At 36.7% G+C, this 72,089-nt stretch overlaps 1 long non-coding RNA gene across 1 annotated transcript; it reads right to left on the bottom strand.

Annotated features, from left to right (window-relative positions):
• Positions 1-17,873: 17,873 nt before the first annotated feature.
• Positions 17,874-65,403, bottom strand: LOC120524669. The gene is made up of 3 exons (XR_005632814.1): positions 65,283-65,403; positions 18,286-18,327; positions 17,874-17,943 (listed from the first exon to the last, which is right to left on the bottom strand). It is a non-coding gene; the product is annotated as an uncharacterized LOC120524669 (long non-coding RNA).
• Positions 65,404-72,089: the final 6,686 nt, after the last annotated feature.

Here is a 72,089-nt window from a genome sequence, read left to right as displayed (position 1 = left end):
TGTTATTCTCTCCTGTTTAGATCCCTCAACAGATCTACTCCCTCTTCTCCCAAACTCTTACACACTCCTGTTGGTATTTCATCCAGTCCTGTTGCCTTACCATTTTTCATTCTTTTCAGTGCCACATTTATTTCCTCCCTTATTAGTCTTGATATTAGCCCTTCATTTAGTACTCCATCCCCAAATACTATCCATGGATCTACTTCATTCAAAAGCATTTCAAGGTACTTCTTCCATATATTCTTGATCCTATCATTCTCACTCAAAACCACACCTTGCTCATCTTTCATCTGCTTTATCTGACTAAAATCCTTCCCAGCCTTGTTCCTATCCTATACTATTCAAAAAAACATTCACTCTTCCTTTTTGTCTCCAATGTTTCATTCACCTTTTCCAAAGCTTTTACCTTGGCTCTTGCCACTGCCCTGTTTGCCTTCTTTTTTGCCTTTCTATACATTTCTCTGTCTTCCTTCCTGATTGGTACCATGTATTTTTGTCTCCCTCTTAGCCTTTATCATATCCTGCACTTCTGTGTTCTACCACCATTTCTCTTTGTCCCCAGATGGACTCCTTCTTGTTGCCCTATCCAACGCCTCTTCACCTACTCTTAATACAGCTTTGCTATTCTTCACCCACCATTCCTCCACACTCTTAAATGACTGCAGTTCATTTAAAACTTTTTCCTTAAACCAGTTCTTAAGTCCTTCTACTTTTAATTTCCACCATTTAATCCTTGGTGCTGCTTGCTCTGATTTTCTCCTGCTGATCCTGATCTCCCCTTCCATCACCACCACTTTATGCAGCACTGTGGGCAACACTTTGCCCATTTATGATCTCACAATGTTTTATCTCCTTCAAATATTATCAAGTACACATTATAACGTTTGTTTGGTTTTCCTTTCCTCCACTACTGTACATCACAAGCTGACTTACGTTTCAGAAATTTGTGTAAATTATTACAAAATCAGATGCCATGGCAAAATCCATCCTACCACTTCTCTCTACCCTCCATGTACTCTGTTTATCATCTCTCTGCTCTTTCCCACATGCCCATTTAGATCACACCCACAATCACTTTTTTCTCTTTTGTACTGCTTTAAGGTTTTCATTCATTTGTGCCCAGAAAATTTCTGTCTCCTCTGCCTCACAACCAGGGCTGTGGAGTCGAGGAGTCCTACTAAATTTAAATGGGAATTAAAAAAGTAAGTTGAAATGTCCTAATTCACAAACAGTCATAATGAACTACTTCTCTGCTGTAAGAATAAAGCCCAATGCATGCAGTGCATAATGTTACCACAAAACGAACATGTCAAGTAACCATGAAACATGCTTTTCATTGACTGTATGCGTCACTATATGGGATGTAATGCACAGGTAAGGTGCGCACGCTTCCATTGTGTCGTGTTCCACTGTTACAAGGAACTGTGAACCTAGCCTAAAGCCCCCCATACATTTACAGATGCACTGCCGATTCAGCGAGTCATCATGCGTCAAACGCCTGAAAAATCATCTGGTGTGTTCTCAGCTCCGTCGGCTCCCCTTCGCTGCGCCAGTGAAGGGGCCAAGGAGCCGAGAACACAGATCTCCCTACCTGTCTCCAGCAGAGGCTCGTTCTGCTGATCAGCTGGCTGGTGAGTGACACAATGCACTAAACTTCCAGCTGGCTGACAGAGGAGATAGCCACTGCAGCAGACAGAGTCATCACATTACTTTGGATGGGGGCGGTGGTCGAGATTCGCAATCTGCGGCCGCCAATCAATTGTGTTTGTCTTTAATCTGGCATTATAGTAGAGTGTTGGCTTCATAGCCAGTAGTTCTTTGGTGAAATGACATGTATGTTGCCTTCCTTTTCTTCAATGGATGTAGAAAATACATTAGTATAGTATATACATACAGAGGAGTTGGAGTCGGAAGATTTAGAAACTGAGGAGTCAGAGTCGGAGTCGGAGCATTTATCTGCCGACTCCACAGCCCTGCTCACAACCCACTTGAGCATTTGCGCAAATGACATCAATTACAGTCTCACCCCACCTGTTCACATTTGACATTTTTAGTTATTTGGCTACTACTCTACCTACACCATTTGCACCTCAGTACAACAACTTGAAAGCTTCCTCACAGTTCTTTTGCCCACTTTCCTCCTTCCCATCAAATCTGCCAACTATCCCAAACAACATTCAGTGTCCCCACTCTAACCTTTAACTTACCCTTTTCTTTTCCCTCTCATGTTTTGTTCTGAGCTAACTTCTTTAGTTAGACTCCCTCTTGGCCTGGTAGCCATTATTTATTTCCCATAGAGGTCAGACAAGACCCCTGTGCATCGCAAATGGAGTATGTTGTAGCAATTTTTAAAGCTGATTGGATTGGTTCCATCATTAAGTTTTTGGCTAAAGTACAGCTGCAAGACCTTTCTGACACTAACTCTCTATTTATTCGGGCTTGGCCCCTGCATCAAGTTGCTCTGGTTTGCCCCCATGGTGGCAAGATTGTTTCTGTGCATTGCAGGTGATTTAATATTTAGTACAAATTTCTTGTATTTAATTTGCTCAGTGTTGTACATTTTAGTATGGATATATGGATTTAAACCACTCTGGAAAAGATTATTGCAAAATATACTTCATAATTCCTCCTCCTGAATTTAATTTGATTTTAAAAATAAGCCAATTTTCTTCAAACCAGAGCTTGAAGATATCTGAAAGCATCCCAAGAAAACAACCCAAGAGAAATTAGTATAAAGTAGATTTTTCTCTGATGAAGCCTGAAGGAAACCAGTGTATTATGTGATCAATTATGCAATTTTCAAAATTTCATTTACAACACATTTCTTTAAAAAGAAAGCAATCAGACAATATTATAGGAAACAAGGACTATTCCATTATAGGACATCTTATGTTTGAAAGGCAAATATGCTAAAGAAAGTCTAAACAGGGAAGATAAATAATGCATCTTCAATTCCTGATTGAAAAGGCTTGTGTTCAAACTCTAGCAGATATGTCAGAAGAACATTATTGTCTAGTTTGCCATTACTATTAAAAGATAAAACAAGAAGCTCAACATGAAATGTAATTTTAATTAGGAAATCACAATCATTCAGATGTTTTGTCTTATTTTTAAATAATAATCATTCCATTTTATTTTAATTTTAGTAACTGGAAATACTAATGAATGGTTATTTTATAGGTCATAGAGGTAAATTGTGTCATTTAAGATTTAAAAATAAATACTTGTTTACAAGATTGCTGAAAGCATGTAAATGTTTTATTAGGAGGATTTGGAAATGAAATGAAAACAGATATAAACAGGAAAAAGATGTTAAGAGTTAGCAACCAAGCACCCTTTGTTTTATTCAAAAGCAGCACTACAATAAAATCAAAATGTGTAATATGCTAGGATGATTTATGTTTTTTTATGGCTGAATACCTCTTCATTTTGTATTTTTACATACAGTAGACCCATTTGCCTTGAATTCTCAGGTGTATCTGTGTCTTATTTACTATGTGCAGTCATTCAGGGGTGTTATTATATATTAAATATAATAAGAAGATTCATGAAACGCATGCAAGAAATAACAGGTAATGCATAATAATAGTATGATTGTGGTGTCCTCAGATTTTTTATTGTACTTTGCAATAAAAAAGAGTAGAAGTCAAATATTTACATACTCTAGGTTCCACATTAAAAAGTCTTTTTCGGTAGATCACTTTTCAAAAAGCCAAATTAAATCTGCTGTGATTCACTGCTGTATAATGATAAATTGTGAAAACGTCTATGGTAGTGAATACTTTTTATAGGTACTGTACACAACATTGAATTACTCAAGAAACAATTAAAAGAGAAACAAAAAGTGAGCAAGAAGAGTCTATTGTTAAATCATACTATAGTCTGTCAGGTTTTATTTTACAAAGCACCCGTCACAGCTAGGACTTTTGAAAAGATCTTGGGTTTATTGGAACATCGGGTATTGTTGCTGCCTTATAGTCCCAGAATTCTGGGTTTAACTACTATGAGAACTGTTCTATGTATGTCTTATCCACTTTCTTCTCACATCCCAAAACATGTTGGATAATGTGGCTGGCAACACCAAACTGATTTATTGTGAATGACTCTGAGCATATGAGTGGTTGTGCTTTCTGAAAGATTGTTGCCCTCTCCAAGTTTTGTTCCTGTGTCCAAGGATGCTGGGATAGGCCCCAAACCACAGTGATGCTGGATTGGGAAAAAAACGTAATAAATCATAGACTCTATTTTCATTCCAGGATGAATTTTTACCAGGATAAGAAAGAAAGAAAGAAAGAAAGAAAGAAAGAAAGAAAGAAAGAAAGAAAGAAAGAAAGAAAGAAAGAAAGAAAGAAAGAAAGAAAGAAAGGTGTTTGTACATGATTGAAGATCACAAAGCACATTCATACAGACCCAGCTTTTTAATTTCATTTTTCTAGCAGTAACAAAGACATCTGTAAATGTAATTATTCTTTTTGCCTTATTTCAGATTCACAAAGCTTAATTTCTAGTGAGTAAATTCCATTTCATATAACTGCAAACAGAAGTATTAGCTTAATTCAATGATTGCCTACATAAATAGCAAAGTGAATAAGTCGTTATCTTCCTATAAAACAGGCATTTATCTAAATGCACTCGATTGTTTTTTAATGTTTAATTTGGTTGCTTTTTGGTTGGTTGATTTTCCTTTATGTTTTATAGTTGAATTAAATTTTTTGTTATTTTTTATTAGATAAAACAAAAAAAATCATCTTTAATAAGATACAGCTTAAAAATAAATATTGAAAGATGCCCTAACTCATATTGAGGAAGGGCAGTAACCATAAGTGCAGGTAAAAGATAAAATATTTTGGGAAGTCCTTAACGATGTAAGTGGAGATAGTAGGAGTGAATGAATAAATATGTAAAATAAATATATTGTAGAGCCACTGTGTCAGTACCTGATATGTAAAATAAACATATTGTAGCGCCACTGTGTCAGTACCTGATATTAAAATACATATATTGTAGAGCCACTGTGTCAGTACCTGATAGATAGATAGATAGATAGATAGACAGATAGATAGATAGATAGATAGATAGATAGATAGATAGATAGATAGATAGATAGATAGATAGATAGATAGATAGATAGATAGATAATTTATTAATTCCAACGAGGAAAAATTCACATACTCCTGCAGCAGCATACTGATAAAAAACAATATTAAAGAGTGATAAAAATTCAGGTAAAATAGACAGTAACTTTGTATAATGTTAACGTTTACCCCGCCGGGTGGAACTGAAGAGTCACATAGTGTGGGGGAGGAACGATCTCCTCAGTCTGTCAGTGGAGCAGGACGGTGACAGCAGTCTGTCTCTGAAGCTGCTCCTCTGTCTGGAGATGATCCTGTTTAGTGGATGCAATGGATTCTCCATGATTGACAGGAGCCTGCTCAGTGCCCGTCGCTCTGCCACGGATGTCAAACTGTCCAGCTCCATGCCTACAATAGAGCCTGCCTTCCTCACCAGTTTGTCCCGGCGTGAGGCGTCCCTCTTCCTTATACTGCCTCCCCAGCACACCACCGCGTAGAAAAGTGCACTCGCCACAACCGTCTGATAGAACGTCTGCAGCATCTTATTGCAGATGTTGAAGGACGCCAGTCTTCTAAGGAATTATAGTCGGCTCTGTCCTCTCTTGCACAGTGCATCAGAATTGGCAGTCCAGTCCAATTTATCATCCAGCTGCACTCCCAGGTATTTATAGGTCTGTGCCCTCTTCACACAGTCACCTATGATAATCATGGAATCCAGGAGGGGCCTGGGTCTCCTAAAATCCACCACCAGCTCCTTGGTTTTGCTGGTGTTCAGATGTAAGTGATCTGAAACCATTTAACAAAGTTTTTGATTAGGTTCCTATACTCCTCCTCCTGCCCACTTCTGATGCAGCCCACAATAGCACGTGGCAGGACTCCGAGTTGCATTGGCAGTTCGATGTATAAAGACTAAACAGGACTGGAGAAAGTACAGTCCCCTGCAGCGCTCCTGTGTTGCTGACCACAATGTCACAATGTATATGTAAAATAAATATATTGTAGCGCCACTGTGTCAGTACCTGATATTTAAAATAAATACATTGCAGTGCCACTGTCTCCACTGTCTCATACCTGATATGTGAATTCTTGCTGTCTATACTGTATAGAGTTTTCATATTCTCCTCGGCCCTGCATGACATTGTACATATACAGTATTTGCCCCATGAAAGTGTGGGGAAGTTTTGTTATATATTAATGTATTTGCACCGTCCTTTCAACACAGATTCTAATTTCCTGTAACATTACAATGGATTATACTAATCATAAAATTAATGAGTGCCTTTAAACATTTTAAGTTGATACTTATTTTTAATTCTGTTTACTTTTCCTAAGCATCTTACAACAAACTGGGTCTTATTAATACAATGTAACTAGCCTACAAGATGGTTAGTTTAATTTACAACCAATAACAAGCATAAGTAGCCTGCATTTCTCAAATCCTTCACCTTCTTTTTGGATACCTCTGGCATTCTCTCCTTCCTCCCAGGAAATACTTTACTAAAATTATAATACTGGCCCCAAGCTCATCACACTTAGAACCAAAGTGATCTTTTAAGTTTTCCTTTGAACCTACTTTTCAGGTCCCAGACTTGGATTGCCAACTTCAGGGACTGATGACCATCCTTTGGTAGCCCAAGGTGTCCTAGTAAACCTAAACCCCTATCCATGATGTAAAAGTCAGAAAACCCAGCTGACAGCAGATAACTTACGCAGGAATCTGTATACAAGGGACTATGCTTCTCTGCTGCCAATCGTTGTCTTCAACATGCTGTAATTAATTTCATAGATCCTTCCATTTTCTAAAGCATTCAAGATTCTCAAATCACATTAACATAGGTGTGCCATCTGGGTGATTGCCGATCCAACTTTAATAACAGCCCTTCTTATGTATACTGCAAAACATGTAAAATTCTAATAGAAATAAAATTAGGAGAGCTGCCAATCAGTCTCAGAAATAGTCTGACAATGTCAAACTCAGAGCAAGTGTTGTAGCAACATGCTTTTCATTAAATGATTTAGAATCACTCCAGATAAATCATGGAATAGACATGCTCCCTTAAATGTTGCCTTTAACAGTATTTTTCTACTCATATGATCAACAATATCTAATTAAATAAATACATTTAATACATTTTTTTAAATATAACTAAACGTTAGATTTGTGCAGAAGACAACGATCTCATAAATCTTGAATTGAAGTACCATCTGCAATACTGCATTTTTATTTAGTTTAGATGTTAATTTCTTTTAATACATTGAATGTGAGTAAGTCTTTGGCAGGCTTTATTGTTTTGAATATTGATCTGCTATATAATAACGCCTACTTCTGCATATAGGCAATTTTGAATCTTTATACAGCATACTAATTCTGCATTTTTGGCAATCTCTTTTGCAAATGTGATATCCATTTCTCAGTAACACCACATGTTTATATATATTCAACTTGTAAAAATTGTAAAAATAGAAAAAACACTTCAAAAACCAACAAAACAACTCCCCAGGCTATTGTAAGGCAGTATAGTGTTTTCTGTACCAGCTCCGATTTTCACTGTATATTGCAGTGCATTGTATCATGAATATATGTCTATCCAAAATACAGAGGAAGACTAGGCTATTAGAGAAAACAGTCTAACATCTTTGAGTTGTTAGTAGAACTGACTAATCCTTTACAAGGTGCTGATGAAGAAAGAAATAACACTGACCATGGCCAAAAAAAAAACAATTTACAGCAGAAGATATTTTTTTTGTATTCAATTGAAGCTGAAATGAATGGGGACTTGCAACAAAGCATCATAAATTATTAATATAACAGAATGAAAAATGTCTGATGATGGCAATGCGGGGAGAGCTATAATCGGATTGGTGTGCAGTTGGCTTAAAGGTCGATGAGGCAGCAAATACAGCCGAATAAATTGGTGAAAATTCAGGTGGACGAACAACTTTAAAAAGAAAGTGATTTGTGCTGAAAAATGTTTGTTTTGTTCCAGAAGATCAGCTTTTCTTGACTGGAATATAAATATCTTTCCTTTAGTTATAGGCCCAGGACCATTTATTAGGTTTCTTGGCAGCAATAAGAAGATTGCTTCTTGGCTTATCATTAAATTGTCATAATGTTTAATTCATAGGTACTTTTAGACTCTACTTCAACTGAAAATCTATGCCTGATGGAGTACTGATGGAGTATCGCCACGACTGCTTAAGGCCTGTGCGTTGGAGCTGGGGAGTCCTCTACAGCGCATCTTCAACCTGAGCCTGGAACAGGGGAGAGTCCCGAGGCTTTGGAAAACATCTTGCATCACCCCTGTCCCAAAGGTATCACGTCCTAGTGAGCTGAACGACTTCCAGCCTGTGGCTGTGACGTCACATGTGATGAAGACCGTGGAGAGGCTGCCGCTTCACCACCTGAGGCCACATGTCTACCACACCCTCAACCCTCTGCAGTTCGCATACCAGGAGAAGGTGGGAGCGGAGGATGCCATCATCTATATGCTATACCGATCCCTCTCCCACTTGGACAGAGGTGGTGGTGCTGTAAGAATTATGTTTCTGGACTTCTCTAGCGCCTTCAGTACCATCCAACGTCTGCTCCTTAGGGACAAGCTAACAGAGATGGGAGTAGATTCATATCTGGTAGCATGGATCATGGACTTTCTTAAAGACAGACCTCAGTATGTGCATCTCGGGAACTGCAGGTATCACATTGTGGTCAGCAAGACAGGAGCGCCGCAGGGGACTGTACTTTCTCTGGTCCTGTTCAGCCTATATACTGTACATTGGACTTCCAATACAACTCGGAGTCCTGCCACGTGCTATCGTGGGCTGCATCAGGAGTGGGCAGGAGGAGGAGCATAGGAAACTAATCAAAGACTTTGTTAAATGGTGTGACTCAAACCACCTACACCTAAACACCAGAAAAACCAAGTAGCTGGTTAGTGAATTTTAGGAGACCCAGGCCCCTCATGGACCCCGTGATCATCAGAGGTGACTTTGTGCAGAGAGTGCAGACCTATAAATACCTGGGAGTGCAGCTGGATGATAAATTGGACTGGACTGCCAATACTGATACTCTGTGTAAGAAAGGACAGAGCCGACTATAGTTCCCTAGAAGGATGGCGTCTTTCAACATCTACAAGATGCTGCAGATGTTATATCAGACGGTCATGGCGAGTGACCTCTTCTACGCAGTGCTGTACTAGGGAGGCAGCATAAAGAAGAGGAATGCCAAACACCTGGACAAACTGGTGAGGAAGGCAGGCTCTATTGTAGGCATGGTAGAGCAACGGGCACTGAGCAAGCTCCTGTCAATAATGGAAAATCCACTGCATCCACTGAACACGATCATCTCCAAACAGAGGAGCAGCTTCAGCATCAGACTGCTGTCACTGTCCTGCTCCACTGACAGACTGAGAAGATCGTTCCTCCCCACACTATGCGACTCTTCAATTTCACCCGGGGGAGAAAACGTTAATATTATACAAAATTATTGTCTGTCTGTTATACCTTCATTGTTATCACAATTTAATATTGTTCTTTATCAGTATGCTGCTGCTGGAGTATGTAAATTTCCCTTGGGATTAATAAAGTATCTATCTATCTATCTATCGACTTCTTGGATTCTTTATTCTTCTTAAGGTATGGAAATCACTGGATGTAAGTTTGGGCTGTCTTTACCATTGATGTTGTATATGTTGTGGGCAGGAATTATCACTAATTGTAAGTTTAAAAATAATCAACAGAAGTCTGACTGAGGTGACTTCAAGCTTATTCACTTTAGCGTGGTAGTATCTGTATTCACATAAAGTCCTCATATCTGCCTTTTTGCTGCATTATATCATGATCCAATTAATCCTTTATTTATCTTCCTATAAGAAAAAAACAAAAAAACTAGATTTCTTAACCATTGTATGTCTGATAATACCCCAGCACCAAGAGACAACTGTAATATCATTGAGAGGTAGATAATCTATGTTTTAATTTAAGCAATTCTGGAATCAATTTAGGAATTATATATATATATATCAATTGCTAAATTGATTATTGACTATTGATATATTGTAGCAGTAGGGGGCGCTATTACTCCCTTGAACCCTCAGGTACCACGCCAAACACCAGGTAAAAGTACAATACTTATTATTTTTATTATAATAATGTGCATTAAGCACCCTCCACTCCACATTACTCATACAATACACAATAACTAATTTAAGACTATCCTCCTCTCCCAGACACTTAGCCACCCTTCCTCCCAGCTCAGTTCAGCTCAGCGTCTGGAATTTCCCATGGTCCTTTTATATCTCCTGACCCGGGTCAGATACAAAGTCCTTTTCTTCACCCCGAACGCACGTTGTTCCTACTGTTCTTGTGACCAGGACGTACTTCCAGGTTATAGGGCACGTAGCACTCCCCAAGCCTCCCTACAGTGGCTCCTGGTGGTCCCCATGGTATCTAGCAGGGCTGTTTATAAAAACTACAAGGCCCATGAGGCCCCGCTGGAATTCGGGGAACCTCCATGCTGCTGGGAGGGCTCCATCTGGCGGCTTGGAGGTGTGGGCTGGAATATATGCCCAGCCATCTTTCACTATATATATTTATATACACACACACATATACTGAGAGACACACATACATTCATAATATATACATGTATTATATCTGTGGTTTAAAACAATGTGGTAGTATTTACATGTAATAATCCCAAGCAAAAAACTTGCTACTTTATTTTTGCTATTCTTAAACAGATTAATTCTTTCAGTAGTGCCCATGTGGAGTTTTCAAATATTTGTGTGGGATTTCCTCACACAAAAGATTAAGTTTGAAACTAAAAGCAATAGTATTGGCATCAGAGTGAGAGAAAAAGTAAGCCAAAATAATAAACAAACTAAAAGAAATTGAATAAAATTTAAATATACATTAGATTTTATAGAAGTTTTCCTTTATACATATTTTCCAGCATGGGTGATAATGTTAAATGCACATATCCTGTTTTCCAGTTTTTTTTTAACAATTGGTACTATAAAAATCAGTAAGTAAACATCTTTTTCCAATTTTTTCATAGCTCCAACAGACCTAAGCAAAAATAAAAAAGGTAATTTTCAAGTTCTTCATTCTAATTATCCACAAGAGGTAAACCACACAAATGGATCTCAAGTTGCTTAACTGACAGAAGACAAACTACAAATAAGATGAGAAGGCTCCAAAAGAAATAAGGTCATGTGCTTGGATGGCAACTTTTTATATTAATGACACAGTTTCCTGTGTAGTTAGTAAACTTGTGAAATTCACAGATGATACTAAAACTGGAGAGATGGCACATACTGAGAATGAAGTAAAAATAAATTTGAACAAACTGAAAAATCTTCACAACTGAGCAAACACTTAGAAAATTACTATATATGGACAGAAGGAACATCAATTTTAATCTTAAGAAGGGAGAACATGTCCTACTGAAAAGGATTTAGGGGTTTATGTTGATGCAACATTCTCAATTTCTTAGAGATGATGAAAGGTTATAGTGTAAAAATTGTTGAATATAAACGTTATGTTCAGACTATATAATTCACTGAATAGACAGGATCTGGAGTATTACGCCACAAAAAAGACATAGCAGCACTTGTAGATGTCAACTGGAGAAAATCAAAGTGCATTAGGCCTTAAGAACATGTCCTAACTTTACAGGCTCATGGAATTAAACCAGTTTAACCTCAAATCTGCATGGGGACCTAATTCAGGTCTTCAGAATTCTCAAAGGCATTGATGAAGTAGAACCTACAAAATTATTTTGACTAAATAATGAATCATGTACTGAAGTTATTTAGCACTTCTTTACATAAACAATTATTGATATCTGGAACTGTTAAGTGTTCTGGGTCATGTAGTTGAAGCAGAAACTTTTAAAGAAATACCTAGATGAGATATTGGGACATATTAGCTATTAGCTACACAAACATTCTTGATGGACTCAATGGTCTATTCTCATTTCTCAAATGTGTTATATTTTGCATGTTCCTATAGGTGTTCTGGTGTACTTCCCATATAATTGAAGAGGTGTGATTTAAATCAATTGGCACCCAGTTCAGGTTTGTATCCAGCCTTGCACTCAGTAAGTTATACTGGCATAGACTCAGGTCACCTCTGAGCTTTGGATTAGGAGCACTTGAAAATGCTTAGTTATGCTACTTCTTGAAATTCAAAAAAATGTGCATACCACTGAAGTATAAGGGTAAAATTATGTAGACCACACTCTTTTTGCTTTGCATATACTAGATATTTTAACAATATATACCCATGAATATAAGTAAGTGGTTATCCTCTGGTTTGTTGATGGTGTCCATTTCAATTGTAAATTTTTTATTTTCCAATTCTGTATCAGCTTTTCAGCAGCTATAATTATCTTTCGACTTCCACTGTACTGTTAAGTGTCTATTTATAGGCTGATGTGTTGCTTCTTTTTTACTTGGGTAAAGTTTATACATTTTCAAAAATTAACTAAAGACCTCTATCAGTAGAGTTCTGAAATTTCTCACTAATTCACCTGAAGGACTGTTGGGTTTAAAGAAATTCAACACTTTACCAAAAATTGTAACAGCTTAAAAAAATACAAGTCACAGTTATTATATAAGAATAAAACAATTAACAAGAATTCTATACTTGTCACACAGTGACCGAGGAAACAAAAGATACAGTGTGCATTTCTGTCTACGAGGTCTGCAGAGAAAAATAGCATTAAGATGTGACCTGCATCCTTTCACATGAAGAAGTGTTTATAACAATCCATCTACATCTTTGAGATATTGATTAGGTGCCAGTCTACATTTTATACAATAAAGTTATTTATGAAGTATTTAATCATGAGCTAACACTGCCGCTTTGTGGACCTGAAAAGAAAAAATTAAAACATAATCATTTTCAATTGGCTGAAAGATGTTTTTGTACTAAATTCATTGAAGTCTGACACACCATTGAGTAATGTTGTGACAACTATTTTGCTTAACACTTTATAATGAATTATTGTTTCTTATGTGACTTTATTTAAAGTCTGCAGAATTACACAACTTTGTATTAGATAGATTTGCTTAAAAGTCTAATGGTATTTAAGATGATTTATAAATATAACTATATAGTAGTGGTGATTTTTTGCTAGACTTGTATGCTGATGATGGATTATCCTTTAAAAATATAACAACCAGGCAAAGAGTGGTTACAGAGAATTGGGACCAAGGGTCAATGAGAGATCAAATGCACAGGTGTTATTTGAGGTTGTATGACCTAAGTAACACCGTAAAATGGAGCATTGAGCTGGCAACTGATCACCAGTTGGTTATGAGTTGACTCAGAAAAAGATGGATTATAAGATGGACAGAACTGGAAGACCCAGTAGTGATGATTTGCTGGTAACAACTAGGGATACATCTCTTCAGAATGAGCTCAATTCTCACTTCTGAAAAGAACTTCTCCTGCATTTCACGAAACAACAGTAACATGGAATCTAAATTGACCCTATAGAAGGCATCAGCAGTGGAGCCAGCTCCATAGAGCTGTGGCAAGAACTGTATTTGCACCTGTCATGGCAGCAACCCAATGTAGAAGTTGTCACATTAGAGAAAGAGACCTTAGCTAGAGGTTCAGATTTGTCTATGAAGTACCGGAAAGTCTAAAAAGCAGAAAAAAAGCAAAGACCTATTTGAGGATGGAGTTTGGTGAGGCCAAAAATAATGAATGATATATAGCCATTTGGATTGCCCCAAAGAATTTATGGTAAATTATTTAAATGTTCAGGGAGGATAGGTGAGGTTTTACCCAGGTTGGTCTCAAAAAGTTGGGGTAAAATTGACCTCAACTATGTAATGTCATTAGGAGTTGGCAAAATCAATTTGAGAAACCTCTAAAATTGACAGGTATTCACTCCTCAGGCAAGGTAATCCAAGAAATATTCATTGGGGTTGAGGATATTTCTGAGGTCACTGTTGTGATTAAAAAGCCCCTTGGTTGGCAAAAAGGGTGGTTACAATTCGACTAGAAATACTGACAGCACTGGATACTGTAGGCATGTTTTTATTAAAATGCTTTTTTTAATGTTTCATTAAAGGAAGACAAGGCAACTTATGGCTGGCACACTGTGGCGATGGTCCTTATTTTTAAAAGGGTAACAAGATAGTGTGTACCCGGTACAAAAGTATCACACTTCTCAGGCTCTGTGAGAAAGTCAATGGGTTACTGGAAAGAAAGACCATGTGTGTCCATAAACTTAAACCTCAGGAGGAGCAATCTGTCCTAGTTGTGGAAGAGGGAATCTTCCTTGTGCACATAATTAAAGTGGTCACGAGAGTGTGCCAATCCTGTTTATATTTGTTCTTAATGTGCATAGGTTTTGGATCAACTACTGTATGCTGTCCTTCCCCCTGCAGGTTTTTTTTTTTTTCTCCAGCCGTCTGGAGGTTTTTTTTTTTGTTTTGTTTTTTCTGTCCTCCCTGTCCATCGGACCTTACCTTTATTCTATGTTAATTAGTATTGCCTAATTTTATTTTTATGTTTTTTTTTCTTTTCCTTCATCCTGTAAAGCATTATGAGGTATCTTTTGTATGAAACTGTGCTATATAAATAAATGTTGTTGTTGTTTATGGTGTGAGTTCTGTATTTACATAATTGGTATTAACTTGACCCTGTTCAGTGTGGGTGTTTGACAATATTTTTATATTCACACTTCTTGATAATTTTCAAGGATATCAAGTAAAAACCAAACCTTGGAGAAAATCCAATCCAGAAACATTGGGGATGCATTTTTACTGTTGTCATTTTGGTCTGTGATCTCCAATATGCACTAGGGGAATTCATGGCTATATACTGTATTGGATGTGGCTGGCATGAAAATTACTCTCCTGGAAAAGATTGGTGTGTTTTCTGCAGGTAAGTGGAAAGCAACCACCCCAAAGTGAATGAGTATCTCAGATTTGAGTGTGAATGAGGATAGATGTGTAGAAATTGCTCAATACATCAGTGTAACAGTTTTACAGATTTGTACTTGACCGTAGCTGTGAAACTAGAGGTTGATCCTCGGACCAATTTTTTAAAGTTCACTGGGTACAAGGCAGGGTCTAACCTTGGATGGGTAGCTAGTCCATCAAACATACTCTTATTTGGAACTAGTTAGGAACCAGTTAATCTACAACATTTGTCTTTGGGAATGTAAAAGTAACACCAGATTATCTGGAGGAAAACCTAAACGAACATGGGTTAAACATACACACTCCACTTAGGAAACACATGGCCACAAGATTCATCCCCAGAATACTAGATTCAGAAGGCAGCAATACTAAACACTTCACCATCCAATAGAAGTACAGGTAGATGCATGGCACAGATCAAAACAAAAGTTAGTGTCAACCTAAATCTTGTCTTTGACTAGATTTTGTAAACTGAAAAATTGGAGTTTGACACTGTTTCATATTTTTTTTTGAGGAAACTATGAAAATTAAGAACAGAAGAATTAAGCACACCCTGCTATATGTATATAATTTTACTCAAAGTTACACGGCTTTATTGTTACCCTATTGGTTATGCATAATATTTTAATTTGCTAACATACATTTTTAGAATGATTGTCAATCATTCAAATTTAGCACTCAAAATATGATTGTGGAAAACAGAAAAAAATCACAGCGTATCACTGCAGTACATTTATTTACAATCAATTGCCTGAAACTTTAAAGTTTTAATTATAAGATTACTAGGAAACAAACTTTTAATGTGACAGAGTATTTCAGTCATCAGTCAGCTTGTGATGCACATTTTTTGGATACGGGAGAAAAAACAATAGAGAGAAACTGTGCAAAAATGCATCGATGGATGGTGACAGTCACTTTAAGGCAACTTAGAAGTGTGTGATTGCGTTGCTGGTTGCAAGGCTGAACGGGTTACCTTATCACCCGATACCAATTTTTATAATTAGTTAGATTTTTGGAATATCATAGTTGTCTTCTTGATGAAGTCAGAAGCATATACAATATAGGAAAACATTTGCCTTTATATTATATGCAAGGGAAAGTTTATCAATATTGGAAAATAAGGATACTGCATTTGGAACAGTATGTTGTTATTTTACCTTACAAATACTTTTCATATGGTATAATACATTATGGGTGGCGCAGTGGTAGCGCTGCTGTCCTGCGTGGAGAGTGCATGTTCTCCCTGTGTCTGCATCGGTTTCCTCTGGGTGCTCCGGTTTCCTACCACAGTCCAAAGACATGCAGGTTAGGTGCATTGGCGAATCTAAATTGTCTTTAGTGTGTGCTTGGTATGTGTGTGTGCGCCCTGCAGTGGGCTGGTGCCCCGCCTGGGGTTTGTTTCCTGCCTTACGTACTGTGTTGGCTGGGATTGGCTCCAGCAGACCCCCGTGACCCTGTAGTTAGGATATAGTGGGTTGGATAATGGATGGATGGATAATACATTATAAATTGTTAAAATTCTAATAAATTACGTGTATAAAAACTGCTAAAAATGGAGCTCAGTGTTCACAAGGTCAAGTAAAGGCTGTAAGCTCAAGTTATGCTGCACTGCTTTGAACTAGTTTTTCAGCCATCATTATATAATTATATAACCATTAAAGCACCACATCCAAAAGAGAATTTTTTTTTTTTTTTTGATAATAAATAAAGTTCAGCACTTATACTTTTGTGATATTTACTTGGTATTGCATAATTATGGTATTCAATAATATAACATAACTGCTTCCATTCACAATATCTAAATATTGTCTTCATCAAAACAAAGCTAAGATATCATATGAAACCAAGACCTCAGATTTTTCATTGGCAGCCACTAGTAATTCATTTCAGTGTCCTATGCACTATTCCCCATTAAAACATTTTTAAAATATGTTATTGCGGTTGTTGGGTAGCACCTAGTTTAATGGCAACCGGTTCAAAAAGTGAATCAAGTCTAGATAGTATCTGATCAATCATTATTAATTTTTTATATTGCAGTTGTGTTCTGTGAGCAGAACCACAAGTGCCGGGGCTACTATAATGTCACCTCTGCTGGGAACACCGTCAGTCTTTATATTACAATGAGGGAAATGGTCTCAGCAGTGGTTCATTTTGTAGAAAACTGGTGACACCAACATGGAGTAAGGCTGAGACGCCTAAAATAGACTCACAAAGCAAGTCTGAACTTTTATTGGCTTGAATAATATAGATAGATAGATAGATAGATAGATAGATAGATAGATAGACAGACAGACAGACAGACAGATAGATAGATAGATAGATAGATAGATAGATAGATAGATAGATAGATAGATAGATAGATAGATAGATAGATAGATACTTTATTAATCTCCAAGGGGAAATTCACATTATTATTTTATTCATTCTATTCTATTCTACTCATTGGTATTCTAGGAAAACTGACACAAACTCCATAGGGAAGTCTTTAAAAGTTCAAAATACTTTAAATATTCAAAAATATATACAAAAATGCCCTTCAAGGGATTGTTAACTTAATTGAAATGAAGATTGACTTTATAACTGCTTTTGGTACCTATAATCTTAACAGTTTTTTCAGGATCCTGAGGACAGTAATTATGTAAGTGCATTTATTATTTCCCCCAGTTTTTCAAATAAACCATTTTTTTCAACCTTTTTCACCTTTTTTTTAAATAAAGCACTATTTCTTTTGGTTTTTTTACATCTTTTTCTAATATTCCCCCTTCCCTTAGTTAAATTATATTATTAAATAAATACTTGCCTGTAAAACTTACATTAAATCCTGCGAGCTGGAGGTCCACCTTCTTTCATTTTGGTCCCTGGCGAGTTACATTTTCCTTTTCTTTTTATGGTGGTCTTTGTCAGCTTGGGAGTGATTGTCAGGTGGTAGGCTGTGTTTTGTGAGATGGAGAGTACTGCCCATTTTAATCTTTTAATATTTTTTAGGAACTTTTATTAATTACATCAATAGGAGATGACTTCAGAGACAGCACAAAAGGTCTACTTTAAATTATTGCAAGCAATCCTTCACTTAGAGGTCATGAAAATGTCTGATCCACCACAAGTTATGATAAAGTATATGAACAGAACTATTAACTATATTAAACCTTCTTCTCCTAATGACCTAATCTTAGAGGAGATTAAAAGTAAAACTCAAAAGTGGTTAAATGATATTATACATAGTCTTAAAGAACATTAACAATTGATTATTTCAGAAATTATTTCAGACTTACCTTTGTTTGATGAGACTGCAATATGCAAGGCCATAACCTATTCTAAAAAAAGATACAAACAAAAATTAACCGCTTGTTCTTTGGATATTTTCAGACACTATTTGTGACGCCTCGTATATGACCAGGTCCCTGAGTCACCTCCTTTAGTCTAGAAGAAGTTAGTTCAACTGTATAGCCAGAAAGGTATATAAAATCGAAGGATGTTCCTTCTGGCCAAGGACAGATAGATTCTGCAGGTTTTAAACAGATACTCTTGCACAGTCTCAAGCAACATAACTTGGAGACAATAGTTTCATCCTCTCAGGATGTACTTACACATTTTCAACCTTCTTCTTCTGCAGATTTAGCTATTTCAGATACAGACTGCACTCCATCTCAAAAGTTAACCAAGAAATCTAAAGATGACAGTGATAATATGATGTAATGCCATACAAAATGATATAATGACATGTGCCAATTCTGGAGCACCCCAAAATATTAAAACTAAACCTAAAAAAAAAGGGATCTCAATTTCACAAATAATGGATTGCAGTCCAGTGTTTGAACAGCTGAATTAGATCCTGGGGGATATGCATCTTTGTTTGATGGGCCCCTGCACAAGTTAGATGGCAAGTGGAAACAATTTAAGATTTATCAGTTAAAAACTTCATTACTTGGGCTAAAAACTTTCAGGCCCAACCACAAATTAAGAACTTTGTCATTTTAGTGGGGTTGTTAGATGCTCTTGTTGCATATGGGAACAAATTTCAGTTAGTTCCAATGATCAAAGCAGTAAAGAAGTGTTTCCCAAATGTGGTCCTCCATGTGTCCACTGCTTCTCAAATAAAGATTTCAGAACATCCAAAAATACCAATTGTAGGTAATTTGAATATAGCTATAATGGATCAATTATCGAAAGTGGCTACTGTTTTTGTACAGGACATCCAAGACTTCAAAGGGATAAAAACTGACTCAAGAGTCTGCAGATCGGCTGATTAATTTTTGGATTAGGAAAATTCAGATTTGATAATATTAGACTGTCCTGCCCCAACCGTAAACCCTAAATTCAGTGGAGGGGGGCAGGTATATTTTTTATGCCTAATTTTAATTTTTTTTTCTTTCTGGCCTAATCTTAACTAGTCCCTAACCTTAAAAAGCAATTATTTAAACCCTAATCTTAAAGAAATAGAACGCTAATTCATGCTGTGATAACTAGGTTTCTCTAATAACCCTAATTTTTACTTTAAGCTATTTGAGCTTTTAAACACTCTATTTTTAGTTCCTTTTAATTGGTTTTAGAACCTAATGAGCATTTATTCATAACTTGTTTTTAACTGTCGTAGTTTTGCACTTTTTAATTATTTATTAAAGCAAACTTTGCACAGTGTTATTATAAGACAAAAATTAGGAATGAATGTTTAAAGGTTTGTGAACAATGCAAAGCAGTTGCTTTAGAGGTTTTTAGGTCTTTTTATACCTATTGATTGCAGATTAGATTTTTTCTCTACATAGTCTGTGTGCCAGTGCTTTGTTTGCCCTCTAGTGGGCAGCACCTCTTCAAACCCTAATATAACCACCAACAACTGACTTGAAATGACAAGTCCAACCAAGAATCTTTATAAATCCAGTGTTTTATTTAAATAGCAAAAAAGTGCTAAAATGGAAAACAGGAAAAAAGGATAACAAGTCGGTAAAAAGGTTTGCACTAGAGTAAGTAAGTTCCAATACAAAATCCAAGAATTGAAAATCAAATACAGAAGAAAATAAAAACAAAACATAAAAAAATTGCAAACAAAACCTCCATTTTTAAACTTCACTGAGACCATTTCTGTCACCTCAATGTAAAAGGCTGAGGGTGGTCCCATCTGCAGTGATGTCAGGGTAGCATAGATTCTTGGGGATTCCAGGCACAAAACCCCAGGAATATAAATACACTTGATACATAAATACTAAATAATAAATACACATAACATGAATAATACATCAAAAACAACAATAAAAAGCAAAATAAATACAAGACATTTGTGGCTGTAACACAAATGAGTTTCGGAAAACAAACAATAATGCATTTCAAAGCAGCAGGATAAACTATAAGGTCATTCAATACATGATAAATTGCATGCAGATTCCCAGTCCCATAATAGGTAACAATTATGTGGCATATGAACATTCTACCTGTGTCTTACTAGGTGTAGTTCCAGATACTTCAGTTTTTCTGCCATACTTTAGTTGAAAAATGTAAATTAGATATGTGGGGTATGTACGTGAGTATGCCTGGTGAACCCAAACAGTATCCCTCTGCTACACTAAAACACTCCAGCCTAATATGACCCTTTACTAAATTGAGAAGCATCAGTAATTGAAAGTAAGATAAGCCAAAAGTGCATCTGAGTAGTATGAGATGAAAATACAGAATCAATTAAAATCAGTACTGTTGGTGCACAAGACTTAATTAGGAAATAAAATTAAATTGCAAGAAAGAATGTGAATGAAGTTTCACTAACAGACCTAGAGAGAGAATTTCAGAGTGTTTGGAACATAAACCTAAATGAGCATTAGATGCGACTTGCATAATTGGACTTTGGGAAAGTGAGAAAACTTTCTGAGGAGCATAGTTATCTGACAGCCATTAATGATGATGGATAATTTGGGGTGTTTGAAGTAACAGCTTTGTAAATCAGTACTTTCAGGGATAACAGTGCACATAAACACCCATGCTCAGTCACACTGGGTTAATTTAGTGCTGCCAAACAGCCTTACAGCTTGTCTTTGGAATTTACTCGAATAACGTGAACAATCGAAATATAAGACATCTTAGGGTGGAACTGTAAGTTCAGAAAGCTTTGATCGGGCATTGTTATCCACTACACTTTTGTGTGATCTTATAATTTTTAGTTATAATTAGACTTTAAAATACATGTGATTTGTTTAATTTAATTTTTTCTTGTACTTGTATTCTGTAATATATGTCATATATATAATAAAACTTGAAAAACAATTGTTTTTTCCTAATTAAGTAGTACCAAACAGGACTCATTATTCTTCAGTTTTGTGTCACCCTAAGACTTGAAATCAAACTGCATAATAGAATTTGTATAGTGATTTAAAATAAGCTTTGTAATTAATGAGTACATTTCCTGAAAGTGTAACCCTGCTTATGCATGTGTAACTCGATATTGAAATCCCATCCCTCTTCTTGTCAGTGCTTTAAGCAGAGCGAGTAAAATAGATGAATACAGCTGAAATCTAGCCTGTTAATAGTGTTGGGGGCTGGAATTTGGATGAACTAGTTATGGGTGTGCCTGTTACAGTTTATTAATATGGTGACACAACCAGACCCCTTTTCTGAGTGAATGATTATGTAATATGTCACTGTTTAAAGTATATAATATTGTTATTATAATTTATAAAAAAAAATGTAGAGGCAACAATGATACAATTGGAATGAAACAGTAAGCCTAAGCAGTTTTTTCTTATTGTTCACTTATGATATCTGGAAACAAAATGTTAAAGCTTTCAACCTCTCAGCACGCATCTTAGTAAAGGTTAGGTCAGTCTCTGTGATGCAAACACACGAAGAAAAGGGCAGGTTCAGTACAATGAGTTGGATTAATCATGACACCTATGCTTGCTGGGATAGGCTGCAGCCCCCGCGACCCTCCTTAGGATTGAGTGGGCTTTGAAAATGTTACGGTATGGTATTTTCAGTCCTACATCTAAAAAAAAAGTACAACTCTTTTTTTATTGTTTGTTTTGTCTGTCAGTACTGATACAGAATCTTGGTTTGCACAAAAAAGAATACATGGGTTAATCTGTAAGGGGCTAAAGCACTCTACTTGAAGACTCAAAACTGAAAACTGTTACTCTGTAACCCATACAAGTTCATCTGCAAAGGCTTCACTAGGTTTATAAAATGGAAATTATTAGATGGGGGACAGAACCTGCCAATTACTATAGTATCAGGAGCTTTTTTTTTTGGAAATGTGTCTCCACAGAACGGTGAGCACCTTCTTCTACCATGCAGCTGGGAATGAGAGACAGAATAAAAGAAAACTAGAGAGTGAGACAGAAGAGTGTGCACCGTTCCACATAAAACAGTGATCATCTTATGCAAATATCTCCTGAGAGTGGAATCTCTTCATGCAACGGGCGCTATGTACCGAGGACAACACTCATTTAAACGTCTTACCCATCACATTGTGGGTCGTAAGTTTATGTTGAAAATACCTTTATACATAAAAAAGCTACTAATACCTAGGTATTTAGAAGACCTTAAAGATTAGCCACTTTGTTCAAAGTTAAGACAAAGCAATTTAGGAAGGCTTCTAAATTAAATAAACAAAGAAAATAACATTACATACAATTAAGTCAAACTTAACAAATTAGAATTCAACCCCCACCGAGACAAACAGTGGAGAGACAACAGCAAGAGAAAATCTTTAAAAACAACAAAGATGGGAGAATGACCTTTTCCCTGATATAAATGCTTATTGTAAAATGTAATTTATTAGATATTGGCATATTTTAAAAAAGTTTTGAACAGACCCTCTAAGCAAGAATTAGATTTCAAATAGTATAGAACATCAGTTATCCACTGACTTATAACAGGTGGTCTGGGATTTCTTCCAGTTGAGCAAGACAAGTCAACATGCTAGTAGTGTGGTAAAGGCAATTTTGATCAATTTGTCCTTCTCCACTTTAAGCATATCTGGATGTACACCAAACACAATTCTTAAAGGGTTAGGAGTGATTGTTACACTAAAGCTGTCTGACAGGCATTCAAAGACTTTTGTCCAAAATGATGTTAATTTGGTGAATGCCCAAAACATGTGGCCCAACGAGGCTGGAGCTAAATTGTAACTGTCACAGATGAATCTTGGCCTGGATTTACATTGAACAATTTTAAATGAGATAAATGTGCTCGATAAAACATTTTAAGTTGAATGATTGAATTCTTTGTGCATATGTTGCTAGATTGTGGTCTAAGCACCTTCCACTCCTTTTCTGAGATAAGTGAAAAATCCATTCCGCACCATACACTGGGATCTTTGAAAGGAAGATACTTTATGTTTTTATGTATTGTTGAGATGCTGTCTGAGTCTTCCAGACTGATCAGTATTTCGTCTGGAATAGAAGTGGATAAGAGGTGTGGTAAATTGGGCAGTTAACTTTTAGCAAAGTTACTGATTTGAAAGTAGTGGAAAAAATGGGTAATGGGAAGTTAAATTTGAACCGCAATTGTTCATAAGATGCAAACATATCTATATACAGTTCTCTATGTGTTTTAATTCCAAACATTATCCAGCATTAAGTACCGTGTAGGTTTGAGAGGGTAGAAAGGCGTGATTATCAAAGGTGCAACAGATAAGAGTTTCTCCATCTTAAATGCTTCCTGCATTGGTTACATATTCTTACTGCATGATGGACAAGTAGGTTATAAGCATATTGATAAATAATTAGTATTTACTGGGGCACAGAGCAGGGAATATAAAGATGTACTACAAGATTTTTTTTCTTTTGCAGTCCAGGCTTGTGTATATTAATCAATTTGTGTCAAAATCCAGGTCTTAATAGCTTTTATATTTACTGTTCAGTAATAAAATTGAAAGTTAGGTAGTGCCATGCACCCTTCTAATTTAGGTCTTTGCAGAGTCAACCTTTGGATGTGTGGATGTCTTGAATTCCAAATAAATGAGGTTATAATTGAGTCTAATTTCTTAAAGAACAATTTTCTAATGTATACGGGGATGCTCTGATATAGGAAAATAAGCCTGGTACAGAAGTTTGTGGGTCTGAAATATACAGTGCCATATCATCTGCATAGAGTGATATTTTCTGTTCAAGTCCTTCTCTGGTATTCCCTTTTATGTCTGATGCATTTCAAAAGCGAATGGCCGATGTCTCATTGGCAGTTTCAAAAAACAATGGTGATAGGTGGTATTCTTGGCGAGTACCACTGTAAGAGCCATTTTGCTAGTTATATAAGATTCATAGAAATTTTACTAAGATGACAATGCATAAACTATGGGAAGTTCCTAAATCCCCCATAAGTAGAATTGTATTGGTATATTCTTGCCATTTCTTATACCTTTGACTAAACATTATTCTTTAGTTAGTTACCAGCCTTGCCATGTGTAAGTTGTAGAGGGCATATGGTTTTAAACCGTGTCCGGGCCTATGGGCCTTTTGAGTGTGTGAAGTAACTCGTACAACAGCACTTATTTAAGTGCATAGCCGTACGTTTAAAACGTACAGAAGAAGAAGCTAAGAATCTTAAAGTATATAAGAAGTTAAGAATCTTTAAGTATGCAAGAAGTAAAGAACTTTTAAGTACAGAAATAACTAAAGTTTCTCAAGAAAAGCTAAGTTTAGAGAAGATACATTTTTCCTTTTTTTGCCTTTTATTCTACGTGTGTAACTACTGTTTTCTTTATTCTTGTGTGGATTATTGGCTTTTAAATTTCACTAAATATTTTTAAAATGAACTTTTTGGACTGAGAGATTTCTTTCGGCACACGTTTTACCCATGCTTGATCTTGCCTTATACTTCGGTGGCTACAACCACATTCTAGTTTGAAATAATATATGCATATAATTCTCCCACTTTCCATATAGGTGGGAAGCTGAAATGTACTCATTCCTCGCAGTGTACATACAAAAGTTATCTATGTTTCATGTCCTATTGCAACACCCAAGGAGGGAAACAGGTGTACCACCTAAACTGTATATATAAATTGGGGAAACACCTCCTCACTATTTCTGTGATTTCCAATATACATAGGAAGCCCAAATTTCCCATGCTCATCCTTTACACTATACTTACAAACGTTAAGTATGTTTCATTTTGCGCCATGCCCCGTAACAAACTTTCAAAAATAACGTCTTCTTTTTGGCGGTTCTCACCATTATGCCATAAGGAACTTTCAGAACTGACCTCTCCTTTTGGTGGATTAATTCCTTATTTCCATTAACAGACAATTTATTTCACAGCCGAGACGCACACGGGCCTGCCCCTGGTCCTCCTTCCACTGCCTGCGCACCTACCACGTGGTTGGCTCTCTGCCTATATACATTAACGACATCCCGCGCTCATGTGCCTCCTCACTTACTTCCTTACTTTCCTCAGCTGTTCGTCGTGCTCACTGCTCCCTTCGTCTTTACTCCACCACTTCAAGCCTGCTATTGTTTGCCTTCCTACACGTCTTCCTGCTGGTGACTCCTGCCTTTTTGTTACAATCATCAAATTCACTCTCAATACTAAAATAAGCCTGTAACACTTTACATTAAATGTCCATGATTACAAATTACATTGACAATCATTTTATGTTATTTTTAAAATGTTTCCTTTTCTTTTTTATAACTTCTTTAACACACTACTTCTCTGTTGTGAAGCACGGGTATTTTGCTAGTTTTGTTAATACACTCAGAGGCTTCTGGACTGGTATAAAGTAGTTTTATCCAAGCACATATGTATGGGCCAAGCCCAAAACTGTGCAATGTGGTGAATAGCTAGTCCCATTCAACCAAATCAAATGCTTGTTCTGTGTCCAAATATAATAAGATCTCTGGTTTGTTAGATTTTATGGGTAAATATATTATATTAAACAAATGTTGAAGACTAGATGCTAAGTGTCTGTCTTCAATAAATCCAGTTTGGTCAAGTGATATTACAGAGGGAAGCACTTTCTCAATTATTTTTGCCAGAATACTGGAGAGTATCTTAACATTATTCAGAAGTGAAATTGCTCTGTATGATGCACATTTTAATACAGTAAGTTGGAAAGATGGGAATTAATGCTTTGTGAAAAGTTTGAGGTAGAATTTTGTTGTCCTAAGATTTTATAAATGTTGCTAATTATAGTCGAGCCAACTTACATGAAACAATTGAGGTTTATTCGTACAAATTATATGCCGATTTGAAAGTTCTATTTATTAACACAATAGGTGATGAGAACAGTAGAATACTTCATGAGGTGTCTTTTGAGTTCACCTGAATTAGGTGCTGATTTTTATCAGGACTATAAAATTGTTTAAATATATTTGCATAAAAATGTACTGCATTCTGCATAAAGTCTCACTGTCAGGTGTGTACATTCAGTTTTATTTTATTCTGATTTCATGCCAGATCATTTGTAGATTCTACCTTGGGTTTCAGTATTACCTTGGTTCATATTTTTTTCTGTAATATATTGCATCTGTCAATCATGAATAATCCACTGCATCCACTTAACAGTGTCATCTCCAGGCAGAGGAGTAGCTTCAGTGGCAGACTTTTGTCACTGTTCTGCCCCACTGACAGACTGAGGAGATCGTTCCTCCCTCACACTATGCGACTCTTCAATTCCACCCGGGGGAGTAAATGCGAACATTAATTTTATTTTAATTTTTTTCATTTTTTCATTTTTATTACTATTTAATTTAATATTGTTTCTTTGTATCAGTATACTGCTGCTGGATTATGTGAATTTCCCCTTGGGATTAATAAAGTATCTATCTATCTATCTATCTATCTATCATTACATGGTGCCATATAAAATAAAAACTGATTGAACTGATTGAATTATTTTTTCAGTGTATCAACAGGCATGTGCTAAACTATTAAACATTACAGAATAATCCTTTAGATAGCTTTCATATTGTAATCTGTATGTACGATGTGAATGTACAGACCCTGCAATCGCCTGCGACTAACGCTAGGAAGAAGATGTACGTTGCGAATGTCTGTCAATGTCTGTGATTGACCATGATGGGATAATGATGTACAAAAATACTTCAATACAATATTTTCATATAATAGAAAGACTGAAGTTAATCTTGGTGATAAATAGAAGTTTTTTAAGTTGTTAAAATCATCAAGTCAATATTTTAAATCAAAATGGACTCATAATGTATTGGATTTTTGTTTAACTTTAAGTAACACAAATAGTCATGCCATACCTGACTTCCACAGCCTTCGTGACCCTACAACATTGATCTCCTCAAATGTCTGCACTTCTTGTGTTTGTACAATACTCTATAACTCTTTGCCAGCTTGCTTATTTCTTTTTTACCAACACATTTAATCTGTTATTTAAATAAGACTGTTTTCTTGTTTTCTTAACTCTTTTAATATGTTGTCCATGTACTGAAGGAGCCAACTGACTTAAAGTATGTATAACTGCTACATTTCAAAATTTTACGTCTTAAATGATATATCAATCACCTGCATCCTTTCTGTTTATTCCATAATTGACACTTGGCCATTTGAATGTGGACATCAACATAGCACTGAAACAAGTCTTATTCATGTTGTGAATGACTTCCCCAGTGTCAATGCTGGTTTCCACAGTGCTCAATTTCTGCTTAACCTTAAAACTTCTTTCAAACTGTGATCACACAGCAATTTAAATTCTTAAAGAACCAAGTTGGAACAGTTATTATTCCTGGATTTCATTCCACTCTTTCAGAGTCTTGCAGTTATAAATTTTGTTCATCACAAATTCAGTGTCATAGAGTCTTTCCCTTAACATTTACTGCTGACAACCCTTCTTTTTAATATTGTATATAGATGCATCCCACATGACCTCAAATTTCTCTTCACCAGGGACAAAAATGTTTGGATGTTTGCTGTCTTTCTTCTATTTACATTAAAACATACAAAAAAAAATTCTAGGGATGCATTTGAGAATATAAGCACAGTCCAGAAACCTTGATGTTTTAAATCTCAGATTTTTCTTAATCCTCATATGTTAAAATACTGAACTGGATAATAGCTGCTGTCTTTTTCATTGTTTTCAAGCACAAGGTATCTATAGATTAAAAGCCTTCTGATTCTTAATTTACAAGTGGTTAGGATTAGCTGTGGTATAGGTAAACACATTTATCCTGTTTGATTTTTGTCTGTGAATTTTGTCAAATGTTTTCATATTGTAGGTTTTAATAATATAATATTTTTTACATTTATATAGCATTTTTCTCACTACTGGAGGATCTTTACATAGTGAGTTTGGATCACTTCAACCCCCACTAATGTGCAGCATTCACCTTGATAATGCAATGGCAGCCATTTTACACCAGTATGCTCACCACACATTAGTTGTTAGGTGGTGAAGGGATGAGAAATCATTAACCAGTTAGAGATAGGTGCTGATTAGGGGCCAGAATGACTAGGCCATGGTGGGTAATTTAGCTAGGGCATAAGGATACACCCTACATTGTAGAAAGCATGCCTTCTTTTATGACCACAGAGAGTTAGGACCTTGATTATACCTCTCATCCAAAGAACAGCACCATTTTCACAACTCAGTGTCCCCGTTGCTGCACTGAGGCATTGGATTCCATATTTTGACCCTAGGGTAGGAAGTAAAAATGTTAGGGTTAAATACACAATGGGAGGTCTGAAAATCTAGTGTTCATATTATGAGAAGGATTTAGGAGCCATAGTGGACTTGACAATATCAACTTAATAATAATAATAATAATACATTTTATTTATATAGCGCCTTTCCCATGCTCAAGGCACTTACAGAACATAAGAAAGAACGGCAGGGTATACAGTATATAGCATAGTACAAAGCAAATTAATAAATAAGAAGATTAAGACAGTAAACTCAGAGAAAGCCTAACAGACAACAGAATTGATGGTCTGCACACACACACACACACACAGGTTACATGAGCATCTTGACAGAGAGGTAAACTGAGAGAAGGGGAATGAAGTCAAATAGAGCTAAAAGCCTTCCTGAACAGATGAGTTTTAAGTTGTTTTTTAAAAGAATTCATGGAGTCAGCTGACCTGATTAATTTCGGTAGGTCATTCCAGAGTCTGGGCGCTATACAGCTGAAGGCCCTGTCACCCATGGAGTGAAGATTAGTGTGGGGCACAACAAGATTGCCAGAATCAGAGGACCTTAGTGGACGGGCAGGCACATAGTGATGGAGAAGGTCACTGATGTAGTTTGGCGAGGTTATTTAAGGCTTTGTAGGTTATTAGTAGGATTTTATATTCGATTCTGTAAGACACAGGGAGCCAGTGAAGACGGAGCAGGATGGGTGTGATGTGCTCGCTGCTGCTGGTTCGAGTAAGAACTCTTGCAGCTGAGTTTTGAATAAGCTGGAGCTGTGATATAAGATTAGAAGGGCACCTGCCAGCAGCGAGTTACAATAATCTATGCGGGATGTGATAAAAGCATGGACAAGTTTCTCAGCATTAGAAAAGGAAAGGAAGGAGCGAACACGGATATGTTACGGAGGTGAAAGTAGAAAGTTTCTTAATGTGATTTATGTGAGTGGAGTAAGAAAGGGAGGAATCAAAAATGACACCAAGATTCTTTGCAGTAGAGGCAGGTCTGATGAGATCACCACCAAGATGGACTGGGAAGGAGCTCATTTTATTAAGCTGCATTTTAGTCCCAATTTGCAGGAGTTCAGTTTTGTTGCAGTTTAATTTCAAAGAGTTCTGCTCCATCCAGGTTTTAATTTCACTAAGGCAGGTTGTGAGCTGAGAAAGCTCTGATGAAGTTCCACTTTTAACATTGAAGTAGAGTTGAGTATCATCTGCATAAAAATGATAGCCCAGTCCATAGCTACGAATAATATGGCCAAGGGGGAGCATATAAATACAGAAGAGAAGAGGGCCGAGGACAGAGCCCTGAGGAACTCCTTGTGTGACTGGCGCCGAGCTGGATCTGCTGTTACCAAGACTAACAAACTCTTGCCTATCAGTCAGATAGGACTTGAACCACTGGAGGGCAGTGCCAGAGATACCCAGCATGTTCTCCATTCTAGACAGTAGAATGTCATGTCTGACAGTGTCAAATGCTGCACTGAGGTCTAACAGAATTAATATGCTGGTTTGTCCAGAGTCTGCTGCCATAAGCAGATCATTGGTTACCCGTAGCAGAGCAGTTTCACAGCTGTGCTGCACCCTGAAACCAGACTGAAAGGGTTCCATCAAATTATTAGACGATAAGTAATTGGTGAGCTGGGAAGCTACAACACGCTCAAGAGCTTTTGACAGGAAAGGTAAGTGGGAAATAGGCGGAAATTGTTAAGATTGTCAGCATCAAGACCAGACTTTTTTAACATTGGGGTTACAGAAGCGATTTTAAAAGTGAGCAGCACAAAGCCAGTGTCAAGGGATGAGTTTATTATTGTTGTAACAGTCGGGATTATGGCATGAAGGCAGGATTTAAGTAGTGTGCTGGGGATGGGGTCCAGTATACAAGTAGTTGGCCTCATCTTACAAAGCAGGTCATTAACAAACGCAGATGTGACTGGTGAGAACTTAGAGAAGGAGCTGGATGGAGTGGGAAAACAGGGAGAGATATAAACAGATGATGTATTTATGTTAGTTGAATTATTTAGATCTTTAATTTTGTTACGGAAAAGTGGAGGAAATCCTCACAGACTTCAGTAGAAGAGGTAGTTGGGCCAGATGCAGGTTCGAGTAGTTTATTAACTACAGAAAACAAAACCCTTGGGTTATCGTGGCCACTTTCTATTATTCTGCCATAGTGGGTGTTCTTAGCAGCAGTTAGTGCTTCTCTGTAAGCTCTTTGGTGGTCAGAGAAAGCCTGGATGTGCACAGTGAGGCCAGTCTTACGTGACATTCTCTCAAGGCGTCGGCCAGCTGCTTTCATAGATCGCAATTCTGAGTTATACCAAGGAGCTGAACGTTTAAAGAAACCTCTTTATGTTTTAAAGGAGCTGTTTTATCTAATGCTGAATGAAGGGCTGAGTTATAGTGGTCAACGAGATTATCTAGTGTTGACGGAATAGGTGCAGACAGTAAAAGATCAGAAATGGATCCAGAAAGGATAGAGGGACAGATATTTTTAAGGTTTCTGTAAGAAATTTGTCGTTTACAGGTAAGAGGAGGTAAAGGCAGTGAGACAGTAAAAAATACTGCTTTATGGTCAGAGAGTCCCAAATCAGTGCTGTAAATATTGGCAACAGATAGTCCAGAAGTGCAGATCAGATCCAATATATGACCACCAGAGTGGGTGGGAAAATCAACATGTTGTGTCAAGTCAAAACAGTCCAGTAAGGATAGGAATTCATTTCTCAGTTTAGATGTAGTAATGTCAATATGGATGTTGAAATCACCAAGAAGGATAATTCTCTGAGAGTAAGAGCTTAGGTGGGTTAAAAGTTCAATCAGATCAGATAAGAAGGATGCATTGTATTTTGGGGGACGATAAAGAACAATGAGTGAGACAGGACCTGTTTCCGTTATTAGTTTAAGAGCCAGGCACTCAAAAGACAGTGGACAGTCAATTGGGATTCGTTTGATATTTAAGTCTGCTCTGATAATTACCGCTAGCCCGCCTCCTTGTCTAGAGCTGCGAGGTTCTGTATGGAAAGTGAAACCAGGTGGAGTCGCCTCCGTGAGAGACGTCAATTCGTTTGGTTTTTGCCAAGTCTCCGTTAAACACAGTATATCAAGTTTGGTGTCAGTGATGAGTTCTGACAGCACCAATGCTTTGCCATTAAGAGATCTTGAGTTAAACAGAGCAATGTTAGTCAATGAGGCATCTTTTTGCACAGAGCTGTGATCAGGGTTTATTTCCACAGAATGTAAATTTGGCACACTGACACTTGTATTTCCAGAGCCATGAGAAGGAATGCTTATTCCTGAGCAAATGCTGCCGGTTGTCTTTTCATTCGCACCCAGCGGTGGCGGCGACCTGACCCGCGATGTATATATTTCGGCTGTAAAATACCGGCGTCTTTTAGGATGTTCCAATCAGACCATTTGCTCTGGACAAACTGTTTAATAAGAAGGAGTTTGTCATGAGAGTATTTTAGCATGATACTTGGCAATACTTATCTGAAAAGCAGTGGAGAAGCAGCACAGCATAGCGGAACCATTTGGATTAGATGAGATGAACGGCGATAGCAAAGCAGCAGAAAGCATAGCAGGAGGAGGTAGCAGGATTTGCAGGTTCCAATACACAGCCACAAACAATAACGCTTGATAATTTCATGCGTGATCGCCCCGGAGCCATAAGCCAGGTTAATATGAGCATCAGATCAGATCCCAGTCGTACAGTACTGTAAAATGAATCGGGAGCAGATCAGCATAGCGAATATAATCACGGAGAAAGATTATCCCGAGGTCATAGATCGCCAGGTACAAAGAAATGTTCGTAGGTCTCGTCCCGCGATCCACAGACTCAGCTGTTCCCAGTCAAAGTAGAGTCCATAAAATCTGTAAATATTAAGCCAAATCCATGCAATTCAGGTCGGCTGTATCCACGAACTATACGTACAGTAAAAGAAATAAAACAAGCGTGAGAAAGTGTAGAATAAAGGCGAATTTTGCGAAAAGTGTTGTTAACAGGGAGGAGCGGCAGCAACTTGCGTGCGCCAGCGTCCCCTCACCTGTGACAGTGTCCAGAAGTCATTAAGAAGGCAAACAGAATGTTAAGCTATATAGCATGATGTGTGCAGTACAAGTCCAAGGAGGTTATGCTCAAGCTTTATAATGTACTGGTGAGACCTCATCTGGAGTACTGTGTGCAGTTTTGGTTTCCAGGCTACAAAAAGGACAGAGCAGTTCTAGAAAAGGTCCCGAGAAGAGTGGCTAGGCTTATTCCAGGGCTACAGGGGATAATTTACGAAGAAAGATTAGAGCACTTCAGTTTAAGCAAGAGAACATTAAGAGGTGACATGACTGAAGTGTTTAAAATAATATAGGGAATTAGTACAGTGAATCGAGACTGTTATTTTCAAATGAGTTCATCAAGAACATGGGGACACAGCTGGAAACTTGTTAAGGGTAAATTTGACACAAAAATTAGGATTTTTTTTCATTATACAGAGAACCAAAGACACTTGGAATACGCTACTACGTAGAATGGTAGACACTAAGAATTTAGGAACTTTCAAAACTCAACTTGATGTTTTTTAGAAGAATTAAGTGGATAAGACTGGTCAGCTTTGTTGGGCTTAATGGCCTGTTCTCATCTAGATTGTTCTAATGATTGTAATAATGGAAGAACATGCTTAGCTTCTACTGGATTACCTTATTCTGAAGTGTATTAGTATGGCAGTAAGAGTTTCAGAGAAAAAAAACAAATATCTTGCTTTTGTAATTTTGTTTGATGTGCAGGATAATTCAATGCACGGTCTTTATACACTATGTGAAATCAACTATTAAAGGAATACTTAGGTTCAACTGTTGGAATTGTTTAGTTAATATTCAAACATGAGTTAGCCAATTCTGCCATTTTAAAGTTGCTTCCAGGCTAAAGAATCATTAGTTTATCACAGCATCTCATTATTATACTGCTCCTGGCTTGACTGTTTATACTTAAAAAATTCTATCTGTGGTATACACTACAATACAAATTTGCATAATTACTATGGTACAGTCAGTGTCACTTATATAAAATATAAGTTAATCATTCCACCTCTAAGCAAACTACTTCAAAGTGCTTGAAACAAAGCTATGTGTTCTGGTCCAATATATACTGGTTACCCAGGTGTGCCCTCTTCTCCAGCCATCTTTGGTCACATTCTGAATAAATGTATGTGAACAAATGCCCATCAAAGCTGCCTTTCCTGCTGACACATTCAGCATACATCCATCAATGTTTATCAAATATAACACATTTTTCTACATGAACAAGGCATTTTGCTAATTTTATATTGCCATTTTTTGTTCAGTTAACATTGGCAAACTATTACTGATTTAAGATTTAAAGGTCCCCAAGTGCTGCTGTTAATTACATGAGTTGGTATCTTGTTACAGATATCCACCGACCTTTGTGTGAAGAAATGCTTCCCTACATTTGCATGAACTGGACCTTTAATCAGGTCACATCTATGCCGCTGTCTTTCAAATAATACATTTCAAAATAACAACTATCGTTCACAGTACTGTTAAAACTTTTTGCTTATAAGGTGGAATTTCAAAGGTTTCAAACAGCTTACACCTACTGAAGGGGTCTCAAATTCATTCACTACCAGGATGGACACAATGCCTGCAGGTTTTTATTCCAGACACTTTCTTTATTATTTGCCAATTACTTTCTTATAATTAAATAAAATAAAATGTATACTTAAAAACAAGAATTGTTTTCTATGTTTTCAAATTGGTTTCAATGAAAAACTGACACCATTGCAGCTGTCCAGAAACTGTTTTTGAGACCCCTGTCTTAGACTTTGACAGTACATTCACTCTAACAAAACAGATATTTCTAATGTTATTTATTTTATTTTTTTCTAAGAACTTTATCCAAATCTTTAATGACCAGGAAAAGGTCATTACTATTGCTTACTGACGGAAGTTTAAGGCAAAAATAAATTCTTGTTTGTTGTGTGTTTGATCTTAAAAAGTAAGTCAACTACAGCAAAGTGATAACGTCTGTTCCAATAACAATGATAATTTCCTACTAATAAAGACATTGACTGGGATTAAAATATGCAGCCATGACGGCCCTCCAGGATTTGAGTTTGAGACTCCTGTTCTATTTTGGTGCAGCTTTTCTCTGCACTTTTTCTAGTGCTGTTATATCCTTCATGCAATATGGTGAACAAAACCTAATACTCCTGATATGTCATTATAAGTGTGTTGTATAATTTAGCCTTATCCTGTCTTGATTTAAATATTCTATATGACCATCACTTTTCTTTCATGGTTTCTTTGTGATACCAGCCTCAACATAACAAGACGCCCAGTAGAATTGTCAAGTCTTACTCATAAGATTTGAACTCTAGTTTATATTGTATGTATATTTAATATTTTGAGTTTCTGTAGGGACTGTTTTGACTGAACTTTATTTGGTAATCTTGCTAGATTCATATCATCTGCACACCTAACTAAGTTAATACTTAAAATCTAATCTAATCTTAAACCTCTTTGAATATTATCAATCCTTAATTAAAACATCTAAGGTTAAATTTCCTCTTGCAGAAATGTTTACTTCTAAAATCCCATATTATGTTGTATAACCAGAGAAATTAAAAAATTCTATAGTTAAGGCTAATGAAATTTTGGAAAATGATCCACGCTTTAATGCTCTGAATTGTGACGGTCTGGGTGAATTGGAGCTTATGCATTGGGCAAGTGAACAGGCTTTTCATATACTGGATTTTTAGCAGGATGGGTTAAACTTTTTGATGGGTTAAGGAAGATGGTTTCCACCCTAGAGATTAATATATTTAACTTGACTAATACCTTTAGACTAAAGGAATCAGATATTTTTTTTATTACAGAAAGGACTTACATTTATTCTGGCACCACTTCATGTAGATGTAGAGAAGATTAGAAAGGACTTGTACCAATATAACAGAAAATTGAAATTATTAGATTATTTTGATTATGGTACTTTTCATTTTCCCAGACTTTTACCGATCCTTTTGGACCCCAAAAAATTCTAAAATTTATCAAACAATTTTGGATTTAATTAAAACTAGGGGGCTTCTGCTCACTTCGCTTGCCAACCTCTGTGTTTGGTTAATCGGATAAACAATTTAAAATATTTTTTTTTTCTTTTAAACTGTTTCAATTTCATTATTTGCATTTTTTACTTTAAAGCTTCATTAATAACAATATTTTTTGGAGACACATTGTGATAACACAACGTATAACTGCCCATGAGTAACTATTGTTTCTGTTTCTCTAACAAATAATCTGACTTTTTCTGTTTGTCCCTGTGATTTATTGATTGTCATAGCAAAAGCTATTCTCATGGTAAACTGTAAACATTTTAATACGAATGGCATATCACGATCTCCTTTGGTGTGTAATGTTATTCCTGGAATATATACATTACCTTTCTTTTTGCCTGTTAAAATTTGCATTGCTTCTCCGTGATCATCAATATACACCTGACCGAGTTCTTTATTCTTTGAAATTCAACTTGTCGTTGCTTTAACTGTTCCAGGACCACAGATTCTCATAGCGTATAGTCCATTACTGAGTAAATCCACATTTTGTGCATTGAATGATGCAAATGTGAAAAGACTTTGTTATCTACTCTTTGCCTTTTATTTCAGACCTCGATTTGTCCTGCTATTTTTCTAGTTACACCTGGTTCTATTGATTAATCACCATTTGTTTGCGGTAATGCGATCTTTTCTTTGATACTGTTGTGACTGACGTGATAAAGTGTCACAAAAGTTTTACTTGAACAATCACTGACTTCCTAACCCCAAACACAACTTTCTAGCACCCTCTCCAATTCCTCCTCCAAGTCTCGCTTCCCCTTACCGCATCAATCAATACCCTGCTATCAGTCTTCCGTGCTGTACTCCGCCCTCCCTCAATCGGACCGAACAGTCACTTAAAACCAAAAATTTTTCTGCTTTCATATTCTGTACCTTTCCCTGCATGTGTATTGCGCCATCATTTGTTTGAGCATTTTGAATTCCACTGCTTTCATAATCTCTTATCTGCCTTTTTTTCTCTCCAACGCCTTTGGGTCTCTATTCTCCGTATTGTCCTTATACACTTTATATGTGCTTTATTTCACAGGATGTGTGTGTGCTATGTGCTTTTACACGACTGAGTGTTTTTTGAAAGGTGAGCTCTTATATGAAATTTTTTGTAAGTAGGGCGTGTCTTGCAAGAATCTCATGTTCCACGTCCTCGCGAGACGTCCCTGGGACAATCTCTTGGCACCAAGTCTCATGTCTATGGTCCCCGCGAAATGGTCCGTGGCAAGTCTCTTTTTTCTCGTGGGTCTTTTAAATGTCTTCTGAGAACTTCCAAGAAGATCACGTATCATTGCCTTGCTTTTGCTTTCCAGGATTTTTTTTTATAATTAAGAGAAGATTTTGAGAACTTGGGAACAATCACCAGTGGCAGTACAATACAGGGTAATCTAACTGGCAGAACACACATCATTACAACATTTGCGTAAAAATAGAAATATTATTATTAAATCGGCAGACAAGGGTTCCATAACAGTAATTATGGATAGAGCTCAATACAGTCACAAAGCACATAAACAACTTAATAACCCTTTGCATTATCGTCCTCTTAAAAAATCTTTACAGGACAAAACAAAACAAACATATTGCTGGTGTTAACTAAACCGAAGAATGAGGACTATTATTACATCTTAAAAAAAAAGTATTTGCTGGCCCCTCGGTTCCTTCTGTGCATAAATTTTACCTGTTGCCAAAAATTCATAAAACCCCAGAGAGTTGGACATTTCCATTTCATATACTGGCAGGTCGGCCCATTGCTTCTGATTGCTTGTTAGAATCCTATAAAATTCTGAATATATTCATAATTTTTTTAAACCCACTTTCTCAATCTCATAATAGTTATGCAAAGGACACTTATTTTTTGGTGGTGATTAAAAGACAGCTACTTCTGTCTCATGCATTTACAGTATGTTCTCTACGTGAAATGGGTGTGGGTGTTTCCACACTGAAATGCACAGGTGTGGGATTGCCCATGTCCGTAATTGATGCCGGGAGCTGCTAATTGCCACACCTGTGCCATATCCCCATTATAAGCAGGATACGCACAAGTGCAGTGGGAAAAAAAGAATGAAAGAGAACAGGGGTTACTGAAAAGAAGAGGAAGGCTGGAGGAGTGAAGGCTCGTTGATAAATGCAGGCAGCTGGGAGGAGAGCCCCTCAGGAGGAGTGTTAGGCCGACACTTGGTAGGGGCAGAAGGAAGCGATCACTCCAGCTGAGAGTTCTCAGGACCTGGGGCCTCAACGGTGCATATGCACAAAAATGTTGTATTTTCCCATTTCCACCCTCACATTGCGATGTATAAAATCTAAACTTGGCATAAAGCCAAACACATTTTCACACCAGCTAAATCCTTGACGTATGCAAGTTCTTTGGTCAGTTTTGCAAATTGGCAGCTCCCTGCATGAAAGCAGTGCTACTGTTCCTATGTGGTTTTCCTTTCTTTTTTAGATCCACATCCTTGACGCGGCTTTATCAAATACACCAAAATTAATTGCATATTGTTTATTAGTTTAAGGCATCTGATTGTAATTAATCTTTAACAATATAATGGTTCACAGAATAGGGGTTGCCACAGCAGATCATCTTTTTCCATATTACAAGTATACAGCCCAAGTCAGGAACAATCTCAGAACGGGGCACCAGATCATCACTAGTTCTGCGCCACCGTGCCCTCACATGTTTAATTATTGACAATATAGATTATTTAAATGATGTTAACATTTTATCTGTATAATGTAATAAACATATTTTGCTGCCTTTCATCTTAAAAATGATATCATCACCATATGTAAATACGCTCTTTATAGAGTGGCTCAGGTTGTGCAATATTATAACTATATCACAAGTTAACAGTGAGGTAATTGTACTAATAAGTACAAACAGTTCTACAAAGAGCATTTGATGGACTGATTGAGTGCTTTTATAGTTTTTGGGATGAAACTTTTTCTGAACCGCGAGGTCCATACAGGAAAGGCTCTGAAGTGCCGTTTGAGAGCAGTTCAGTAGACGGTGCGTATGACTGAGGCAGCGTGTGCTTGATGCTGTATACCGATAATTTTCTTTCCGATCAGCTGCTGTAGAGCTGTGATTCCACACTCAGATACAGTGGGATAAACACTCTGAGTGGGGGCATTGAAAGAAACAAAGCAAAAGCAGTTATGGTTTTTGAAATAGTTTGGCCATTCCATGGACCATTATATTGTTACAAGTTAATTACAATCAGATGCCTTAAACTAATAAACAATACGTGGTTAATTTCGGTGTATTTGATAAAGCCGTGTCAGGGATGTGGATCTAAAAAAGAAAGGGAAACTTCACTTGAACGAAAAGCCAGTTTACAAAACCAAGCGGAGAACTTGTGTACACCAAGCATTTAGCTGGTGTGAAAATGTGCCATGTTTATATTTTATACATCGTGATGTGAGCCATGGAAATAGACTTACGCAACATTTTTGTGCGTACGCACCATTTATACATGAGGCCCCAGAACTTCATGAAGTGTGGTCTGCCCTAGGGTGGTAAAATAGTGGGAGGGGGAACTGGGGGGGAAGGGGAGAGAGAAAGAGAGCTTTGCTATTTCTTACTTTTCCTTTCTTTCCCAATAACCGTTTATGCCAACACAACAATAGGCTTCATAGCCATAACACCTGGCAGTAATATGAAATCTACGTCAAAACTATAATATATAAAAATGTACCACCTTTACATAAGACTACAAAAGTTCAACAAAACTTCAGAAGCAATGTTTTTATGACCAAATAGTGAACTTTGTAAGCTGGAATGTCAAAGGTCTCAATCATGAATTAAAGAGAAAAAAGTATTCACGCACTTAACAGGTTTTGAATGCCAAGACATTATTTTTACAAGAGACTCACATAATAAGTAAGGATCAGTTTTGGTTGCAAAGGGATTGGATTGGCCAAGTTTTTCACTCCATCTATACAAAGAAAATTAGAGGTGTGGGAATCTTACTACACAGAGCTTTCACATTCGTAGCATCAAATGTAATATGTGATCCTGAAGGGAGATATGTCATGGTGATGGGCAATTTATTTAATATTAAAGTAATTCTGATAAATATTTATGCACCTAACATGAATGATTTCATGTCAGATTTCATCCAAAATGTATTTGTATCTATTCCTAATGTGAACACTCATAATATTATGATGTCTGGAGACTTTAATTGTACTGTATTTTAAATCCAGACCTGGATGGGTCTTTAGCTGCAGCGACGATAATACGTAATACTGCAAAAATAATTGTGCAGTTTATAATGGATCAGAATTTGAGGCCCATGGTGGTTTTTAAATCCTATTCTTTCTTCTCATAAGTTCATAATTGTTCATCATTGTTAATCAAAATATTGATTATTTCTTCACAGACATTTTTTTGCCCATTATAAAATCATGTAAGTGGGAGTCTATTGTTATATCTGACCACACCCCTCTGATCATGGAGATTAATTTACTATGCCCTACACATTCATCTTGTAGCTCTCATCTTAACCCCTCTCATTAGCTGATGAGAACTGTACAGAATTCACATCCAAGCAAATTAGTTATTTTTTGTAAACAAATGCATCCCTAGAGGTCCCCGCAGGAATACTCTGGTAAACTCAGATTGTGAAGGCATTTTTAAGAGGGCAGATTATTTCATATCTTTCGTATCACAAAAATAAATTGGAAACAAAGAAGGTGTCTTGAGTTAATCAGAATAATTACCAGAATAGATATAGAATACACTCTGTCTTAAAATGATCCCAGGGCACAATGGAGAAAAGAATGGGGAAGGAATCTTTTACTTAACATTTCAGAAAAGGAGTGGAAGGCAGCCATAAATTGAAAACACTCAATTATTTAACTTAAAATCTTCTATCAAGTGCATTTATCTTAATTAAAATTATCCAAAATGTTTCCAGGGCAAGAGTCGAGCTGTTAACATTGCAATCTAGCTCCAGCCTCATTGGGCTATACGTTCTGGGTGTGAACAAAATGAACATAATTTTGGACAAAAAATGTTGAATGAAAAATATAGCAGGACCTAATTTCATTTTAGAATAAGCTTCTGTGTCGGGGAAAATTATAATCTTCTTTTCTTACTGCTTAAATGATTTGCTTTGTTGGTTGGCTGTCCTCTTTTTCTTTTGGTTGAGGGTGGAATTTTATTTAGTTTAATTTGATTGTATGGATTGCTTTTTTAATTAAAATGAATAAAAAAAAAAGAAACATACATTTCTCACATAGACAAAAACATATTTCCAAATACATTGTACAAAAGATATGCAATATAATGTGTGTCCACAAATCATTTAACCTGGGAAAAAAATGAAACTGAGTCTTTCCAATTACTCCAATTCATTGTGAACTCCCTGTAACTCACTAAAAGTTATTACAGTAAGATGTGTTAGCATATGTGAGGTGCAGTGTATTCCATGGTGAAACAAGGACTGTAAGATTGATGTTTTTTTGACATTTCAAGAAAAATTGTTAAAAAAAAAACTTAGTGCATCCAATTTGTTAAATGTGTATTTTTTAATATTAGTTTCTAGAGAGGAGTAAATATACTGTCAGTCTAACAATTTTACAGCATCTGTTCTGAAGCAACTTTTCTATTAGTGGAAAGTTAATATATGAAACAGAAAAATGCTTGAAATATACTGGACATTTCCTTTTTCTTCTTCTTCTTTCAGCTGCTACTGTTAGGGGTTGCCACAGCAGATCATCTTCTTCCATAATATTGAACATTTTCTTAAAGTATTATATTTTTCTCTTAATTTAATACCAACACATATACTGACTGGGAATGCAATTCGGAACAAGACTTTGTATCTGTGAGGAAGCAATCCTAACCACTTGCACCACCATCCTGCTCACATTCTTTTGTACTGTGGACAAAATATACTAATTATCCGGAGAAACAGCACAAATGTCCCTAAAGCTGTTTATTCAATTTTAAATCAATAATACCATTTCAATAAAATCTAATCTCTATTAGATTAGATCCTTATAATGCTAAGAGTTAAGAGTTCTTATCATACCAATGATATATTATTAGTTTTAATGATGAGGTTTGAAGACACTTACACACTACAGACATGCAATTTAGACCATAAAAATATTAGTTACTGGAATCAAACTTATGGCTTAGGATAGAACTGACAGCATTTTAATGCTTGCTGTCAATATGATTTTTTTTTTCCTCCATCATCACCTGTATTTTATTCTACAAGTGTATCTAGATAATGAGGGAAGAGTATTGTGACATAATGAAAAGCGAGTTAAATATAATGAATAGATAGATGCATTTGGAATTGAAAGTAATGCCAATGTTTACCATGCAGAACTTTCAGTTTAGGTTGTCTGTTCAAATTTTGTTTTTCATCTTTTCAGCTCCACTGAACCGGATGTGCAGTTACAACTCAATTACTACATTTTGCACTATTACTGCAATTGTCTGTGGCTCACTTAAAATCAAGATGTTAAAACAAAAATTACAACTAATAAAATCAGTTTAATATTCATATGAAATAAAAGGTCTTGAAACTATTAATATTTGAATATACTGAAAATGATATTAGTACTCGATTTCTTATCCTCTGACACTGATAGTTAATACTTTATGTCTAAAGAACAAAAATATAATGAATGCAATAAAACCCTATTAAAAAGCAGCTGCCACACTTCATCCCTTTAGACCATATGGCTAGGAAAACTTTAATACACAAACAGACTTTCAACTCTTTAACACCAAATTTTCTGGGAATCTTAATTGCACTGCAAGCACCCTACATGCAATAAGTATATTACCTGCTGGTTTGTAAACATATGGCAGATTGCTTGGCAAACGGATCATCCATCTTTTCATTCTCAAAGCACCTGATCTTTCAGAATTTATTTATGCTTATTAATGATGGTAAATGTTTACTTGGTCTATTCCTTTGGCAGTTATTTTTTATATTGTGCCATTTTATTATATTTATAAATGATTTACTCATATGAATTATTTAATTTTATAATAAAATAACTAAGCAAATGATAGATATTTTCCATATTATCTTAAAACTTTTAACATTGGTTAAATTTATTTTAATAATGCCCTTTGCATCATTTCAATGAAGGACACCCACTCAAAAATTTAAAAAAACTGAACATAGTGCAGTAAAGATGGCACACGTGGCGTTGTGAACATTTTCACTATGTGTGTATTCATTAGTCTCAAAGCAACAGTAAATGTGGTGCATAGTGGCAGACAAGTTAGTCCTCCTACCTCACAGATGTAGCATCCTTGCCTTAACATCACTGGATGCCTGATGTTTTTTTCTATGTGTTCTAGTTTTCCTTTTGCATCCCAGCACATACGTTAGGTTAACTGATGATTCTAAGCTGGGCCTGTGAAAGTTTGGACGTGTGTGTGTGAGAGTGTATGTCAGCGGATATGCTGTTGGTCTGGCAACAATCTAGAGCTGCTTCCTACCTTGTGTCTGATGCTCTATTGGCCTCTGGTCCTCTTCAACCCTGAGATGGGATTGAGAAGTTTTCATTATGTGTTACAGAAACACTTATCAAAATCATCAATGTGTGTAAAATTGTAGTGATCAATATAGTAAAGATGTCAACAAATGAACTTTGGGAAAATGATAATGCATTGTTCCAAGATTGAGTCAGGGGACAGAGTAAAGAGTGCTGAAGCATTTAAAGAGAGATTAATTTTAATTAATTAATTAATTTTAAGACTGTTTTGAGAAATAACATGGACAGTGATAAAAGTGTAACACATTGGATGGTTTAAAGTTCCTATAAAAAGAATTCACAACCTCCTTGAAATTTTTCGCATTTTATAATTATATTACATTGAGTCACAGTGGATTTTATTCAGCGCTTTTTTCCTAAAGAACAAGAAAAAAAGACTTTTTAACACTACAATCCCTGAAGCCTACAAATATATAAAGACCATCATGAAACATAATCACAAACACGACTTTGCTTGATACCTTGGCGAGCTCTGTAGGACCTGCTGTTTCGTTGAAGGACACGAATGTGGCAGATTCACTGGCATGATGACGCTCAACCTCCTGCTGCAGCCAAACGCTGCCATCTTTTGCCTTTATGCCTGGTGCAGCTGTGTTGTTTTTATGTGTAAGTGGATGTTTCTTGCGAGGAGGGCTTCTGTTCTGTTTCTCTGATGTAGATCCCTCATCCTCATCTGAGTTCACCTCTGTTATAGCACATATTTATTTGAAAACAGCAGCGGCAGATTGGGAGGAGCATGAACGTGACTGAGAGAATAAAACTGAATAATATAACAAAACGCTAACTTTTACAAGTACCATACATTTACACCAGCTGCTACAGACTCAAATAAATCAAATGTATGTTTTTACTCTATAACAGTAATAATAATAATAGCTGCTCACTACTCAAAACTATTAACATACTAAAAACCTGGGATCAAACCCACAACCTCTCGACTTAGAAGAAGCAGTTCTTACCTCTGCACCAGCCAAGCAGATGTATTTGTGTGTGTGTGTCTGTCTGTGTGTGTGTGTGTGTGTTGTACCCTATCCCAAAAGGGTTAAATTCTAGAAAAAAAAGTGCACTTGTTTTGTTACATCTGTGCCTTTTATGAAAGTGTTTATTTGATATTTGGACTTCAGTCTTCATACATTATACACTTCACATCAGCATTTTGCCAATTATTAGTAGAACATGAAAAACGTTTCTATTCTAGTTATGTGTTCAACATTTCTTACATTGCATTTCCTGTCATCCTACATTTACACAGATCTTTGTATACACTCAACACACATGAAATGCATGTGTACCAAATAACGATATATTATTTACTCTATGCAATTCCAGGCACTGCACACCCAGATAAACAGGCTTGAGCTGGGAGAACTTTGTGTACGACTAAAGCTGCGTTGGTGGGTGATGGAATAACAGGCTGCCTGATGTCACTGCTAATTAACGCATTTGCAAAACAAAATACGCTGATGAGGAGGTATTTAAGGTGATCCAGCATTACGAGTTTTTCCATAGGCTTCAGGAATTCTAGTGTTAATGTCAAAGTGAAAACAGATCTCTCTTTGGCTTCATCCATTGCCTTGTTTTTTTGTGGGGAAACAAATCTCCTAATACTGTTGATTTCTTGCAGCTCACATCAGGTTTTCCTCCAGGATTTCTCTGTGTTGCTGCATTCATGCTACCCTGGATTCTCATAATCCTTCCAGGGCTGCAGAGAAACATTTACACACGTGATTCTGTCACCAGCATGTTTCACCGATTGGGGATGTTGTTTTACAATAATGTGCAGTGTTCGAGCATGGCATTCACTCTAATGGCCAGAAGGCCTACATGTCATGTACATATTTTGTAACAGTGGCATACTTTTTTGCTACTCTCCCTTAAAACTGCACCTGGGCCAAACTTGTTGTATGCACAGTCTGTACAACCTATGCTACTGTGGATTGTACCACCTTCAGAGTTATCAGAGGGTAGCCTTCCTAACTAGTCATCATCTTATTAAATGATTACTCAGAGTTTATTGATTTGATTGATTTAACTGAACTCTATGGAATACTTTGTGACTTGGATATTTCTTTGCATTCATTCGCTGACTGTACATGGAACTGCTTAGAGTGTTCTTTTGTCTTTATTGTGTAATTTTTGCCAAGGTACTGACTTACCACAAGTTGCATGTTAAAGATACTTACAGATGGATTTATTCTGCAATCAGTTAAAGCCCCTTGATTCCAGATAAGCAATCTCCTTTGAACTAATTATGTGAATTATAAAAACAAATTGGCTACCCTAGTGATGATTTTGATGTGATATACCATTATCCAGCCTGCTATATCCTAACTACAGGGTCACGGTGGTCTGCTGGAGCCAATCCCAGCCAACACAGGGCGCAAGGCAGGAAACAAACCCCGTGCAGGGCGCCAGCCCACCGCGGTGAATACATATGCAATCATTTATTTTGTGTTTTATATGTATAATTAGTTTAAACCATTTGTAGAGATTGGATTGTAAAACAAAAAAAAAGAAAAAATAAATTACGAATGACGAAGAGTTACAAATAGGTAAAGTATAAAAATGATGCATGGATGAAATGACAAGACCAAGCAGAAAAAGTACAAAAAGGGAATATAAGCTTACAACGTAGACAACAGCAATATTTGAAAATAAATCAGATAACATGGGTTTTCCCGAATCAATCCATTTATTTTCTTAGTTCAATAAATGATCACAGCAAGTGGGAACTCATCTCCAAAGCTTCAAACTCAATACAGAAATCAGTAAATCCGAATAGAATGACACTCCATCATAGGACACATTCACTAACACACCCAAACTTACACTTGTAGGGCCACATTAAATATTTACTTGGAATATAGTTGGAAACCGGAGTCAACTGAGAAAACCAACAAAGATGTGCGAGATGTAAACAATACAGATGGCAGCTGGAATTTAGGGATTGAGTCTCCAGAGATGTGAGGCAACAACTTCAACTAACCACACAGCCACTTATGTCTATGCCAAAACCAGACAGACACATGTTTCTTATATCTTGATTATGTGCTGCTATCCATTGTGATTATAATGTAGGTAATGTAGAGTTCTTTTTTCCTAAATATTATTATTGCTAAAAACAACATATAGTGGACCTAATGGATGTAGGTGTGTGTGTGTGTGTTTTTTTTTTTTAAACTGCGGGAGCTTCCATTTTGAACCAATTGTAAGTGGATGACACCTTTACTGTTTCAGCTATAATCATAGTCAACTTCATTTTATTCATAGTAACTTCATTTTATTAATAATATAAAGGAAATTATACAAAGGAATTACATTAAAAATGAGCACAGATTCAATTAAGGGCTTGCAGACTGCTATTAAAATGTCACTTCTTATGGTAAAACCTCTTAGTTTCTCCAGCAGAAGTAGACACTGCAGAGCTTTTGTGTAAACAGTGACAGTAGAAAACTGTCTGTATGCATGGGCAAATACTTAAAAGCCTGATTTTGTTCCATCACTTGCTCCAACATACTTAGAGGTTTGGAGAGAGGGTACGGCACATTAGCGGTCCTCTTATTCCAACAATGCACATATTCAGTTTTAGAGACATTCTATTTATTTCTTTTTTCCTAGTTATTAAACTGCATACAGAAGTGTCCAGCCTACATATATAGTCAAAGTCAATAAATTACTATCTGTCAATTAATCTATACTAATAAAAGGCAAAGCCTTCACTGACTGACTGACTGACTGACTCACTGACTGACTCACTGACTCATCACTAATTCTCCAACTTCCCGTGTAGGTAGAAGGCTGAAATTTGGCAGGCTCGTTCCTTACAGCTTCCTTACAAAAGTTGGGCAGGTTTCATTTCGAAATTCTACGCGTAATGGTCATAACTGGAAGCTATTTTTCTACATATACTGTAATGAAGTTGAGCTCGAAAGCCGTGGGGGGTGGAGTTTCGTGTGACATCATCACGCCTCCCACGTAATCACGCAGTACGTAGAAAACCAGGAGAAGCTCCAAAAACCGCTGATGAAAACATACATTATATAATTAAAAAGGCAGCGAAATAATTAGAAGCGAGCGAGTGACATATAAAACCATATTCAGCGGCTCACGTGAACTGACGAGTCAGACAAAAAGCAACAGTTCCAAAGAGTGCTGAACAAAAACCGAATTACACTGCTATGCTCAAATAGACAAACCACATGCCGTGGCGCAATAGTAGAGGCTTTGCCTCTAGCGCTGAAATCCGAGGTTCAATTCCCGAGAGGGGATCCACTGAGTATGTACACGCGCTTCACGATTCATTTTAGCCTCGCATCCCCTTGGTTTGAGGCGTATGAAAAAATATGCGGTTAACGCAGAAAGACAGATCACCAATTGAAGCTTTATGAATAATGGATACTTTATTCACGATCAATGATTGTTTTGGTAAAGCCATACTCAGTGTATTCATTAGATGAACGGTAAAAAAGTAAGAGCGAGGGGAGGGTAACTTATTGAGGCACGCAGGCAAAACCACAATAGCACGCGGGCTTGATGTACTGTAGTTTGCGCATCAACTCGATCTGAATTGCGCGATCACATTTGAAAAATATATCTTTTCAAGTTCTATTTAGTCCATATGTGTCAAACTCAAGGCCCGCAGGCCACATCCGGCCCGGCGTGTAATTATATCCGGCCCGAGATCATTTTATATATTATTGTTATTAATGGCCCGGGGATATGAAGCGCTGGTAACACGTGTCTTGTTGAAAGGTAAACCTTCGGCCCAGTCTGAGGTCCTTAGCACTCTGGAGAAGGTTTTTGTCCAGGATATCCCTGTACTTGGCCGCATTCATCTTTCCCTCGATTGCAACCAGTCGTCCTGTCCCTGCAGCTGAAAAACACCCTCACAGCATGATGCTGCCACCGCCATGCTTCACTGTGGGGACTGTATTGGACAAGTGATGAGCAGTGCCTGGTTGTCTCCACACAAAAGTTCTATCTTGGTCTCATCAGACCAGAGAATCATATTTCTCACCATCTCAGAGTCCTTCAGGTGTCTTTTAGCAAACTCCATGCGGGCTGTCATGTATCTTGCACTGAGGAGAGGCTTCCGACAGGCCATTCTGCCATAAAGCCCTGACTGGCTGCAGTGATGGTTGACTTTCTACAACTTTCTCCCATCTCCTGACTGCATCTCTGGAGCTCAGCCAAAGTGATCTTTGGGTTCTTCTTTACCTCTCTCACCAAGACTCTTCTCCCCCGGTAGCTCAGCTTGGCCGGACGGCCAGCTCTAGGAAGGGTTCTGGTCGTCCCAAACGTCTTCCATTTAAGGATTATGGAGGCCACTGTGCTCTTGGGAATTTTTTGTAACCTTGGCCAAATCTGTGCCTTTCCACAATTCTGTCTCTGAGCTCTTCAGGCAGTTCCTTTGACCTCATGATTCTCATATGCTCTGTCATGCATTGTGAGCTGTAAGGTCTTATATAGACAGGTGTGTGGCTTTCCTAATCAAGTCCAATCAGTATAATCAAACACAGCTGGACTCAAATGAAGGTGATCTCAAAGATGATCAGAAGAAATGGAAAGCACCTGAGTTAAATATATGAGTGTCACAGCAAAGGGTCTGAATACTTAGGACCATGCGATATTTCAGTTTTTCTTTTTTAATAAATCTGCAACAATTTCAAAAATTCTTTTTTTGTCTGTCAATATGGGGTGCTGTGTGTACATTAATGAGGAAACAAATTAATTTAAATGATTTTAGCAAATGGCTGCAATATAACAAAGAGTGAAAAATTGAAGGGGGTCTGAATACTTTCCGTACCCACTGTAAGTACAAATGGTTCTACAAGGAGCAATTGATTGAGTGCGATTATAGTTCTTGGTATGAAACTGTTTCTGAACCGCGAGGTCCGTACAGGAAAGGCTTTGAAACGTTTTGCCATGGCTGAGGCAGTGTATGCTTGATGCTGTATACAGATAATTCTCTTTCAGCTGCTGCTGTGATTCCCTAGTCAGATATAGTTATATAAATACTCCGAGTGGTGCAGTGAGAGTAATATGGTAAAAGAATATCCGCTGTGGCAACCCCTAATGGGAGCAGCTGAAAGAAGAAGAAAGTGCAATGACAGTAACAACGCTAAAGCAGTTATGGTATTTGGAATACTATGGCTATTCCCTGGTCCATTATATTGTTACAGGCTAATTACAATCAGATGCATTACACTAATAAACAATAATTAAAACAAATTAATACAAAATGTCAAAAACGAAAAGTTTAGCATATAAAATTCTGTTTAAACTGGAGGTAGTAAATTATGCAAAAGAACATGGAAACAGAGCAGCGGAGAGACATATTGGGCCACCTCCAACTGAAAAAATGATAAGAGAGTGGAGGAAACAGGAGGATCAGCTGCAAAAACTTGATAAAACTACCAGTAAACACACTTTGCGTGGAAATGCTGCAAAATGGCCACAGTTAGAAATGGACATGAAAGAATGGATCACACGTCACTGGAATATGGGCTTCTCAGTTTCTACAAAAATGATCATCTATGAAGATGAACGCATTGCTGTAGAGAAAGGCATTAAGGATTTTACTGGCTCACCATCATGGTGCTACAGATTTATGAGGAGAAGCAGCCTTATTATGCGCACCAAAACTAGAATTGCACAAAAAATGCCACAAGAATATGAATTGAAGATTCTGTCTTTTCATAAATTTGTAAAAAAATGATTTTCCAATGGACCAGATTGAGAATATGGATGGAAGTCCCGCTAACCTGTGATGTGTCATCTAATAAGACGGTTGACCTCAAAGGTGCCAAAACAATAACCGTGAAAACCTCAGGACATGAGAAAACACATTAAACTGCTGTGTTGTCCTGCTGTTCTGACGGCACCAAATTGCCACTGATGCTAATTTTCAAAATGAAAACCTTTCCAAAAGATGTTACTCCACAAGGAGTTGTTGTACATGTTCATGAAAAAGAATGGATGGACGAAAATGGAATGAAAGTATGGATTGAAAAAGTGTGGTCCAAACATCCTGGAGGGCTTCTGAAAAAATCTAATTTATTAGTGCTTGACCAGTTCAGAGAACATATTAGCGAAACAACAAAAAGCAGATTTAAAGAGGTAAAGACTCATCTAGCTGTAATTCCTCGGGGTCTTACCAGCCAGATACAACCTCTCAACGTTTTAATCAACAAACCATTTAAAGTCCTTATGAGAGAAGAGTGGAACAAATGGATGGCTAAAATCATGATCTGGCTCCTACTGGACGAATGAAGAGGCCCACTATCACTCAAGTTTGTGAATAGGTTAAAACATCATGGCAGTCAGTGAAGGAGGAAATCGTTGCACGGTCATTCAAAAAATGTTGCATTAGCAATGTCTTAGATGGAACTGAAGATAATATCATATATGAAGATAGCGGAGAAAGTGATATAAATGATTGTGAGCAACTGAGCTTCATAAATTCTGACACTAGCGATGATGAGTTTTTGGGGTTTCCAGAAAACTAGAAAAGTGCTTGAGCCTCTAAATCTTTCCTCATTTGTTAATGGAAGTGATGATGGTTCTTAACACCATTGTTGAGTTTACGCTGTTAAATATTACCGTATTTTGCTATATTTTAATAAATATTTTAGTATACCGGTACTATTTGGTTCAGAATATTTTTTCTTGTTTTCATGCTCTAAAAACTGGGTGCATCTTATGGTCAGGTGCATCTTATACATCGTGATCTGAGCATGGAAACGAGAGTATGCAACATTTTTGTGCATATGCACCGTTTATACATGAGGCCCTAGGAAATTTACATTTTGGGCAATAAGGGTGAAGCTGGTGGTGTTTTGAAAAAAGACACAGCTGCTTTTAAAAACTTGCTAATTTCTCTTTTCCTCTCTATGTGTTTTGAGATCAAATAATCTGCAAGAAAAGAAGCCATCTAGGAATGGAAAGGTTATCAGCATCTTGTTACTACTACTTGGACTAAATGAAGACATCACACCCAGGTTGTATGAGTCTTTGACCATATATTTGTTCTTAATTGTTTTAATGCATATAGATATACTTTTTAAGTAAAAGATTAAAGTTTCATTATTATTAGTGAACCTAAAGCTTGATTGTCATTCTTTGTCTAACTATGGTCCCTTAAGACCATGAGAGGATGTTTTTGTGAAGCCCACTATTGGTTGAACTAAAAGAGGGAAAGTAAAGACAGCCTCAGTCAACTATTAAGCCTGCCATTAGGGGTCCCCAGGGTTGAACAGTATGGGTGATATTACAGGTAACAGTTACATGGCTTTTTTGATATTTCTTCCTATCTTCCATTGACAAAAGGTCTGATAAGACTATAAAACAGATGGCACTGAAGAAAGACTGAGAGTAACAGTATGTTTTATTAGGATAGAATGTTTCAATATATCAGCTTCATAGGGAAGGTTAGATATTGCAAAAAGCTAGATCAACCTCTGCACAAATAAAGCCATAACAAACATTATACATTGTAAACATTATGCAAAAGAACAAAACAGGATCTTTTGTTGTCCCAGTATCTCCCACCTTTGACAGATAATTGATGGTACAAAACCACTGGTGCAGCGGTGCAACACTTTTTAAGTAGATCTGATACAGAATAGACTCTTCTTTTCTCTTTTTACCTGTAATGATAGAGAAAGGAGATCTAAGCTCTTGTGGGTTACAGGTACTAAACCTGGAATAAAATTTGTTAAAAGCTTCTAGCCATGACTTACAGTGGTAAAATTTTGTCAGATCTGTTAATGCCCTAGCCAGTCTTCCTTTGCATTCCTTGTGTTGCATGTCTATTCCACTTTTTAATATTTTTAAGCTTTTGCAACTTCATTCATCAACCGAATTTTCCCTTTTGCTCTTTGACCCATTGCTGGTTTATTGTTTCACTAGAACCAACTATGACAGCTGCGAACATTATGTAAAAAAGGCAAAAATACTGCATAAAAGGAAAGAATAAACACAATAAACAGCAAACAAAGGAATTGAAATCGCTCACTGCCCCTCTGGTCCTATAGAAACAAGATTTGCATACTCTCTAATTAATATGGTACCTTACGCATATTCTCCCTTAAAAGTACCGCACCAAGAACTGATTTTTCTCAACAACCCCTCTCTCAATGCGTTTGGCCTTTTTTCCTTTTTGCCAGTTAAGGTCTTGCCACCCCAAGTACAATAAACTAGTTACAAAGATATCTTACAGAGCCAGGATAACCTCTGCAACCCCTGGGATTATTCATCCAGGAGTCCAGTTCTGAGCTGTAGGAGACATTTAAGCAAACCCCAATAAACTATTATTACAATTACTTTGGAAATTTACTGTTTCAGTTTTCATTTTTTGCCTATAGTAGGAACGCAAATGTATCAGAATGATAAGTGGTTTGGGGGATTTAGAGATGTATTCAACATACACATTACAATACAATACAATTTATTTTTGTATAGCCCAAAATAACACAAGAAGTGCCACAATGGGCTTTAACAGGCCCTGCCTCTTGACATTCTCCCAGCCTTGACTCTCTAAGAAGACAAGGAAAAACTCCCAAAAAACTATTGTAGGGAAAAATGGAAGAAACCTTGGAAAGGCAGTTCAAAGAGACCCCTTTCCAGGTAGGCTGGGCGTGCAGTGGGTGTCAAAATGAAGGGGGTTAATACAATACAATACACAGAACAGAACAAATCCTCAATAAACTATAAAAATAAAAATTTTAAAGGTACTGAGCAGAATTTAACAGTAGATGATATCACATAATATGATTTGGATTTGTTTAAATTCCTAGAGACCTCAAACATCAAGCTGCCTCCCCTATTTGGCCATTCCCAGCTGAAACATGCTGCCAGCCAATCGATGAAAGGACCCTCTTTCCCATGATTCCTGTGATCCTCCATCAGGGATGACTTTACCATAGGCAGGCAAACAACTTGGCAGGTGGGCGTGGCACCAAGTGCCACATTTGAGTACCGAGAAGAGAAACAGAATAGGTGAGGGTTAGTAATAAATTATAAGTATCATGGTACTTATGTTTTAGTGCTAAAGATTAACAACAAAGATGCAGTCAGTACAGTTAATGAGCAGCTCTAGTCAGGATATGCTAAACTGAAGTAGTGAGTCTTCAGCTGGGATTTAAAGCTGAGACCGAAGGGCATCTCTTATAGTAGCAGGCAGACCATTCCACAGTTTAGGGGCCCTGTAACTAAAAGCTCGACCTCCCACTGTTATTTTATTAATCCTTGGAATCATAAGCAGACCGGCATCTTGAGATCTTAATGTGCTCTGGTTTGTAAGTCATGATAAGTTCAGACAAGTAAGCCGGACCTTGGCCATTTAATGCTTTATATGTTAAAAGGAGGATTTTGAAATCTGCCCTAAACTTAACTGGGAGCCAGTGTAAGGATTTAAGAACTGGAGTTATGTGTTCATATTTTCTTGTTCTTGTAATAATTCTTGCAGCAGCATTTTGGATTAACTGGAGGCTGTATAAAGAACAGTTTGAACATCCAGTGAACACCGCATTGCAGTAGTCAATCCTACTAGAAATAAATGCATGAATTAATTTCTCAGAATCCTGTTTATTTAGAAAGCGCCTTAATTTCCTAACATTTTTAAGATGGAAGAAACATGTTTTGGACAACTTTGTAATATGCTCTTTAAATGACATGCTAGAGTCAAAGATAACTCCTAGATTGCGGGCTGATTCAGTAAAATTAATTGGGATTCCAACTGAGTTAAATGATGACAGCGTCATTCCCTCCAACAATTAACATCTCTGTTTTATCTGTATTTAAAGACAAGTAGTTCTCATCCATCCATCCTTTAATTCACTAACACAACTAATTAAAGACAACATCGGAGAAACTTCATTTGATTTAAATGAAAGGTATAACTGGGTGTCATCTGCATACAAGTGAAAATTAACATTATGTTTCCTAATGATAGATCCCAGTGGAAGCATGTAAAGTGAAAACAGTAAAGGTCCCAGTACTGAGCCCTGCGGACACCATATTGAACTTCTGTGTATAATGATGGAGTACTGTCAGCACATTTCTGTACATATTGGAATCGATTTGATAAATAAGAACTAAACCAAGCAAGCACAGCCTGTAAGCCCAACATCATTTTCTAGCCTGTGCAGTAAAATAGAATGGTCAATGGTGTCAAATGCTGCACTTAAGTCTAACAACATAATTACAGTGGAGTTTCCTTCATCAGAGGATATCAGAATGTCATTTACAACCCGTGTTAGTGCCGTTTCTGTACTATGACCAGTGCAGAAACCAGACTGGAATTTCTCAAATAAATTGTAATGCGTAAGGTGTGACTGAAGCTGACTGGCGACTACTTTTCTAGTATTTTAGAGAAAAGGTAAATTTGAAATAGGCCTATAATTATTTAGTATGTGTGGGTCTAGGTCTGACTTTTTAAGTAATGGTTTAATGACTGACACTTTTAGTGCATCAGGTACTGTGCCATGCAATAATGAACTATTGATAATGTTTAGAATAGGCGCTGCAAGTACTAGTTTTTTTGGCACTGGATCTAGGGAACAAGTAGTGGGCTTCATTTTAGAAATTAAAGTTAAGACTTCCTGCTCAGTTACAGGATTAAAATTACTAAAGTGCTGAATGCAATGTGAGGCAGGGTCTGCTAAGCTAGTATTTGGTTTGTACTGTGATGCTGAGATCTGGGATCTTATATTTTTAATTTTCTCATTGAAGAAGTTCATAAAGTCTGTACTGCTAATATCTGTTGGTATTTTGCACTGTAGATCTGAATTCCCATTTGTTAATTTAGCAACTGTACTAAACAGTACCTGAGGATTTTTATTGCTATCTATTATTGTAGAATAGTATTCTGAGCAAGCTTTAAAGAGAACTTTTTATATTTTTTAACACTCTCTGTCCATGCAATTTGAAAGTCATCTGCGCTCCAGTTTTCATCACTCTGATTTAAGAGTTTGAGTGTTTTCATTAAACCAGGGAGAGTTTCTATGTGCTTTGATCACTTTTGTTTTAAGGGGAGCCACTGTGTCCAGAGCATCTCTCAAGGTCACATTATAATGTGATGTTAGCTGATCTAAATTGTTTTCCACGTTTACATTTGTTGTTAACTGATCTAAATGGTTTTCCAATTTTCAACTTTTTTGAAGCAGATTTACAATCTAGATGCACTGTCTTTGTTTTAATCTGTGAGTGCATTGGCAATGGCAGGACTAAATCAAATGTAATTAAGTAGTGATCGGAAATAACTTAATTTAATGGAGCAATGTTTAAATTGTGAATTTCAACTTTGTAAGTTATAGTTAAATCTAATGTGTTGTTATGATTATGAGTTGGACCTTTGACAATCTGAAAAAATCCTACTGAATTTAACAAATAAGTAAAACATTTGCTAAAAGTGTCAGTTTCCACATCAATGTGTACATTAAAATCCCCCATCAGTACTACGTGATCATAATTTATAGCCAAATCAGATAAAAGGTTGCTAAATTCAGTCATGAACAATGAATATGGCCCTGGTGGTCTGTAGACTAGCACTATAATTGTGTTGGAATCTGTTTTAATATTTAAAATGAATGCCTCAAAGGATGTAAAGTCGCCTACATTTTTAGATGTATTTTGCATTTAGTTACAATGTATTATTCCAAGGCCTCCTCCTCGACCAGAATCTCTAGACTTATGAAGGAACGAGTATCTATCTGGTGGCATCTCAGCTAGGGGAACAGTGTCACATTTACTAAGCCAGGTTTCAGTGAGAAGACACAGCTGACAAAACTACATGCTTCTTTCTGAACTGGTGATATATTTTTTGTTTTAATTTGAAGTAAATTTCTATTACAAATGCCCCTGGTGGAGGGTCTGGTTTTATCCCTTGGTCTAATTATACACCTTATTTTTTGGTTATCAAGTAATTTTAAGGTTTGCATCAAGACTAAATTTACTGGATGCCCCACAACAGAGATTATGGGTAACAGCTTCAGGATAGTAACAGGTGAGAAACAACAGCCTGTGATTTAAGATCACATGACTGTGGCTTAATCAGTCAACCAGGCAGTTTTGCTGCCATATTTTGGGATAATACATAAGATCCCCTCCAGTTAGGATGAAGACCATTCTTTTGAAAAATCAAGGCCTTTCCCAAAAATCATCTCAATTGTTCACAAACACTATGCTTTTATTTGTACACCAGGTTTCTACCCAGCAGTGAAGGGAATGCAATCTGCTATAAATCCCATCCCCTCTATATAATCTTGGTAAGGGGCCAGATACAATTAAATTCCGACATTTTCTTTTAGCTTTGGTGAATAGAGAGATGACGTTCCTGTTTAATACCTCAGATTGCTTTAAATAAATATCATTAGTGCTGACATGCAGCAATAAGGTAGATACTTCATCGTCGGCAACACGGTCCAATGCAGCCTCTATGTCAGAAATCTTTGCCCCTGCGAGGCATTTAACATTAACTGCTGGTTTAACATAGTTTGGAATTCTAACATTCCACACTATGGAATCGCCAATTATGAGCACTTTCTTATTCTCAGTTTCTACAAGTGCGCTGTGGAGTGCTGAGAATCTGTTCTGGGTCTGAATTGGTGACCTGGGTGCTGAGGGACTACATTTTGGCTACTTAGACCTCCGTCTTACTGTTACCCACTCGCCCTGTGGCTGAATTGGTGCTGCTGACTTCGGCCGCACACTGGCTACAGTGGGACCTGGAGAGACTGAAACTGAATCAGAAGTACAGTAGGCGAATTGTCTAAACAAACCGAGTCGATCAAATTTGTGGTTTGCCTAATTGCTATCAGGTTCCTAACGAGGTCCTCCAATTTGCATATTTTCCCGACCAACTCTAAATTAACGAAACACTTTTGGCAGGTGAAGATGTCTACACTGTCAGCCGGAAAACCTGAACATATATATATAAAATATATTTTATCTAGGCTATAAACTATGTAGCTAGAAGACTCTTACAGATATCCTCAATGTGTCACCAGACACAGATACAACTTTACCATTATAATTTTGTTAGAGGCATAAAGTAATATACAGTAATTTTTAATTAGACAGCCATATCTCAGTAAAACAGAAAGAGCTTGTGTCTCAATAATCAGCATCATATTTTATTATGGAAGAAACTTATTTTATTCCACAGTAAATCAACTTTTAAAACTAATTGCAGCTATAGGAAGCCTGTAATCTCTTTCTCCATAAAATTATGTATTTGGAAGAAACCTTAATTTATTATTTTTATTATTATCATTATATTTGGTTAATATTAATGTTCAACATTAAAAAACATTACAACTTACACCTACAAATATAATTTTTACAATTGGAACAAAGGAAGACTCGCTCAGGACCATAAATTAAGTTGATGGTGTTGTTTAAGCTAGCAGCTTCACCTTGTAGTTTGATGTCCAGACTCTACACTATACTGCACTTTCAGGCACCATGGAGTATGATCAGAAGTCACTGGCACCAGTAAGGTCACAGAGATATGCCTAAAGTCCAATAGATACCATCTAAGTTTTGTATCCTTCCATTAATTCTTTAATGGGGGCTTGGACTTGATGTGCTGCCAGACCTTTGTAGGGCAAATTCACACAAACCCATACCCACACATTTTTACTGCAAAATAGTTTACAATTGTCAATTATTACTTTGGTATTCTTGAAACAAATACCTTAAGTTAAATGAAATCAGTATGTCTCCTACTGGTAAACAGTGCTGTAAACTCTCCTCTGATATTTTTTTACATAAGGAAGATGGAGGTTTTGTGGTAAGAAAGACATACGTTTCAAGGTAAGTCTTTTAAATTGGAGAGTGGCAACATGCTGCCTGTTGATTAGCACATGCAAATGTACATGTGACAATAATGACCCTGTAAATATATAAAACTGAAATCTATTATGCATAAAAATAAGAGATCCCAGAGAAAAACCCATATGAAGAGGATATCATCCCAAGGCAGCAGAGCTGACCATCAAATTTTCTAGTAATAGTAAAGTAAGAATCTACATGTGCTGTCCTCATGCCCAAACGGTTTGTAAAAACAAATATCAAATTCACAAAAAATGTACATTTTAATGTAAATTCCAAGTAGAAAGTATAAGTGCAAATAGTTAATAGAAAAAATATATTAATTACAAGAACATTAGAGGATGCTGATTTAAAGGTTAAACAGTACTCCAAACTATGTCATTTTTGGAATGAGAGACCCAAGAGTCATAATGAAGATTTTGTTGAAAACAAAAGTCTGCTTTATGCATTTGTGAAGCTTTTTACCCTGTAATGTGGGGGAATCTACTCAAATAAGTAAATGATGAAAAGATACTTATTAAGTTATGATTAGAGACAACAGTGCTTTAAGTAAAGTGAGAGAACAAGTGTGAGAGAAGGATTTTCAGTTTCACATATACTCTACTTATTACAAGGAAGACAGCTGAGAAATTATAACTATCACAACTAAGAAACTGGCAGCAAGGTAGGTCAGTGTTTAAGGCTGATACCTTACATGTCAAAGGTTGTTTTATTGCTAATCCAGTCATTACCTGCAAGGCAATCCTCATGCATCAAATTGGATTTGACTTTTTTCCAGGTTCTCCAGTTTCTGCTCTGTATATATAAAATCCAAAGCCTAAAAGTGCAACGATTTTATGTCACGTTTTTATGTCATGTTTTTGTCACACTTTAAATCAGGCTTATTTTAAAACCGACATATATATGTTTGGTATCATTAATTTCATTTCATTTATTAAACTTTAATGTGATGTTGTTAGATTTCAAGATTCTTATTCCGTTTTTTAAATTACAGTATAAACTAAAATATCAAGAAAGCCATGGTTTTTAATTTCAAGAAAGTCATGGTTTTTATTTTTGATCGTGTAAACTTTCTTTCACAGGAACAAACTATTGAAAAAAATTATCTACTCATAACACCAATGTTTATATATACAGTATACCATTATGAAAGGCAATATCAGAAAGCATAACAAATTTCTGCATTGCAAGAAGTGTATGGGTGGCTCGTCTGCAGCTTCTTTCCTTTAACAAAAGCCAATAGCAAAGAACATAGTAAAAATGAACAAATCACAACATGAAGGCTTGACGCAACTTTTTATAACAGCATACTAAATTGCCAAAAGTTAACTACCATTAGCAAAATTTAACAGCCTTTGCAAACTTTAAGCAGCAAATGGACTAGATCTTGTTTCTGCTTATCGCAGTGATCATGCATCAGAGAATTTATTGGAACAATAGCAAACATGTCAAGAAACCAAATTGAAAAGGAAATACAACAAAGCAAATTCTTATCAATTCTTGCAGATGGCAGCATAGTCACTAGAATCATTGGATAGGTGTTGGCTTATGTCACGTATGTGAATGACAATTTGGACACATCCAGTTACATGATCAAATGTTAGCCAGTGAAGAACACAAATGTTGCAGGTGTTTTAGAAGCTATGGATGAGGTAATGGATGCTATGGGTGTCAGTGAAGAGACATGAAAGGAGAAAGTAGTGTGTGCAAATTTTAATGGAGCTGCATTGATGATGAGTGAAAAAACAAAAGTAGCAGGGAGACTGAAACAGCGGATACCCCACATCATTATGATCCACTAAAAGGCACACAAATTAGAAGTAGCAATGCAGGATAGTGTGAAAGGCTGTGAGTATCTGGTCAGCTTTGAGGATACATGGAAAGACCATCTTTAAGTTGTATTACTTTTCCCCAAAGAAGCAAGAGTACTAAGTGAACTGCTCAATAAATAGGTTACTCATTTCCGTGGGCTGAAAAGCACATGGTGGCTATAGAATAAAATTACAGTCCCATCGTTGTGCATATGGAGAATATGGCAGGAGGATGAGATAATAAGTCAGAGGATGCAGTCAAAGCAAAAGGGTGGTGCAAGTGATGAAGACCAAGAAAATTGTTAATTTCCTACATGTCATGTTGGACTACAGTACCATCTTATCCAAGTGCAATACTAAATTTCAGTATGACAACTTTAACATCATGTGAACATATCAGTTAGTGGAGAGCGCCACATCATGCTTACTCAGCCTAAGAACAAAACCAGTAGAACACCAAAAAAGCCTTGGAAACAAATTTCAGAGTGAAAGGTGATGGTAGCATGTGCTACTGTGAAACTAAGCTGACAAAAAGCCAACAACCTGCTAGAAGAAGTGAGAGCATAGAAAAAGACACCCTTGGTTCAGAGTTTCAGAAGATTATTGACAACACAGTTAAGTATATTGACAGCAGATTCAAATAACTATCTGAAAAGCCTCTCTCTTGTTTCAGAGTTTTTGACCCTTCCACTCTTCTGAGCCTCATGCAAAAAACGGACAAATTATGAGGACGAAGAGGTGAATTATCTTGTTACACATTTTGTCAGTTTGCTAAATGAGGAAGAGAAGAATGGACAGATCTAAAAATGTGGCTTTCAGAGCACCAGGGTATCAAGCTAGATTGCTTGCACAGAAATGTTCTCACTGAGAATCGAGAAGACCTCTGTCATATCTTGTTACTGGTAAACTTAATGTGGATGCTTGGTCCAGTCCACAGCCATCTGTAACAGAGGACTTTCTTGCATGAACTGAGTGAAAATGTCATACCATATGGCTCTAAAGTGTGAAACGCTGAATGACCTAATGCATCTCTCTATAAATGGGAAATTTTTTGAAACTTTTTGCCCTGACAACATCGCAGTTAGTTCCTGGATGTATTGTGGAAATGTTCAAGACACCTGGAACATAACACCCTAGCAAGATCAAACAGCAGAGAAATAGAGACTAATACACCAAAGCCAAGGGAGGAAGCTGATGAAGCTGTGCCCTCAATGTCAAGTGGCACTTTCTCATCTATAATTTCCGTTGACACAGACTGGTTCATGTTTAAACTCATTATATTGTTCATACAAGATAGAACCAAACACATATTTATGTTGATTCATGTTGATGATTGTTCCTTGATTGTTGAATGAGTTATGTATGATTGTTGCTATTTGTGTTTAGAGTGGTGGCTCTGAGGCTAGGGATCTGCGCTGGCAATCGGAAGGTTGCAAATTCGAATCCTGTAAATGCCAATAGGGATTCTGCTCTTTTGGGCCCTTGAGCAAGGCCCTTAATCTGCAATTGCTGAACACTTTGAGCATTATTATTTGGAAAATAAATGTGTTTGATTGATTTTTTGACTGTATCTAACTTTCCACATTAAGAAATTGTTGTTTTTATTTGAGCTAGTTAAATTCTTTTTGGGCTGCCAAAATCTGAAGAGTGCTTGCTCAAAGGGCTACTAGGGATTGTGAAATTTTACAGGCCTGGCACTTAGTCCTGAAGAGGGTCACAGGGGTCTGCTAGAGCCTATCCCAGTTATCCTGGCCGGGCACCAGTGAACACACACACACACTAGGGGCGATTTAGGATTGCCAACTGTTGATCTTGATATTTTGAAAGCAACATACTGTATAGTTATATTTTATTGAGTCACAATTATAATTAGAAAGAAAAAGTAATCATTAATTTCAGTGTCACCTGAAATACACTAAAGATACATTTATTTGTCAACGGTATTTCTAGAATTTATGTTCATCAATATTACATCCCTTTGAAAACATAGAGGAGACTTGCCTGAAGGGGCTTGAGTTGCCTCGAAAGCTTGCATATTGTAATCTTTTTAGTTAGCCAATAAAAGGTGTCATTTTGCTTGACTTTTCACTTCCTTCAAAAACAACAGGCACCTGATAAATGCTACGATTTTTCAAATAAAGAATTAATTATTATTTTTAATTGTATGTCATCATAGGATAATCTTCTGCAGAAACTAATGGACGAAAGTTTGGTTATCATATAGCATTAATTTATAGTGTCATGCATTTGTGTCTGTGGGTTATTTTCCAGGCATGAGGGGGTGTGATTGCTGACTGTTTTGTCTCTTTCTCTAACTACAGCTCTGAGAAGATGCCCAATGAGGGCAAATGACCCAGTCTACAAACTATAAGAGCAGAGTGCTCTAGGAAGGAGGCATCTAATTTGGGTGCAAGCTCCTTCCTGAAGCCTGACCATTCTGAAGAGATGTATCACTGCAGATAACGGCTGAAGCCTCCTTTTGTTAAAATTTGCAACATTGTGCACCTGTTATTTTGGTTAAGCTTACTATTTCAGTAAACTGGGTGACCCTGGTGATAACCCAACATTTCATTTTGACTTGTTCATTCCTCTCAGTCGAAAATCATAGCAATCAGTTTAATTCTGCAAACAGGCATATACAATGATTACTGCATAGTAAAGTTGCTATGCTAAACTAGCCCTTTCTTTATTCCAGCTTAGAAGACAACAACCACAAACAGAAAAATCCCATATCTCATGCTTTAGTAGATATTCTTCTCATAAGCAGTGCAAATACTGATTCCAGATGGATGCAGAATGTTAGGAAAGATGTATAATAGATTCCTTTATGATCTCAAATAAAATCTTTTTGCCTTTTGATCCATAATTTCACTTGGCTCTTTTGGAACAGAAAGTTTTAGTAGAAGAAGGCAATGTAGGGATTGCTAGAACAAAGTGAGTGTGCTAGAATTTATTCTTATGTAAGAATTTTATTGTTGTTTGATTGCTATTATCTAGATGTCCTATTCCTAAACTAGTAGAAGGTTTATTTAGGGGCCATCCAAGGTTTCCTGCAGCTACCAAATGAAGGTGATAGTAGATGGGGATATTCAGCATTAAAGAGCTTCTAAAGTATATAATGAGCTGAAGATTTTCACATCTCCATAAAAACAAACTGCCCAAACTGTAATTTTATCTACACTCTATAAATGATAGTCAATGAAATAATACATGGAAGTAAAGGTAGCCAAAAATAAAACTGGCAGATGTTTTTATATCTCTGCCACCTGAAACAAGCTTGCAAATTTGAACTATGCATATGAAAAATATCATCAAATAGCCTAATTAATGTCATTTAAAATGTTGTGGAATTGAGCAATAACTTCACAAAGCTTTATCTACAAAATACTGAAGGACTAATGGAGGTCATATTTTCTAATATACACTGCTGTTTGTGGAAATGATACTTACTGTACTGTATACTGTTAAACTCTCACCATCAGAGAGGATGCTGCCTAAAGTTGGTTAGCAATTAGCATCCTCTGTCAGAGATTAAGTTGAACGAAACTGGAGCTTTACCGTATGCAGCAACCTCTCCACTGTTATAAGACAGAGACAGTCTTCTTTAAATGAGCTTTAGATCACAAAGAAGCAATTTAGTATTGCAAGTGTTTAGCAATAAAAAGGTAATAGATCACTCTGTGCTGCCATCTGCTTTTCTGTCATTATCCTCTTTAGCTGTTATCTTCATACATATGTGTTGGCAGGTCAAGTGGCAATATATAGTTACTGAATAGATGTGGATCACGTTTGAATGCATAAAGGTAGGGCTTAGGGAACTGAACTCATCACCATCAGACTACAGGAGGCAGGACAGAAAAACTCTCATCCAAGCAACAATTTACAGCAAGTCAACCATAACTATCCAAGGATTTTCATTAGGGTCCTGTGATTATGGGTGGCAGGAATAGTGGTGTTTAACCAGAAGCTTTCTAGAGGGAACTTCATCATCTACCCTGAGGTCTCATTTCAGCTCTGTAGAAATGCCAAAATCATACTTAGGAAAACTTAATTGAAATTGATATTAGATTCTGAATAAAAAAGCCATACATTTAGAAATAAATATAAGAGTTTTAGGTAGGAAGAGAAATATTTAAGTTACATGAAAATTATTTAGAAGAGAATAGTAAATGTTTGGCTTCTACAGAGGAATATTTCAAGCTTGAGGGCAGCAGAGACCATGCCTGACTAAAGAGACTGTGTATGTGATAAATGGAGCACAACAAGAAGATGGCTTCAGTATTATAAAGAATACTGAAGACATCTGACAGAAAAAGTAACAAGAAAGAGAAATCAAGATTGAATAGAGAATTTATTCAATCTATTTTGAACTGAGATAAAGTAAATTACTTTCTTTTAAAAGATGCTTAAATTGAAGATCATATTATTTCTATGAAGTTTTGCATCCAGCTTTAACTTATATCTGTTCCATTAAGGGTCTAAGCACTTTAGAACCTATGCCTAGAAAGAAAGGTCTAATTCACTTCCAACATTTTAACATTGGCGCAGATAATTTCAGTAAATAGGTCAAAGGCCCATGGAATCAGACCTACACAAACTGAATAAATTGTAAAATATGGCATAACATATCATAACAATCTCAAACACACTTAATCCAATTCAGGGTTTCAGGGTGCTGAGACCTATAGTAATTTTAAATCATGTTACTTCATGACATATTTCTTAAGAAGAAACTCAAAATGTACACTTTCATATGTACCACAGAGCGACTCTATAATTCACATATTCATGACAGTTAAGTACTTTCTTCAGGGCATTTCACATTACTTTCCCCCTCATTCTCTACAATGCATGATGAAAGCTCTGTGCAGTGTACTAACATAGTGCTGCTTGGAGGGAAAAGAAGAAAAAGCAAGAGGTTGCATAAGATTTTCAGTTCTTTCATTTTTAAGGTTGCTGAACTTATCTGTTCCATTTTTATTCTGTTGTTAAATATAATATCTGCAATAAGTATTTATTTTTATCCCTTTTACCTTGAGGTTTTGATTAAACTCAATGAAAGAAGAATTGCAAAATATACTTAGTATTCCTTTTAGATATTACAAGATCAATAAGATTTAGCATATACTCTATGAAAGGTATGAATTGTGGAAAAACAAATTAAATTTTGTTGATGAGACAAACAATCTACATTAAATGGTAAGTTACTTAGTAACAGACAACAACAGTCTACTTACTGTAATTAGAATAGATTTGTTGGCAGTTCTTGAAGAGGCCTCTATGGGATGTTGTAGTACAGACCCCATACCCAGAACACCCTAGGAGTCCTAAGAATTAGTCACACAACAATACAAAAAAATAACAAAGACTAGAGCCTCTGCAGGCATATCTATACACAGTTATGTCTCTGTCTCTTACCTTGAGGGATGGCTGATCTAATTGTCCATTACAACAAGGGTGCCCAATCACAATTATGGGAGTACTTGCTAGTCAATCAGAAAATTTTTTATGAAAAATTATTAATAAATAGGCATTGCCAAAATCCTTTTCATCTCTTCAATCCATTCTGTAAATATAATGTTTCATATTTTACTGTCCTCTACTGTGTCTGTTTAATCATTTTTGAGTACACTGTAAAAGTCTCTGTTGCCTGGTTGCTGGCTGACAGAGCTCTGTGCTATGAAAGTAATTCTCGCTGCAGTACATATGGAGCAAAACAGTCTGGATGACAGTTTGATACATTTGACTGCCTACTTGATAGTTGTGGTGTATCAGCTAAAATAAAAGAAATGAAGAGACCAAAAGCTAATCATTACCACAAAGAATGGAAGCAGGATTTTTTTTTGCAGTTAGGCATTTTGGTATGTGTCTAATCAGAACAGCTACCATCAATGTGAAAAATAGAAACAGAACAGAATTTTGAAAGTACACACACACACACAATGTATGATGTGAACTATACCAACTAAAAATGAGTTATAGAATTTAAAGTGGAAGAGTTAACATTTCAACTAGCAGCACAGTAGTCAGTTTTATGAGACCTAATACCGAAATGTGTGCTGTGGCAGAATGAGAACAGCAACAAGCCATGGAATTAAATAATGGGTTTAATTAACAGCAAAATTGGCTTCTCATTAAGAAAGTGATTGGAGTGAAATTGGTTGGAGTTTGAAGCCCCAGTTTAGCTGGTCATCTGTTAGCTCGTTTCACATCTCATTTCTGCTTGGCTATCATTTAATGAAGAAATGAATCAATTCAGAGGGCTAAACTCTTCTAACAGGGCTATTAAAGTGATGGGGAAAAAGTTAATTAGGAGTGGTCACTGATTAGGAAAAGGGTTAGAATGAAAACCTGTAGCCACTGCGGCACTCCTGGAGGTTGCCACCCCTGACCCAATACAACAGTGAAAAGGCCAACCATGACTTTGTTCTATGTGAGCCAATATTCTGGTTAAATACAATAAGTCATTCCAAAATGGAAAGGCAGTAAAAGAAGTGTCTACTGGGACCACTGATTTGCTGTTTGGAGTGTCACACACATGCGATTAGGGGCCAGCCAGAAGGACCAACAGAGCACGAAAACTCACTGGATAGGGATATAAGATGCTGCAGTGCTGTACAAAAAGCAAATATTTTGGTTCACCTACAGTATTTGGGGACGGTTCCCCAACCCTTAATCTGTCTCTCTGGTCTCTTTTTCACAAGAGATTTTAAAAACAAAGATGAAAATACAGCAACCATCAATGGCAATTAGCTGTATTTTGCAGGAAGAATTTGAATATTGAAGACATAATGGTTTTTGTGCTAAAGGTCATATCAGGTAACAAGCTTACATTTGGTAGAGGCAGTGGCAAATAACTCAGAATTTTTCCACCATAATGATGTTTGATGCCCCAGTGAAACTCAGAGAGCTGTTGCCAGAAATCAATGATATTCTTGAGTCATGTAAATTTTCAGAATATGCCCAATTCACAGACCTGTCTGAACTATTGAAAGTTAAGCTGCAGGGACAAAATAAAAAATGTTATCGAAGTGATCAGCAGTAATGAGCAATGTTAACACTTTCAAAGAAGACTGCAAGTAACCCGCTACACCAAAACCTTCTCTATTTTAATCACATGTATTTAGAGATTGAGTACCTGGAAGAAGATGCAGCTGTAGGACAAAGTGGGATTTGCCCATTCTATTAGTCTTTAGTGGCACACCATGCCTGTAATGAAAGCAAATTTAACAGGGAGCAGTTGTCCAGCTTCACCTTCCTCCAGCTTAATTTACAAAGTAAATGACTTTGTACCAGGATCAGCCTGTATTTCATCTGATAACAAACAGGTAAATCATAGTTGAACTTAGATTTTTGCAGTGGCCCTCCTGCAAACTTCTTGAGAAGGCACGAAATGGACTCAACTAAAAACAAAGACCTATAATTCAATGTATGGCAACTGGAATGTTGTCATACATTTGACAGAATAACTCGCCAGTGAGCAGGCCCTGATTTTGTTAACTGGAAGTGACTTTAATACAATTATGAGAGGTTACACCTTTTCATGAACTAGTTACACTTATTTCTATCAAAGGATATTCTCTGGGTATTCTCACTGAATTCCCTGGAGACATTCTCAGGGCATTCTGCCTGGAGCAATCTCTCACTCTGCAAAAAGACCTTCTAAAACCTTTCTCTGAAACTAGAAAACTGATGAGCCACTCCTACTTTGGGGAGCTGAAAGCTAAGGTCCAGTCACCTGAGAAACAACCATTAATTCAAGTAGTAGAACAGCATCTAAACTCTTGTGTCAGAAAAAGTAATGCTTTTCCATATGAAGTTGCAGAAGACGCCCCAGAAAAAGAAATGAGAGAGCAGCATCACAGAAAGCCACAAACAAAGCATCATTCAGCAAAGAGAAAGAGTGAACTCCATTGCAACAAGAAATCTCCATTTGAACCCGGAGAAGAAACAAAGCAACAATTCCACACAACATTAGAGATCATCTGTAAAGACTTGGTATTATAAAACTATCTGTGCCATGATAGAATAGAACTTTAAATTGCAAGTAAACAGTCAGCCTCTCTATGCTATATATTCATCTGTCTAATCTGTCTGCATCCTGTCTTATGTATCTCTTTCTGTCTAAGTAGTATACATACATACATACATATACAGTCATATGAAAAAGATTGGGAACCCCTCTTAATTGTTTGAATTTTTGTTTATCATTGGCTGAGCTTTCAAAGTAGCAACTTCCTTTTAATATATGACATGCCTTATTGAAACAGTAGTATTTCAGCAGTGACATTAAATTTATTGGATTAACAGAAAATATGCAATATGCATCATAACAAAATTAGACAGGTGCATAAATTTGGGCACCCCAACAAAGATAGTACTTCAATACTTAGTTGAGCCTCCTTTTGCAAATATAACAGCCACTAGATGCTTCCTATAGCCTTTGATGAGTGTCTGGATTCTGGATGGAGGTATTTTTGACCATTCTTCCATACAAAATCTTTCCAGTTCATTTAAATTTGATGGCTGCCGAACATGGACAGCCTGCTTAAAATCATCCCATAGATTTTCGATGATATTCAAGTCAGGGGACTGTGATGGCCATTCCAGAACATTGTACTTCTCCCTCTGCATGGATGCCTTTGTAGATTTCGAACTGTGTTTTGGGTCATTGTCTTGTTGGAGTATCCAACCCCTGCGTAACTTCAACTTTGTGACTGATGCTTGAACATTATTCTGAAGAATTTGTTGATATTGGTTTCAAATTCATCCAACCCTTGATTTTAACCAAGGCCCCAGTCCCTGAACTAGCCACACAGCTCCACAGCATGATGGAACCTCCACCAAATTTGACAGTAGGTAGCAGGTGTTTTTCTTGGAATGTGGTGTTCTTCCGCCATGCAAAGCGCTTTTTGTTATGACCAAATAACTCAATTTTTGTCTCATCAATCCAAAGCACTTTGTTCCAAAATTAATCTGGCTTGTCTAAATGAGCATTTGCATACAACAAGCGACTCTGTGGCGTGAACGCAGAAAAGGCTTCTTTCTCATCACCCTGCCATACAGAAGTTCTTTGTGCAAATTGTGCTGAATTGTAGAACGATGTACATATACACCATCTGCAGCAACATGCTGTTGCAGGTCTTTGGAGGTGATCTGTGGGCTGTCTGTAACCATTCTCACAAACCTGCCGCACATGCCGCTCCTGTATTTTTCTTGGTCTGCCAGACCTGGGTTTGACAGCAACTGTGCCTGTGGCCTTCCATTTCCATTCCATTCCTGATTACATTCCTTATAGTTGAAACTGACAGTTTAAACCTCTGAGATAGCTTTTTGTAGCCTTCCCCTAAACCATGATACTGAACAATCTTTGTTCTCAGATCTTTTGATAGTTGTGTTGTGGATCCTATGCTGTCAGTCTTCAGAGGAGAGTCAAAGGGAAGCACAACTTGCAACTGACCACCTTAAATGCTTTTTCTCATGATTGGACACATCTGTCTATGAAGTTCAAGGCTTAACGAGCTAATCCAACCAATTTGGTGTTGCAAATAATCAGTATTGAACAGTTACATGCATTCAAATCAGCAAAATTACAAGGGGACCCACATTTGATTTAACTTCATACAACTAAATACTGCTTCACTAAAAATCTTTGTTCGGAAAACACCCAGTCCTCAGATGTTCCTAGGAAATGAATGACATACCACTGTTATCTTTTTTGTTGAAAGTCGAGTCAATTATTCTGCAGGCTGAGAGGGGTTCCCAAACTTTTTCATATGACTGTATATATACAGTATATATATATATATATATATATATATATATATATATATATATATATATATATATATATATATATATATATATATGTATAAAAAGCTCCAAAATCAACTGTTCATCTGACTTTACATTACTGGAGCATGTTGCCTCATAAGTGTGCTTTCTGTTTCACCCAGAATTAGATAAGTTGTTCGAAACAAAAGCAGCAGAACAAGAAATTCTCACTCTACAAACTGTCACTCAAATGAAAGCCAGGTCAACAACCGACATGAAGAGGAAGTTTGGCGAGCTGCTATTGGAAGAGAAGTATCCCATCTTAACAAGATGTCCAATAGTCTGCATTTTTTGGATCAACGTATTTGTGTGAGTCTGCATTCTCTCATGTGATAATAATTAATTCAAAACAGATTTACTATTTCTCGGTGCAAATACTCACATTAAGTTGAAATATTGTTTTTTCAAGACAGCTATTGAACGACATGCCCACAGCTTGGTTTCCCATATTAGAGCGTTAAAATGACATTAGTAGATTGTACTTGACTGAAGAATGAAAAGCAAATCTTTTTAGACTGGGCACATCTACACTAGTATATAACACCCTCTACACACCTTGAACCTTTCTTTCCACTTTTGTTCCCTGAAAAGTGAACCTTTCCTACTACTTTGTTTCTTACCCCTATGATTTTTGCCCTCACATTAGGAATATTTTTGGGGTCATTTCTTGTTATAATCTGAGATTATAAATTCTGTGTCCCATTTTAACATTTTCTGTGCAGTACACCTATTTTCCACTAGGTGCATTTGAGCTGTACTTTAGACATACAGCATGTTTTATAACTAAAGAGAATTCCTTTTAGCAGAACTAATCACTGAATTGTATGAGCCAGTACAAATCACAATCAACGTATTTAATATGTGTTAGGGAAAATTACTACTTTCAAATAAAATACAAAGATATCCAATTGCATGATTAGTAACTAACAGGTAAAGGCCTAATTCTATACCATTTCATGGAGTAATCTAGTTATGAAACATACATTTACATTTATTTGCTTGGCAGAAGGTACAAAGTGACTTACAAAAGAGGGAAATATAATCAAGTAACCACTTGAGGGCCTGTTTGTTCAGTGAGTGTAATAGGACAGGTAACAAAAGCTGATTGCCACAAGAGCAAGTAATAAATTTACAATTATAGATTAACAATCAATAAAGCAATTAAACTGAATGTAAAAACAAATCAACCAACAATATAAAATATCGCAGAGAAATTTTTTCAGTCAATTAAACAGATATTCACAGAACAGATCAATTTTCAATTGCTTTTTTTTTAAAAAAATTGTATTAATTTTATTGCAATCATTCTATATAAATCAATCCATTTTTACAAAAAGTAGGACTGAGACCAAGTCGACCCCCACCCCTGAAAGAGAGAGCAAGGCCAACGGAGTAAAACTTAAGGCTTATAAACATACCTATATTGATAAGCTTGATAAGCCAATACAGATGAATGGAGAAGAAAAAGAAATACAATAATAATTGCTTCCTCTGTGCTTTAAGAGCTATTCTAAAATATTACTGATTAGATACTGCCATATTTTCAAAAATATCTGTACATATCCTCTAACTGAGTATTTGATGTTTTCCAATTTTAAATAGTATAAAACATCGGTTTCCCACAGACTTAAAAGAGGAGAGTTAGGATTCTTCCAGTTCAGCAAAATAAGTCTGCGTGCCAAAAGTGTAGTGAATGCAATCACAATTTGTTTGTCCTTCTCCACTTTAAACCCATCTGGAAGAACCCCAAACACAGCTGTTAATGGGTTAGGGGGATTTTGAGACCAAGGCTTGTCTGAAAGGTAATTAAAAATTTTGGTTCAGAATGATGTTAATTTGGTGCAGGCCCAAAACATGTGACCCAGTGAGGCTGGGACTTAATTGCAGCGTTCGCAGGTTGGATCTTGCCCTGGAAACATTTTGGAGAGTTTTAGGCGAGACAGATGTGCTCGATATGTAATTTTGAATTGAATAATTGTATACTTTGTGCATATGGAGCTCAAGTGAATTCTCTGCATTGCTATTTTCCACTCCTTTTCTGATATATTAATTGAGAGATCTTTTTCCCAGTGTCCTCCTGGATCTTTGAAAGGAAGGGACTGTAAAATAATTTTATATATTGCAGAGATGGTGTCTGAGTCCTTGAAATTGAGCAATATTTTTTCCAGCGTGGATGAGGGTGCAAGATGAGGAAAATCTGGAAGGTTCTGTTTAACAAAGTTCCTAATTTGAAGATAGTGAAAGAAATGTGTAGCTGGAATGTTAAATTTGGAATGTAATTGTTCATAGGATGCAAAGACGTTGTCTATATAAAGATCTCTAAGCAAGTTAATCCCAAATTTTTTCCAGATATTAAAAACTGCATATGTTTGCTATGGTTGAAAGAGGTGG

Source organism: Polypterus senegalus, chromosome 2 (genome assembly GCF_016835505.1).
Source record: "Polypterus senegalus isolate Bchr_013 chromosome 2, ASM1683550v1, whole genome shotgun sequence".
NCBI classification, from domain to species: domain Eukaryota; kingdom Metazoa; phylum Chordata; class Cladistia; order Polypteriformes; family Polypteridae; genus Polypterus; species Polypterus senegalus.
Note: the sequence above shows the minus strand (reverse complement) of the source record. Positions and strands in the feature narration are given on the sequence as shown.